The sequence below is a fragment of the Dasypus novemcinctus genome, chromosome 13 (genome assembly GCF_030445035.2).
Source record: "Dasypus novemcinctus isolate mDasNov1 chromosome 13, mDasNov1.1.hap2, whole genome shotgun sequence".
Lineage (NCBI taxonomy): Eukaryota > Metazoa > Chordata > Mammalia > Cingulata > Dasypodidae > Dasypus > Dasypus novemcinctus.
Window position 1 is genome coordinate 2,136,235 of NC_080685.1, and position 72,089 is coordinate 2,208,323.

Sequence of the window (72,089 nt, forward strand, 5' to 3'; positions counted from 1 at the left end):
TCTGGTGACCACAGCGATACGCATGCGCAAGACGCGAAACTCTGCAGACCCGGCACGAATTTTCAGCCAATCCCCTCCTTGGATGTCTGCCACCCGCAAAACCAGCCTATTACCTATGGACACGCTCCCTTCCCTCAGTATAAATTCCCATGTTCTACCCCCAATAAACGAGGCTTGATCAGAATCCTGTCTTGCCTCCATTCTTCTCGTCCCCTGCCCCCACTTCTTCCCACAGGCCCCTGGAATCCGCCCCCACCGGTTCAGACAAGTGGCGCCCAATGTGGACGGGACCCGGGGAAGAAGTTCTGGCCGACGCTGTAAAGCCTGCGCAGGTACCCCAAGCCATCAGCTGGGGCTAAAGAGACCCAAGCCATCAGCTTGGGCAGAGGAGACCCAGGCCATCAGCCTGGGCGGTGGGGACCTTCAAAAGACCGCCTATCTTCCGAAGACGTCTCGGTGAGTGATCGGCTATAATGGGGCAGGCATCCTCTAGTGATCGCTCCCTTTTCCTGTCTGGCCTGCAGGTCCCGCTTCGGATGAGAAGAGTAAAGGTTAATGTTAAAGAACTCTCTAAATTCTTTGCCTTCCTAAAAGAGATGTATCCCTAGTTTCCACAGGAAGGGAGCATTTACAACTCATAAAGGAGCTACAGCAGCTAAAAGGATTACAACACCATAAATGCAGAAAGGCAGTTAACCACACCCCTTTTATCACCTTCCCGCCCACCTGCGCCTGCTTAGAAAGGCCACCCAGGCGTGCATCCCCTGCGGTGATTAAAAAACCCCTCCTTTTTTTTTTTTTTGCATAACCGGTCACGGAGAGGCAAACCTAGGGGCAAAACAATGAGGCAGATGGTGAGGTGAAGGTACTTCATGTGCATTCCACTTTCCCCTTTAAATCTTTAAAAGAGCTTAAAACTGCCGCCTCCACCTATGGGCCCACTGCTCCGTAACAGGCTCGGGAGATTATGAAGGTACTGTGCAGCATATGAATTATCACCCTGGCCTATTCGCCCAAATTCAAACTGCAGCCCTTAGGGCCTGCAAAAGATTGCCCACAAAAGAACGCCCTGCCTCCTCCCTCACTAATATTAAGCAGGGGCCAGAGGAACCCTTTTCAGATTTTGTAGGCAGATTGTGCACGGCTGCAGAAAGACTGTTTGGCGATACCAATACAGAAACAGACTATGTAAAGCAAACTGCCTTTGAAAATGCGAATGTGGCTTGTCAGGCCACGGTTAGACCTTATAGAAAGAAGGAGGACTTGTCTGGTTACATCAGGCTTTGTTCTGAAATTGGCCCCGCCTACCAACAAGGCCTTGCTATGGCCACCGCTTTAAAAGAGGTTTTATAGCCGCAGCAAATAAGAGCTTGTTTTAAGTGCGGTGATCCCGGCCATTTCACCCGAGACTGTCCCACCCCTGGTATTAACAAAAAGCCTAGTAGTGCCCCTAGAGTCTGTCCTCGTTGCCACCGCAGCCGGCACTGGGCTAGTGGCTGTCGGTCCCAAACCGACATGCAGGGCCAACCTCTCCCTCCCCATCAGGGAAACGGGAGGCAGGGCCAGCCACAGGCCCCGAAACCAAACAAGCTTATGGGGCAATCAACTTTGTTCCGGCGAATGCCAATCCCTTTCGCAACTCTACAAACTCCCTGCTGTCTACATGACAATGTAGCTCTGGGCTAGTGAGGGCTAATATAGTTAAGCCACTGGAAAGAGAGAAAAACGTGGCAACATTTGTGTTTTGTTTTGTTTCCATGCTAATTCTGATTGGGCTTATTTAACCAAGATAATAAAATTAGTACCAAGTTTTTATCAAAGTCTAAAAGGAATTTTCAGTTTTAAATCAATTGTTTTCTCCAGAACTTCAAGTCTCAGTATAGTCTTACAGTAATAATCCAAAAATGTGTGTTAATGGTCTGTATAAACTGCAAAATAAAAACTTAACTACATTTATGCTGCTCAAGTTATTTTAACTGATTGCTGATAACTAATAATGTTTCCAAGCACAAGCTTGCATATTACAGGCGACATGAATTCCAGAAGAAATCTTAAAAGGTACAATCTAAGATGTGATATATAACAGAGGATTTAAAAGCAGCTATACCAAGAAAGTAAGAATTATGAGTCGATTGTAAATAAATTGTATGTTTCTGTTAATGTGTTGTAATTGTTTTGTGTTTGTCTGTCTGTTCATTCAATGTCAATGTATATTGTCATACCTCCGGATAGTAAATATAAATTAGTAGAAATTTTTAAAAGAACTCTATTCAAATGGCCAAAAATTAAATAAGCACTTATATTAATACTTAAGTTTATTATATTAATACATAAGTTTAAATGTTAATAAGATATCTACAATGATAAAAATTGTAAGTCTTGATTAACAAAATTACTATGCCTTTTCATAAAAATGGTTCTTGCCTAGATTGAAATAAATAACTTAATTTTCTTCACAGGATAATATGAAGGATGCAAAACTTAAATGAATATTAAAAAAGTTAAAAGTTTGTGACAATGCTAACTGAAATTTAATAAATTTTTGCAAAAAGGTGTGTTTTGTCCTAAAGTAGGATGGCTAATTTTCATAAACTCTTGGAACTTAAATGCATGTGGCAAGTTATAGAAAGTATTGTGGTAACTTTAAGTGGGGGAATGTGTTCTGTAAAAGTAAAATTTGTCTTAAAATGATATAATTATAGTCTATATGGTTATAAATAATTATAAAAGGTCTTATGAAGCATTGTTTACATTAAAATGTTTAAGTGGCTAATTCCAAAAGGTCATTATTAAACAAACCTGAATTAATAATAATAATAATAATAATAATGGTAATAAAAGGTAATTTTATAACAGGGAAGCTTGGCTGCAGCCAGCCTCCCTTGACAACTTGCTTTTAGGAAACTGTTTCTGATATTGCATGCTACTGAGTGTTTAAAGTGAAGAGAAGTTCATTGTTTTAACAAGCTTGTTTAGTGTTTATGGTATTATGTTGTAAGAGGTTTGCTTGAAAGCTTTGTATGTGGGCTATATGGAATGTGTTTTTATTGTTGGGGAAGCGGGGGATGGTTTTGTCCTAAGATAAAGTGATTGGTTATTAAGAAAGAGTAAAATATGGAACAAAACCTGAGTGACCACTAAAAGTGCAGAAGGTTCGTGAAAAAGGAATTTTTATAGTTAAAGTTGAATAAGATTTGATGGGTCTATCTATAAAATTTTAAAGACTTTAGTATCAAGTAGTATGCTGATGCAAAGTTGAAAATTTTTATTCTTTCTCAAGGCCTCTCATCATTAATCTGTTTTGGTAAAAGTTCTTATCCTCAATAATCAGTATACAAAGAAGTCTGTCTTATCAAAATAGCTTCTTGTGCTTATCATTTCCTTGGCATTCCAAGAAAGGAAAGTTTTATCTCTTTTAAAGGAATATAATGTTCAAAACTGCTTTCTCAAAGCCTAATGCTGAACAGTAGCCTTTTATTCCAAACTAATTGTGGGAGATTTGTTCATTTTACCTTGAAGGAAAGATTGAAGTAATGGTTGAGTTCATTTAATATGTTATGGGTTAAATAAAGGGTGTTTTACAGTGTTGTAAAATTAACAAGTTTTTTCTTCCCTTAAACTCTCTATTAATTAAAGTCGTATGAATAAAAGGTTTCTATAAATGCTTAAAAGTGTATAAAGTTACCAATATTTCAGCATAATATTAAAGAGAAGTACAGTGTGGTTATTCATGGTTTTAATTATAATAAAAGAGTATGTGTCACAGAAACAACCTCTTATCATTGATTAAAGTAACAACACTGTAGTATGCAGCAATCCCAAGCACTGCTAGTATGTTGCATAAAGTTAATGTCCAGCTGTATTGCTATCACTTTGTTTTAAAACTTGCTAAGACTTTCTTTAGTGTCTTCTTACACAAATCAAGTCAGCTGCATTCCTCTATCTATAAAAAAACCTAACAATGAACTTTTGCAGTGCTTTTCAGGACTATGTGCATAACCCAACCATCTTGTACATTATTTACTGATAGTAATAGTAATAAAAAAGCATCATATGTTACTTCTTGAAAAGAACAGGCTTGGCAGACTCCATTCACATCTGCTCAGCATACTGAACTTGCTGCCATCATTAAGGTGTTAACAATATTTAAGGAACCTTTGAATGTTGTCTCTAATTCTGAATATGTATGCCTTACTGTTAAGCATATTAAAACAGCTCATATCTTTGCTACTAATAAGTTATCTCGACTTTTCACTGACTTGCAACATCTCATCAGGTTAAAACAGCATCCTATTTACATTACTCACATATGCTCTCATACCTCTTTGCCTAGTCCTATGACAGCAAATAATGCTCGAGCTGATTTATTAGTAGGGTGTTTACAAAGTGCTCATGATTACCATGTTTTAACTCACATTAATGCTAAAGGCCTCTGAAATAAATATCAAAAGTTAACAAGACTACAGGCACAAGAAATTATTCATGCTTGTTCTACTTGTGAACCACTAACAGTGGTGCCTTTTCAGGCTGGAACTAATCCCAGAGGCCTGACTTCTAATCAATTATGGCAGATGGATGTTACTCACATACCATCCTTTAGTAAACTACAATATGTTCATGTTTGTATTGACACTTATTCTCATTTTATGTACACTGCTGCTCAAAGTAAGGAACAGTTGCATCATGTTCGTTCACATCTATAGTCTGCTTTTGCTTTTATGGGATGCCCTCTAAAAATTAATAATACACCTTCTTACATTAGTAAATCCTTTGAATCTTTCCTTTTAAAATATGGTATTCAATATGTTGCTAATATTCCTTATAATCCTACAGGTCAAGCCATAGTTGAATGTAGCCATCATACCCTAAAAACTATGCTTTTAAAACAAAAAGGGGGAGATAATGGTATTATGACACCAAAAGATTAATTAGCAAAAGCTTTATTTACTTTACATTTTCTTAATGGTTATAATTCATTAACACCTGCGGAATGTCACTCTGGAAAATGTCAAACATCTACAGTAGACACAGAAAATGAAGATCAACCAATATTCTAGAAAGATATTTTAAGCAATGAATGGAAAAAAAGGCAGGATTAAAGTAAGGGGGTGAGGCTATGCTCTTATCATTTCAGAAAATGGAGAACAAATTTAGTTATCTGTGAAAAGGATTAAACCCCAGAATGAAGAGATGGAGTCTTCTACAATTTCTGATGATGGTGATCGTAAGTAATAAGGAAGCTGCCAGTAATTACACTTATTAGGCCTATATACCTAACCCCCCATTACTTAGAGTGTTAACCTGGAAAAATCCATTCTTCTATATATATCTGAATAAAACCCATATATTCCCTAAACCAATTGATAACCGATTGCCAATTAAACCCTATAAAGAAAGACAAAGTATCAATAATCTCATATTACCATTTGATTATCAACCCTTATGCATTAGTAACCATCCTTCTTGTATGTAGGTTAAAAATCAGGCCATAATTATCTTCAAAAATAGTAATACTCAGTTTATTGTGACTTTGTTTCCCCCTTACAATTTAATCATAACCAAGAATCCTACTTATGATTGTCAGAAAATTAACTATAACCCAAAAATGCTCTATTCTATAAAAATGAGGCCTTGCATCCTAGTAGCCATTACCCCACAACTAACATACTATGGAGAAGGCAAACTAAAAAATTTTACTATCCCCATCTGTGTCAAAGAGAGCCACCTTCCTCCCTATATTGGTAAAAAATTAGCCTCACAGGTTCAGTCGCTGCAGCCGCCACAGCAGGTGGTGCTCTTGGTCATGGCCTCATCAGCTTGCAATACTTTAAACAACAACAAATTAGCCTAGAATCCAGTGCGCAGTCTCTTGACTCTCTGCAGCGGCAACTAACATCCCTCGCCCAAGTAGCCTTACAAAACCGTAGGGCCTTAAACTTACTCACAGCTGATAAAGGGGGAACCTGCCTCTTTCTCCAGGAGGAATGCTGCTACTATATAAATGAATCTGGTATTGTTGAGCAAAATGTTAAGAAGTTGCGAGAATTGCGGGAAGGAATACTGCCCTCCCAATCAACCTCCTCCTTATCTGCCTGGCTCACCTCCCCCCTCATAATGTGGCTAGGTCCCTTCCTCAGCCCCCTAATCGCTCTCCTTTTAATCGGTGCATTTGCACTTTGCCTTCTTAAATTCCTCCAAGAAAGAATGAAGCAAATCTCTGCCCACGTGATGTTTCTTGCCGCTGTTCGTCAATACCAGCCTATCCGGACCGAAGAACAAACAACCAACCTTTGAAAATGCAAATCTCTTATGTTGCTTCATCACCAACCTGTGCCCTAATGGCATTTCCTTGCCTGTCCTCCCTGCCCACGGTCACAACTGCCCCTGTCGCAGCTAACCTTCTCTGTTTAATATTGCTGAACAGCTTCGGTAAGGAAATCAACTTCAGTGGGGAGTTTAGTGGCTCATACGAGCAGTGGGTGCCCTGGCCATACAAGACCAGGGCGGGTGTGGCCTCACCCACTAGTCTCAGTACATCATACATGTCATGCGCGGTGCTAAGTTCCCCATTGTAGCTTGCTATAATTGCAAGCCATTTGTCACTGAGGCGCTGGACTGGTTAGCCAATGACAGGCAACTGGGCTGACCCATCAGTCAACCTAAGACAGGGACGTGGCCTTTCATTGCCACGATTCCCAATGACGGGTAAGACTGATCACTTAGCAGGTGCAGCCCCGACCTAAGACAGGCACAGCCCCCCTCAGTACGGGAGCACCTTGCAGCCACACGTCACCACTGAGCATAAGCCCTGCCCTAACGTGAGCCATCGCCAGCTGTTCTTTTCTTCAGTTCATAACATATTAAACAGAGAAGGGGGACCTGTGGGGAGCCACCCACTGTGAGGTCTGTTTACAGCCTCCTACAATATGGTGGATTTCACAACTACTACAGTCCTGCCCCGCCATTTCCTTCTTCTTCTTCCTCCTTGTTTCTTTGTTCTCCCCTTCCCGCCACAACTCTGGTGACCACAGCGATACACATGCGCAAGACGCGAAAATCTGCAGACCCGGCACGAACTTTCAGCCAATTCCCTCCTTGGATGTCTGCCACCCGCAAAACCAGCCTATCACCTATGGACACACTCCCTTCCCTCAGTATAAATTCCCATGTTCTACCCCCAATAAACGAAGCTTGATCAGAATCCTGTCTTGCCTCCATTCTTCTCGTCCCCTGCCTCCACTTCTTCCCACAGGCCCCTGGAATCCACCCCCACCGATTCGGACAAGGAGGCTGCAGGGCTTGGGACTGAGGGGGCAATAGGCTGGTCGCCTGGTTGTTAGCTCTTAGGTCTTGTATTAGGCGATCACGGCCATTAGGTTTTATCAGCTAGGGCAGGTGTGTTGAGTGGAGAGTTGGGGGGCATAACAGCCCTGCAGCACAAAATTTGTCAGTGGTGGGTTTAGGTCCACACTTGGCCCTGAAGGAGAGAGGATGTTGGGAATGTTGATGAAGGAAGAGCTGTCTTTTAGGGTGATTCTTACAGGGGAGAGGTGTGAGGCTGTTGAGGGAGAGTCAGTGTTCAGACTTGGGGGTTCCTTCCTGTTGTAAGATTGGAGGGATGTCGGAAGGAGGGGGTGTAGGAGTTAAGGCTGGGGCTGGGGACAAGAGAAGGAAGTAGCTTGGGGGGCAGGTAGTGAGGAGGAGATGGAGGAGCGCAGTGTGGCTGGAATGGGCTGCCCTAGGAGTGGAGGGGCATGATGCTCTAACTAGGAATTGGTGTGGGAATGTGTGCTTCTCTAAAGTGCAAGGAAGGGGGTGTGTGATCAAGGGAGAGGAAGGGACACCGCCAGCCCCACAGTAGAGACTGAGAAGGCTGTGGAGGGTCCTGAATGTTCTGAAAGGACCACCACGTGGCCCCCGTGTCACTTAACAAGGAGCTTGGCTCACCTCCAGCCTTGAGGATAACCTCAGCTTGGCCTTCCTGATGGAGATGTGGGTCTCTCCGCACCCGGGGCCCGTCAGCCTTCTGCTGTTACTCCGAGCACGTCAGGAAGGGAAGAGATTTAGGTTCTAGGTGGGTAAGGCTTGTTGGAGGGACTTTCCCAGAAACTGGGTTTCCGGGACAATCCGACTTCCAATGGCCTTTACTTTACACACCAGACAAGGCCCAGCAGGGGTCTTGAATTGAGGCATGCGCGTGCCCAGTGTCCGTCCTTCCCACACTTACAGCAGGGTCTGGGTGGCAGCCGCAGGGGGGAGAGGGATGGAATTTTCGAGAATCGACTCAGAGGGCAGCAGCAAGGAGGGAGGCTTTAGCTTCATCTCGTTTGCTTTTCTAATTTGGCTTCCTCCTCTCTATTGTTAAAGACTCAAAGGCCGCTTTAATTAGGTCTTTCTGAGGGGTTTGAGGACTCTCCTCTAATTTCTGCAGTTTCTTTCTGATCTCTGGGTACGTAAGTATAGTCGTCCAGATTCAGAATCCAGATCTAAATGAGTATATTTGTGGAGCAATACAGCTAATCTATTCCTAAAGGCAGCAGGGTTTTCATCTGATTTTTTGGAAATTTCTTTGATCTTGTCATAATTTATTGCCTCGAGGGCTGCCTTTTTCGTGCCTTCTATTACGCAGGTTAGAAAGTATGCCGTGTGATCTAAATCCCTAGAGGCGGGAAGTGGACTTGGCCCAGTGGTTAGGGCATCCGTCTACCACATGGGAGGTCCGCGGTTCAAACCCCAGGCCTCCTTGACCCGTGTGGAGCTAGCCCATGCGCAGTGCTGATGCGCACAAGGAGTGCCGTACCACGCAGGGGTGTCCCCCGCATAGGGGAACCCCACGCGCAAGGAGTGCACCTGTAAGGAGAGCCGCCCAGCGCGAAACAAAGTGCAGCCTACCCAGGAATGGCGCCGCACACACTTCCCGTGCCGCTGACGACAACAGAAGCGGACAAAGAAACAAGACGCAGTAAATAGACACAGAGAACAGACAACCGGGGGAGGGGGGGATTTAGATAAAAAAATAAATCTTTAAAAAAATAAAAATAAATAAATCCCTAGAGGCTGCCTGATATTCCCACAGAGGGGAGGCTGTGGCACTGGATCGGTGCAGGGGTGTCGGGAGGGTCCCGTGTGTGGAGGGGATCGGCCCAGGCAGTGGCTGCAGCTCAGAGGTGGCTTTCCCTCGGGGGTGGTAGAAGAAGTTGTTAGGCCATAGACACCCTGATAGGTGAGAGTGCAGGAGCGAGCGAGGGGTTGGGGTTCTTCGGTGTGTGCAGCAGGGGTTTCTGAGAAGGCGCCTAATCGTTCTTCTGTCTGACTAAGATCTGAGCGTGAGAAAGGACCATGTGCTCGGATGATTCCTTCAGCTCCTGCCGCTTCCCTAAGGGGAAGCAGGGGTCAAGGGTGGCTCAGCTCGTGGGGTGCAGGAGGCATCCTGCAGGAATGAGCGTGAGGGGGAGAGAAGGAGGGACAAGCAGAGGGAGGGGACGGGAGAGCCTGGGTCGGGTGAGGAGGCTCGGGAGGGGAACGCTGACGGATAATACAGGGGAGGGGGAGCGTGTTCAGATGGATCAAAATCAGAAGGTGGGGCTGCCTTAGGAGAAGGTTTCTGAAGGCGCAATAGGATTTGGTAAGAGGAACACGACTGACAGAGGGAAGGACGGTTTTGGAGAAACAGGAAGGCCTGAAAGTAGGGGACCTCTCGCCACTTGCCGTTGCGTTGGATGAAGTTTTCCAGATCTCTGAGGATCTGTATGTCAAAGGTACCGTGTTCTGGCCATTGACTTTCATGTTCTAATTTGTACTGAGGCCAAATTGTACTGGAGTAAGAGGTAAGTTTCCTGGGTCTGGTGTCTCCTTCAGGATAGGAGGTTTTAAGGCTCTGAAGGAGGCAGCCCAGTGATGTAGTTTTCAGAGGAGCCAAAGGAGTGTTTCCCATTTTCGGAAGCTGGGATGAGGTCATCTCAAAGGTTAACTGAGCAAGTGGGGTGTCCCCGAGTTAGTCAGAGAACCGTATGAGCAGGAAGTCCACACCCAGGACCAGACGTCTCTGGTTCCTTAGGGGCTTCTGGGGACGCAGGTCAGGCACCTGCTGTGGTCCCTGAAAACGGAGAGGATCACTGACCTAGCTAGGATTTGGAGAGTAGAAAGAACAGGATCCTCCAGAGGAGAACTCCCTTACCTCCCCCAGCTGGCAGTTGGAGTCTGGTGTTGGATGGAGCTACAGCAGCGGCAAGGGTAGTCACTCTAAGCAGTCTGCGGGTCTCAACGCAATCCCAGGAGTCTCTGGGGTTCACTCTGGGGAGTTCTGGGAGAGGATGAAAAGGAGGACAGGACTCAGATTTGCACCACCAGGATCCAGGAGTAAGCCCAGGCGAGCTGCCACTGCCCACTGCTTTCTCTTTCCAAGACCAGGCAACAAGCTCACCAACCAGGATCCTGGAAGTGAGCCTGAGCGAGCTGCGCTGCTCACTGCTTCCCAGGTTGCAAGGAGTGGTGGTGGGGTCTTCTCTTCCCAGATCCCAGGTTTCTGGCACCGAATGTTAGATGTTGGGGTGAGACAATTGGGACACAGAGACCAGCGATTGCACGCAAGGGTTTATTGAGAAAATCCAACAGGAAGGGGACAAAAGATAAAAAACTTCAGCCCCCTCTGGAGAGGCAGTCATGAATGTATACATCTGTAGGCGGAACCGTGCTTAGTCAGTGGGAGTGGGTTTTGGCTTGGGTGAGACCTGAGGGCCTGTAGGGATGGCTAGGGGCCGGTGGGCCAGGGGGAGTGAATTCTAGGGGTGCGGGAGGGGTTGGCGGGGTCCTGTGGCTTCTTTGTCTGTTCTTGTGAGGAAATGAGCTGTATCTGGACACGTAGGCTCAGGATGGGGAGCTGCTCTGTCATGGGATGGGGCTTTTTTTGAGTGAACAGCTGGCTCCACTTTCACAATGGGGCAGGTTAATAATAAACTTGCAGCTTCTGCAAGTGGTGGCTGTTATGGGCACTGGGGATAGGGCCTAGTCCTGTCAACCTGCATCAATTTTTCCACCCTACTAAATAGTTCCCACCAGTATATGCACTACAGGTATGCTGTAATAGCACCATCTTAAAAACAAAAGCAAAGCAAAGCAAAACAAAACACCTCCCTGGACCTCACATTCCCTTGCAGCTACCACCTCATTTCTCTGCTAGTTTTTATAGAAAAATTCCTCAAGTTGCCTGTGCTGACTAGCTCCCCATTTCCTCTCTTCCCATTCTCTCTGGAATCCACACTTGCCAGACTTTGGCCTCCACTTTTCTACTGGAACATGGTCAATTCTCATCCTCATCTTACTTGAACTATCAGCAACTTTGGACACAGTGGTCACTTCTTACTTCAAACACCGATCTCTGAGCTTCTCCTCCTCCCTCCTGGGTGCCCTTTCTTTGTCCCTTTGCCGCTCTCATGCCGTCTCCCTGAGTGCTAAGCATCAGAGTGCACTAATTCAGCCTTTGCTCTTGTCTCCATCTACACTCACTCCCTTGGTGAGCTCCTCTCTTCTCACAGTTTTCAATACCACTGATAACTGAGGACATGTCAAATCAAAACACCTAAATTGGGGAGCGGATGTGGCTCCATGGTTTAGCACCAGCTTCCCACAAACAAGGTCCTGGGTTCAATCCCTGGCCCCAGTGCCTCAAAACACAACAACAACAACAACAAAACACAACTAAATTATGGGACTGTGATGAGGCACTGAAACAAACTGGTGCATGGAAGTACCCTGTAGGGTCAGCTATAAACTTGTCTAATAGGCATCTCAAATTCCACATGTGCAAAACGAAACCTCCACTCTTCTTCCTGCAAATGTTCCTAATATCCTGTCACACTCTCCATCCAGCCTGTGACAAAATCCTATTCATCCTACCTTCAAAATATATTCAGAATCCAAACTCTTCCAATACCTTCACGACTGCATCCCTGTGCAAGCTGCATTCATCTTCCGTCTGGACCACTGCAAGCCTCCTAACTAGTCACCCTGCTTTCGCCTCTCACTTTCCTTCTGACTAGCCCAGCACAGCAGCCAGAGTGACCCTTTTCAGATCGTGTCCCTCCTTTGTTCAAAACCCTCCAATGCTGTCCATCCCTCTCAAGGCCACATTGTCTGTGCGGTAGCCTATAATGTCCAATCTAATTCACCTCTTCTCCTTGTCCCATCTCATCTCTCTCTGCTTCAGCCACATTAGGCTCCTGGAAGTTTCTCAGATGCACCCAGTGTTCTCCTTCCTTCATATCTTTGCATGGATTTCCCTCTCCTGGAATGTGCCTTCCCCAGATAATCTGCTCAAATGTCCCTGCTCATCTCCTCTTGCCTTCTCCAATATCTCTCTCAAAGAATTTTCCTTCCCCTCCTGCACCATCAGGGCCACGAGAGGATGTCCTAGCCTGAGGATTATGCCAAACCACAAATCCAAGTTCCTGATAACGTTCTTTGAGCATCTAGATTAAGACTTGCTGAATGATACTCCTACCTCTGGACTTTTCAGTTATATGCAGTACGGGGGTTTGAAGCTGTATATACCCCCAAAAAGCATGTTCTTAAATTTAATTCATTCCTGTGTGTGTAAGGCCATTGTAAGTAGGACCTTTTGATGAGACTACTTCAGTTAAGGTGTGTCCCGCCTCCATCAGGATGGTCTTAATCCTATTATTGGAGTCCTCTGTAAGAGAATGAAATTCTGACACACACACACAAAGAGAAAGCCGTGGGAGAAAGAGGCTGAACGGGAGCCTGGAAGAGAAGGGGAAGACCAGGAGGCACTGCCATGTGCCTTGCCAAATGACAGAGTATGGTAGTTTGATATTGTTTATGAATTCCAAAAAACAGATACTGGATTATGTTTGTAAACTGGTCTGTCCCTCCAAGCATATTAGATTATATTGGATTCAGAGGTTTCACTTTTACTTGATTAAATAATGATTAAGGCTTTGATTGGGTCACATTGGTAGGACGTCAAGTCCCTGCCCTCTTGGTGGGTGGGGACCCACAGAAAAACTGCACTGCAGAGATGGGAGGCTGGAATTTTGAGCTGGAGCCCCAGGAAGTAAACATACAGGAGCAGAGGAGCTGATGCTGGAGAGAAACAAGCCCCAGGAAGAGAGGAACCCAGGAAGCGTGAACCCTGGCAGATGTCAGCAGCCATCTTGCTCCAACATGTGGCAACAGACTTTGGTGAGGGAAGTAATTTACACTTTAGGGTCTGGTTACTCTAAGCTTCTACTCCCCAAAAATATCCTTTACAAAAGCCAATAGATTTCTGGTATTTTGTATCAGGACCCTTTGGCTGACTAATACACAGAAGAACCAAGGATCACTAGCAGCCAGCCCTAGAACATCACAGTCTTTGTGGAGAAAGGATTGTCTTGATGAACCATGATTTGGATTTTCTTTTAGCCTCAAAACTGTAATCTCGTAAGTTCCCATTGTTCAAGCTGCCCCATTTCAAAGAATTTGAAAGAGCAGCCCAGGAAACTAAAACAAGAGGCAGGGAAGCAGATTTGGCCCGAAGGATAGGGTGTCCGCCTACCACATGGGAGGTCCAAGGTTCAAACCCCAGACCTCCTTGACCCATGTGGAGCTGGCCCACGCACAGTGCTGATGCGTGCAAGGAGTGCCGTGCCATGCAGGGGTGTCCCCCGCATAGGGGAACCCCAAGCGCAAGGAAGGCACCCCGTAAGGAGAGCCACCCAGTGTGAAAAAAAGTGTAGCCTGCCCAGGAATGGCACAGCACACACAGAGAGCTGACACAGCAAGATGACATAACAAAATGAGTCATAGATTCCAGGTGCTGCTGACACAAGTGGACACAGAAGAACACACAGCAAATGGACACAGAGAGCAGACAACTGGAGAGGGGAGAAGGGGAAAGAAATAAATTTAAAAAACAAACAGAGGCAACCTTGCCCTGTAGAGTTTATTACAGTATCTGACAAGATCTTCAAACAACTTGAAAGGTTATATGCATGAAAAATGTTATTAGAGCATATTTTAATCATCATTTAATAATAGTGATTGTATTAATCAGCCAACGGTGTGCTGGTGAAAAATATCAGAAATTGGTTGGTTTTTATAAAGGGTATTTATCTGGGGTAGGAACTTACAAATACCAGGCCATAAGCATAAGTTACTTCCCTCACTAAAGTCTATTTTCACGTGTTGGAGCAAGATAGCTGCCGACATCTGCGAGGGTTCAGGCTTCCTGGGTTCCTCTCTTTCAGGATCTTGCTTCTCTCTGGATTCAGGGTTGCTCTCTTCCCAGGGCTTGCTTCTTCCTGGACTCAGAGTTCCTCTCTTCCTGGGTCCTGCTTCTGTTTCCTCTGTGAGCTTGCTACCCAGGGCTCCAGCTTAAGGCTTCAGCATCAAACTCCAACATCAAAACTCCAATATCAAAAACCCTCAGCTCTGTCCTTTGCCAGGTCTTTTATCTGTGAGTCCCCACCCACCAAGGGATGCGGACTCAATGCCCTAATGACATGGCCCAATCAAAGCCCTAATCATAACTTAATCATGCTCAGGTACAAACCAGACTACAAATACAATCTAATATCTATTTCTGGAATTCATTTCCATATCATACTGCTACAGTGATATTTCATAGTAGTGGAATTATATAATTATTATTATTAGCAGAAGTAAAGTGCAATTTGTATAAATAAAGGGTGGAGAAATGTTTAAAAAAAAAAGTAAAGAAAAGAGTGGAAAAAACTGGAACAGGGTAATAAAAAAAAAAAAAAAAGGAACAGGATCTCAGGGAATTGAAAGACAACACAAAATGCACAAACATACACATTTTCCATGTCCCTGAGGGAGAAGAGAATGGAAAAAGGGTAGAAAGAGTATTTGAGGAAATAATGAACAAAAACTTCCCAACTCTTATGACAGACATAAAGATCAATACCCAAGAAGAACAACACAACCCAAACAGAATAAATCTGCATAGACCTACTCTAAGACACTTACTATTCAGAATGACAAATACCAAAGACAAGAGAGGATTCTGAAAGCAGCAAGAGAAAAGCAATGCATCACGTATAAGGGAAGCTCAGTAAGTACCAATTTCTCATCAGAAACCACAGAGGCAAGAAGAAAGTGTCACAATGTATTTAAGGTACTAAAAGAAAAACTGGCAGCCAAGAATTCTTTTTCCCCCAAGGTACTGCTGCCACGGATGGAGCCCAGACCTCGTATGTGGAAGGCTGGCACTCAACCACTTGAGCACATCCTTCCCCAGCCAAGAATTCTTTATTGGGCAAAATTGTCCTTCAAAATTGAGAGTTAGTTTAAAGTCTTCACAGACAAAAACTGAGAGAGTATGGTACTAAAAGAACCAATTTAAAAGAGATACTAAAGGGAGTGCTATAGCCTAAAAGGAAAAAAACAAGGGCAAAAGTCTTTTTTCTTTGTCAGTCTAGTTAAGGGTTTGTTGATGAAGAAAGATCGACAGAACTGACAAACCCTTAGCTAGACTGACAAAGGAAAAAAGAGAGAAGACACAAATAAAATCAGAAATGAGGGGGGAGGGGCATTACCACTGATGCTGCAGAAATAAAAGAGATTATAAAAGGATACTATGAACAACTGTATGCCAAAAAAACTAGACAAAGTAGACAAAATGGACAAATTCCCACAGACACACGAACAACCTGTACTGACCCTAGAAGAAATAGAAGACCTGAACAAACTAATCATGAGTAAACAGATTGAACCAGTCGTCAAACAGCTCCCAAAGTGAAAAGCCCAGGACCAGATGGCTTCACAAGTGAATTCCACCAATCATTCAAAGACGAGCCAATACCAATCTTCCTCAAGCACTTCCAACAAAGCGAACAGGAAGGAACGCTACCTGACTCATTCTACGAAGCCAATATCACCCTTATACCAAAGCCAGATAAAGATACTACAAAAAAAGAAAAATTACGGACAAAATTACAAAAATTCTCCAATGAATATAGATGCAAAAATACTCAACAAAATAATTGCAAGCCAAATCCAAAAGTATATTAAAAAAACTATAGCCAACCAGCAATGCACTTGGAAAAAAGTACTTAACCAAAAGAGGGAAACATGAAATACAAAAGAGTTTCTATGGCTAAGAGATTTCAAAGTGAGCCAGAAGGTCGTACCAGAGGTTACATTTATGCACATCTCAGGAGGAGCTCACTAGCTGCCACAGTAAACAGTGCCTCAAGCGGGGGGCTCCTGAGGGCTCTAGAGACATCTGCACGCTGTAGGCAGGGCAGACAATCCCAAGAAATTGGCACCCCATTGGCGGGCCTTACCTTGGAATATATGTTAACCTATTTCCCCAATGTGACAGAGTTAGACTCATTTATAATTTTCCTACACATGATTCTTCTTCCCCATTTATTTGAACCTATAATTAGCACTATACCCATTAAATATATGTCCCAGAGACTTAAATCTTTGGTCTGTTCATGTGCCAGGTGAGCCCTGAATCTCAGCAGAGTTGCACCCAGCACCTACTCTCCAGTTCGTTGGACTCACCCAGGACAACTAACAAAAGGATGATGATGATGGACAACGCCCATCCTAAAAAACAGAGTATCTACAACTGCAAGCAAAACAACTCCTTCCATCTCCCCTATAAGATCTAAGGCCTTCTCAATCCGAAGCAGAGTGGGCTTCTCTATCCCAAAATCTTCAGGATTGAGGAATGAAAGAACAAACATAAGGAGGGAATGCAACCATGGACGACAGTAGAGTTATTATTATTCTAGTAACAGTATTCTGTAATGTTATAAAGATAATGGTTACCAGAGGTTCTGAGGGGCTGGGGAGGGAAGAATAGGTGGAACATGGGGCATTTTTAAGGCATTGGAATTGTCCTGCATGACACTGCAATGACAGATATAGACCATGACACATGTTGTCTAAACCTATAAAACTGTACAGTGCAAAGTATAAACCATAATGTAAACTATAGACGTTGGTTAGTAGCAATACTTCAATATTTGTTCATCAATTGTAACAAATGTGCCATGCTAACATAAGATGTTATTAATAGGGTGAAATACTTCTGATGCAACTTTCTGTACTACAAAACTTATTTTAAAATAAAGTTTATTATATGAAAACAATTGCATGTATGACAGCCAGTGCCCCCTATGTGTTGGGGGGAGAACACACCATGATCAAGTGAGTTTTATCCCAGGAATGCAAGGGTGGTTCAATACAAGAGAATCAATTAGTGTAATAAACTACATTCATAAATTGAAGAAGATAATCATGTAATCCTCTTGATTGCCATGAAAAAGGCATTTGACAAAATAAAGCATCCTTTATTGATAAAAACATGTCAAAAGATAGGAATAGAAAGATTCTTTCTCAACATGGGAAAGTGCATATATGAAAAACTCATAGCTAGGAGAGTACTCAATGTTGGAAGACTGAAAGCTTTCCTGCTGAGATCAGGAACAAGACAACGATGCCCACTGTCACCACAGTTGTTCAATATTGTGCCAGAAGTTCTAGAACAATTAGGCAAGATAAAGGAATATAAGACACCTGAATAGGAAGGGAAGAAATAAAACTTTTACTTTTTGCTGATGGACGACATGATCCTATATCTAAAAAATCCCCCCAAATTTCCACAACAAAGCTACTAGAACTAACAGATGAGTTCAGCAAAGTGGTGGGATACAAGATTAATATGCAAAAATCAATAATGTTTCTATATAGTACAGGTGAGCAATTTGAGGAGGAAGTCAGAAAAAAATTCCATTTACAATAGAGACTAAAAAAATCAAATATTTAGGAATAAACTTAACCAAGGACATAAAGGACTTGCAAAACTTTGCTAAAAGAAACCAAAAAAGGCCTAGATAAATGGAAAGATACTCCATGTTCATGGAATGGAATACTAAATATTGTTAAGATGTTAATTTTACCCAAACTTGCTTTACAGATTCAAAGCAATCCCAATAGAAATCCCCACAGCCTTTTTTTTTTTTTTTTTTTTGCAGAAATGGGAAAGCCAATATTAAATTTATTTAGAAGGGTAAGGGGCCCAAAATAGCCAAACACTTCTTTACAAAAAATGAAGTTGGAGAGCTCTCATTTCCAGAATTTAAAGCAAATTACATAACTATAAGGTAAAAACATCATGTTGGGAGCAGGTGTAGCTCTGTTTTTGAGCACCTGCTTCCCACGTACAAAGGCCCAGGTTCAATCCTGTTGGAAACTGAGGCACAGTGGTCTCACAAGGAGAGACTGCTGTCTCCATGCTAGTGCTGTTTCCATGGCTACGCTTGCACCCTAAGGAATGCGGTAATTCAGAGTTCCCGGCAAATGGGATGAAGCTGTTAAAGGCTGAAAGAAAAGATGAGCACATACCTTTCGTAGTGAATAGAACACTTAGACTTTGTACCTTGAGATACGATTTTTTAAAATTCCTTAGACTATAGGTAATGCTGCTTGATGTCACGTAAGCTACGTGTTCCTGCTTATTGTCACGTACACTGGGGTATATAGAGAGCCCCTTGTAAACAATAAAGTTGTCTGAGGAGTTATTACAGACCCCCTGATCCCAGCTCTCTCGCTCATTCTTGCTCTTTGTTTCCTTCCCCCTTTTCTCTTTCTTTCATTCCCAATACCCTTTGGGTCCAAATCTACAACACAGTCCCTGATACCTCCTAAAAAACAAACAAACAAGCATGTTACTAGCATAGAGATAGACATATTGACAAATAGAACCATATTGAGAACTCAGAAATAGACACATTTATGGTCAAGTGACTTCTGACAAGGCTGTTAAGTCCACCCAGCTCAGTCAGAACTGTCTATTCAACAAATGGTGCTGGGAGCAGTGGTTAGCCATATCCAAAAGAAAGAAAGAGAACCCCTAACTCACACCTTATACAAAAATTAACTCAAAATGGATCAAGGACCTAAGTATAAAAGCGACAACCATGAAACTCCTAGAAGAAAATGTAGGAAAACATCTTCAAGATCTCATGGTAGGCAGTAGTTTCTTAAACATTATATCCAAAGCATAAGCAACAAAAGAAAAAATAGAAAAAAAACAGCAAAATTAATGCTTTTGTTCTTCAAAAGAATTTGTTAAGAAAGTAATGAGGCAGCCAACTCAATGGGAGAAAATATTTTGAAACTACATAACTGGTAAGTCTTTGATGCCCATGTTACATAAAGAGATCATATAGCTCAATGATAAAGACAAGCAACCAAATTAAAAATGGGCAAGAAACTTGATTAGACATTTCCAAAGAGGAAATACAAATGCCAAAAGCATATGAAAAAATGTTCAACATCATTAGGGTTGGATGTGGGGGCATGTGGGACAGGGTGCACCTGGGCAGGCTTCTAGGGAATGTGTGAGTGTTCATCCTGTCATAGTATGTTGTATCAGTAGTTGGAGACCCACACAATGAACGGGCAGGTGTTGCATTCCCATCCTGGAGAAGCCTGCTATGTTCTCAAATAGAGGGCCAGGAGTCTCTTGGAAGCATAGGCAGTGCCTAATAGAGGAGGACAGGCCAGGATGTCAAGCTCTCAGTGTTGTTGCAATTAACTATGACTCTTGTTCTTCAAGGAGTAAAGCTTGGTGGTTGTTGTGGGTCCCAAGTGGAGGGAAAGGGAGGAATAAAATAGATGGAATATGAGGTGTTTTGGAGGTGTTGGAATTGTTTTACATGATCTTGCAATGATGGACACAGACCATGTTAAATTTCATCAAAATTTATAAACGTGTATGGTCTGAAATGTAAACCATAATGTAAATAATTGACCACAGTTAGTAGCAGTGCTTCAGTATTTGTACATCACTTGTAACAAATGTACCATCCACATGTAAAATGTTATTAATAGGGGAAAGGGGGAAAAGGGGAGAATTTTGGGTATATGGGAATCCCCTATATTCTGTACATGACTTTTCTGTAACCTAAAGCTTCTTTGAATATAAAATGAAAAAAAAATAAGACACTGGGGGAATAAATGGAAGAAAATGTCACTGTACATACAAGACAACAGATCTTACAGTGATGAAAGATATAGTGCAAAAAAAATTTTATTTTTAAATTATTTCAATTTTTTAAAAAAATTTGTATTTTATTTGTTATTCTTAAAATTACCATTATTATTTCATTTCCTTATTAACTTATATTGTTGGCTTCATTTTTTAAGAGGTTTTGGATCACAGAACAGTTTACAACTGTGGCAGGGAGGATCATTGAAACAGGGAGTCAGTGATGGGGGAGGCATGGGAGGAGGTTCACCTGGGGCATAACTATAAGGCATGTGAAAGAGTTCAATTGTTCATGGGGCATTGTCATGGTGGGTGGAGATCCACACAATAACCAAAAGAATATTGAATCCCATCCTGGGGAGTTCTGCCACATTCTCTGATAAGACAGCAAGAATCCCCCAAGTACAAGGGCAGTGACTAGTGAAGGAGGATGGGCCATTGAAGGGCCCTTGATACTGATGACTGTACTTATAAACCTTTTCTTTTGAAACTGAAACTTATCCTAGTATTATAGGTTGCCTAACAGTTACCTCTGAGAGCCTCCTTATTGCTCAAATGTGGCCTCTCTCTAAGCCAGACTCAGTATTAAATGCATTACCTTCCCCCTGGCGTGGGACATGACTGCTGGGAATGAGCCTCTCTGGCACTGAGGGATTACTACCAAGCACTGACTAGTAATGCAACTGGAAAAAGTCCTTGACCAAAAGGAGGAAAGGGTAAGGACAAATGAGTTTATACAGCTAAGAGACTTCAAAGTGAGTTGGGAGGTCATTCTAGAGGTTACACTTATGCACATCTCAGCAGGATTTCATTGACTGCCAGAGTAAATATTGCATCAAATAGAGGAGTTCCTGGGAAACGGACTTTGGCCCAGTGGTTAGGGCGTCCGTCTACCACATGGGAGGCCCGCGGTTCAAACCCCGGGCCTCCTTGACTTGACCCGTGTGGAGCTGGCCCACGCGCAGTGCTGATGCGCGCAAGGAGTGCCGTGCCACACAGGGGTGTCCCCCGCGTAGGGGAGCCCCACGCGCAAGGAGTGCACCCATAAGGAGAGCCGCCCAGCGCGAAGGAGGGAGCAGCCTGCTGAGGAATGGTGCCACCCACACTTCCCGTGCCGCTGTCAACAACAGAAGTGGACAAAGAAACAAGACGCAGCAAAAAGACACAGAAAACAGACAACCGGGGGAGGGGAGGGGAATTAAATAAATAAATAAATAAATCTTTAAAAAAAAAAAAAAAAAAAAAATAGAGGAGTTCCTGAAGGCTCTGGAGACATCCAGACACCACAGGCAGGGCTGAGAGCTCAGAAATTTGACACCCTGCCAGTAGGCCCTACTTTGGAATTTATACTCCCCAGTGTGACAGAGTTGGACTCAGTTGTGGTTTCCCTACACACGGCTCTTCTGTCCCTTCCATTTGAACCTATAGTTGGTACTAGAATTGATAGGTTTATGTCCAAAAGACTTAAGTCTTCGGGCTATCCATGTGCCAATTGGGTCCTGAATCTCAACAGAGTTGCAACATCTACTCTCCAGTTCGTTGCAACATCTACTCTCCAGTTCGTTGTACTCACCCAGGACAACTAAGAAGGAAATGATGATGGACAATGACCATTCCAAGGAACAGAGAGAGTCTACAACTGCAAGCAAGATAGTCCCATCCATCTGTCACATAGGATATAAGCCCTCTCTCAATTAGAGTTGAAGTGAACATCACCATCCCAGAATCTTCAGGACTGGGGAATGAGTGATGGACTAGAGTAGACTTATGGTTAGTCTACTATAGAGTTATTGTTATTCCAGCAATGGAAGAAATTTTATCATTGATGTAGAGGCAGTGGCTACCAGAGGTTTTGAGGGAAGGGAGAGAGAAAAATAGGTGTAACATGGGGGTGTTTTGGGGACATTGGAACTGTCCTGAATGACGTTGCAAGTACAGATACACACCATTATATATCTTGTTGTAAGTTACAAAACTGTGCAGGACAGAGTTTAAACTATTTGTAAAGCGTAATCCACACATAGTGGCAATGCTCCAATATGTGTTCATCAATTGTACATGTACCACATTAATGAAGGATGTTGTTAATGGTGGGAAAGTGTGGGAGGGTAGGGAGTGGGGAAAATGGGAATCCCCTACATTTTTTATGTAACTTTTATATAATCTAAGTACCTTTTTTAAAAAAATATGTTAAAAAGTATATTTTTAAAAAGAGGGCATGGAATTTTTCCTTCTGGAATAATGAAAATGTTCTAAAATTGACTGACTGAGGTGATGACAGCACAACTCTGTGATGAAAATGAGAGTACTGAGTGTACGCTTTGAAAGGATTGTACAAAACATGAGGCTGTATAACAGAGAGCCCCATGGTGAATGGTGGACTGTGGTTAACAGCACAAACATGAGAACTGTCTGGTGGTGGCCTGTGGGTCTCGGGGTCCCCAAACTTATCCTGCAATATAAAAGGGAGCTCACAGAGCCCCCCTATAGAATGCTGTGGGAGGACAGTCAAGTGGCTCCCCGAGGCAATGGATGCTGGCTCTAGGACATATAGTGCCCAGGGGACTGTGAGAAAACAGTTTCCTAGGGAAGGGACATCTATATCCATGTGAACAGGGGAATTCTTAGGCCAAATGCTCATGACCAAGACAAAAAAAAAATGTGCAGAAAGGACCAGGTAGGAGCTACACTTTGACCTTGAGCTATCCTCTAAACTCACTGTATGGATAAGTAATGAAGGGAGCCCTTGCACAGGTCAATCTGCAGTGACTGGGAAACGTGTTTTCCTTCTTTCCTTCCTTTCTTTCTTTCTTTTTTAAAGTTTTTTTATTGTTAACTCCTGGTATTTAAGGGAAGTTCTGTCATAATGCAACTGGATAAAAACTTAAGGAACACATTAAAATATTAAAATGTCCAAGTTCCAACAAAAGATTACCAAACAAAACATGCAAAGAAACAGTAAGTGATGGCAGGCACAGGAGAAGAGTAAAGTATTAGAAGCAACCAATGAGGAGGACCAGACCTGGGACATGCCGGGGCCCGACAAAGACTTGGCCCCAAATATGCTCAAACCGCTAAAAGAAAAGCTGGACAAAGAACTTAAGGAAGTCAGGAAAATGATAGATGAAAACAAAGAAAATATCAATGGAGAGACGGAAATTATGGAAAAGAACCAAACAGTGCTGAAGACCACAGTAACAAATTAAAAATTCCCTAGAGGGGTTCAACAGTGCCTTGGAGCTGGCACAAGGAAGAATCAGTGAACTTGAAGGTCAGAAGATGGAAACCATCCAGTCTGAGGATGAGAATGAAGAAAAGCAAACAGAGTCTGAGGAACCATCAAGTGTAAGGGACAGAGAGAAAATTCAAAGACACAATGGCTGAAAACTCCCCAAATTTAACAAAAGACATGTCTGTACACATCCAAGATGCTCAATGAACTCCAAAGAGGATAAGCCCAAATAGACCCACACTGTATCATGTTACAATCAGTCAAATGCCGGAGATACAGGGAGAATTCTGAAAGCTGCAAGGAAAAAGGAACGTGCCACATACCAAGGAGCCTCGATAAGCTTAAGTGCTGATTGCTCACTGGAAACCAGTACTTCTGGACTTCTGGTTTGTAATTTCACTTTTTACTTTGTACAAGATCTAAAAGACCAATACGTAAAAAGTAATGATAGGGAAGCAGAGTTGGTCCAATGGATAGAGTGTCCTCTTATCACATGAGAGGTCCAAGCTTCAAACCCTGGGCCTCCTTGACCAGTGTGGAGCTGGCCCATGCGCAGTGCTGATGCGCGCAAGGAGTACCCTGCCACGCAGGGGTGTCCCCGCGAAGGGGAGCCCCACGCACAAGGAGTGCACCCCAAAAGGAGAGCCACCCAGTGCAAAAGAAAGTGCAGCCTGCCCAGCGATGGCGCCACACACATGGAGAGCTGATGCAGCAAGACGACACAACAAAACGCAACACAGATTCTGGGTGCCGCTGACAAGAATACAAGCGAACACAGAAGAACACACAGCAAATGGACATAGAGAGCAGACAACTGGGGTGGGGAGGGCAAGGAAGAGGAGAGAAATAAATAAATAACAAATCTTTTTTTAAAAAAGTAATGCTAAATCAATAGTTTTAAACTCCTAATATATAAATACGTAATTTGTGACAAGAACTACAAAAAGGTATGGGGAAAGAGGGATTTAGGAATATAATTTGTGAATTTAGTTGGTATTGAAGCAAACAAGATTTTTATAGGCTAAAGATGTTAGATTTATTAAGAAAATACGAGAGACTATGAAAACTCACAGAGACAGAAGGCAGAGTACCAGTTACCAGGGTTGGGGGCCCTGGGAGTCAAGGCAAAATGAGGACAGGGTTTCTGCTGGAGTGAAGGGCCCGTTGTGGTAGTGGGGGGGGGGGGGCGACGCAGCACCGTGGGTATGATTAGTCACACTGAACCGTGTGCTCGGGAGGGTAGGGACGGGAAGGCTTTTATGGTATATATGCTTCCACAATTGAAAAAGAAAGAAACTGAAGAGACAATGACAATTAAGTGCAGTATATGGCACAGGATGGGACACAAGAATAGAGGAGAAAAGGCCCCAACGGTCGTTGTTGGGACATAAGGAAAATGGATTATAGAATGTAAGCTTTACGTCAATGTTAAATATCTTGAACGTCACTGCACTTGATTACATAAGTGAATATTGTGTTCATAGGAAACGTGCATGAAAGTATTACGTGTTCAAGAGTATGATACAGAGATACAGCAAAGGTGACAAAATGTCAAAATAGGTGGATCTGAGTATCTGGAGAGGTGGGGGTATGTTGGAATTCTCTGTATGGCATTTGTATTTTTTTTAATTTTTAAAAAAGATTTATTTATCCCCCCCCCCCCATCTGCCCTCTGTATCCATTTGCTGTTTGTTCTACTGTGTCTGCTCATCTTCTCTTTAGGCAGCTCTGGGAACCAATCTTGGGACCTTCCAGAGTGGGAGAGAGGTGCTCAGTCTCTTGCACCACCTCAGCTCCCTGGTCTGCTGCGTCTCTTATTGTGTCTCCTCTATGTCTCTTTTTGTTGGGTCATCTTTCTGTGCCAGCTCTCCACATGGATCAGCTCACTGCATGGGCCAGCTTGCCTTCACCAGGAGGTGCTGGAAATCGAACCCTGGACCTCTCATATGGTAGACAGGAGCCCAATTGCTTGAGCCACATTTGCTTCCCAGTTTGTATTATTTTTACATTTGTTCTGTAAGTTTAAAATTTTTTCAAAATATTTTTTAATTGGAGCTATAATTCACATAACATAAAATTGACCTTTTAAAAATGTACAATTTAGTGTTTTTTAGGAATTCATTTAGTTTTATGTATAAAGTTTTCTCCCACAGTTATAATCATGGTAAATAAACAATTTTCTGCTTTGTTTTCATTTTGTCTAATTTCATCTTCATGTTCCAGTGTTTCCATATAGTTGTCACATTTGTCATTTTAACTTGGAGGAGAGTAGGGATAGTATTCTATCATGGTAATATACCTTTGCTTTCATGGCCATTCTCTAATTGTGCAGCAATTGGATTTTCTACTTTTTTCTGTGTAATAATTGATGTTACCATAAGCATTATTGTGCAGATGGATCATAGATCTTTATTTTGAGTTATTTCCTTGGGAATATATTATACTCAGAGGTGCTGGACTACTGAATAAAGGGGTGATTATTTTAAGGTTCTCGATTCATTATTTTCCTCCAGAAAAACTGAAACCCAGCAACAAACTGAAGACAATGACTTTTTTTCAAATTAAAATAATTTTTATTCATAATCACTTAAAGAGTGATGCTTAATTTGCTAATGAAACAGGACTTTTCTTTCACCTTTGACATAAGGCAATGCTTTGGAGTTTACTTGAAGACAATTATTTTAAGGGTCCTAAAAGCCTTCGTGGGAAGCGGATGTGGCTCAAGCAGTTGGGTGCCCACCTACCACATGAGAGGTCTTGGTTCAGTTCCTGGTGTGTGGGAAACAAAGGCATGTTGTTTCCATGGAAGCAAGTTACTTCCTCGACCACTGAGTCATGCTGTCTCCATAGCTATATCTAGCAAAGTGATGTGTACACTCAGGTGGAACAAGGACTCGGTAGAATGGGACAACCTGGGCAACAAGATTTATGGGTATGCTTTCTCAACAATGTAATAGAACATTGAAATTTTGAACTTTGAATTATAATCGTAGATTTTGATCCATTGTGTTACACAGGTTGAGGTAATGGGAATAGTTAGCTAGGATAGTTGCTGGTTCTCACGATTGCTTGGGGTATATAAAGAAGCCCCTGAGATTAATAAACTTGTCTGATGAGCTTGAGGCTTCAATGCTCTCAAGATTCCAATCTCTCTTTGTCTTTCATTCCCGATACCCTTTGGGTCCGCAACTCCGACACTGGTGCCTTCTAAAAAAGATGAGCAGGACAGTGAGCTGATGCAACAGCCGGTGCCACAGCTGGCAAGGCAAGATGGTGCAACAAAATGATGCAATGAGATGACACAATGAGGAAACACAGTGAGAGACACAACAATCAGGGATGTGGCTTAAATAATTGAGCACCTCCCTCCCACGGGAGGTCCCACTTTTGGTTCCTGGTGCCTTCTAAAAAAAAGATGAGCAGACAGTTAGTGCAAACCATGAGGTATGGGGAGAAAAAAATTAACTAAAAAAACAAGTCTTTGTGTGGCAGAACCGCCTTCATCATATCACACAACTGCTCAAAAATCGCCTATAGTACTTCATTCCCTTTTAAGAGTTTATTGTGGTAACACATATGCAACATAAAGCTTCTCCTTTTAGCAATGTTCGCGTACACAATTCAGAGGTATTCACTACATTCGCAATGTTGTGTGACCATCGTCACTGCCAATTACCAAGGCCTTTTCATCACCCCAAAGAAACTCTGCAGCCAGCAAGCATTAGCCCCCTCCCCAACCACGCTGGCCACCTGCCATCTGTTTTCCGACTCTATGAATCTGCATGTTCCAGTCATTTCGTATGAATGAAGTCATGGTTTCTGCCTTTTGCTGTCGGCTTGGTTTCCCTCCACAGAAGTCCTCGGGGTTCCTCCAGGCCGTTTCATGCATCAGGGCTGCTCTCCTTTTCAGGGCTGGGCGGTCGCACCAGGTTCTGCTCACCCACTCATCTGCCTGGGGACTCCTTGTTTCCTCTTGATTCGATTCTAAACATACCACGTAACAGGTGCCAGAGAAACACCCGGTGATTGTTGGATGGCTTCTAAAACTGGACATTTTGTCAACACAGACTCATTATCCTAAGTACTGTACCAGTTACCAATTTATTGACTCAACTCCAAATTCACCCTTTTGGAGACTACTCTGTGAAAATGGACGGGGCCTGTAAATAATTGTTTCCTGTGCTGGCTGGCACTGAAGTTTTGTCATTCGAGGGCGTGGAAGAGCATTACAGGAGGAAAAGAGGGTTCCTGTCCCCTCCCTCCCTCTCTCTCTCCCATCTCCCCCTCCCTTTCCCTGTCCCCCCTCCTCCCCCTCTCCCTTTCCCTTTTTCTCTCCCTGGTTGCAGAGTGCTCATTTAGCAGGCTTCTGCAGCGTGTGCGGCTCTCTCCACTGCCAGGCTCCTCCAGCCACACCCTGCAGTGCCCACGCCCCCTGCAGCACCCCCTGCAGGGCTCACCCCCCTCCAGCACCTCCTGCAGGGCCCACACCCCCTCCAGCACCGCCCCCAGGGCCCACGCCCCCTCCAGCACCCCCCCGCAGGGCCCACGCCCCCTGCAGCACCCCCTGCAGTGCTCACCCCCCTGAAGCACCCCCTGCAGTGCTCACCCCCCTGCAGCACCCCCTGCAGTGCTCACCCCCCTCTAGCACCCCCTGCAGGGCTCACCCCCCTCCAGCACCCCCTGCAGGGCCCATGCCCCCTGCAGCACCCCCTGCAGTGCTCACCCCCCTGCAGCACCCCCTGCAGTACTCACCCCCGTGCAGCACCCTCTGCAGGGCCCACACGCCTCCAGCACCCCCTGCAGGGCCCACACCCCTCCAGCACCCCGTCCAGTGCTCACCCCCCTGCAGCACCCCCTGCAGGGTTCACCCCCCTCCAGCACCCCCTGCAGGGCTCACCCCCTCCAGCACCCCCTGCAGGGCTCACCCCCCTGCAGTACCCCCTGCAGGGCTCACCCCCTCCAGCACCCCCTCCAGCACCCCCTGCAGTGCACGCATCCAGCATTTCTTCTGCCCCAGTCTGGTCACCTGCCCACTCCCACCCCCGGCAGTTTTATAGCAGAGCACAGGCAGGATTGAGAGCCCTCCCTGTGAGCGCCCCAGAGGGCAGGCTCCAGCAACTTCCGCCACGTGGTCCCGCAGACACATCTCTGCCTTTCAGGGAGTCAGGGCCACATCCTCTCCTGGTCTGGATCTTGCCCTTCATTTCTGTATTTGTTTTTTTTAAGATCTTTATTTATTTATTTTTTTAATTTCTCTCCCCTCCCCACCCCCCACCCCGGTTGTCTGTTCTGTGTCTATTTGCTACGTGTTCTTCTTTGTCTGCTTCTGTTGTTGTCAGCGGCACGGGAATCTGTGTTTCTTTCTGTTGCGTCGTCTTGTTGTGTCAGCTCTCCGTGTGCGGCGTCATACCTGGGGAAGCTGTGCTTTTTTTATGCGGAGCGGCTCTCCTTACAAGCGCACTCCTTGAGCGTGGGGCTCCCCTACGCAGGAACACCCCTGCGTGGCATGGCACTCCTTGCGCGCATCAGCACTGCGCGTGGGCCAGCTCCACACAGGTCAAGGAGGCCTGGGGTTTGAACCGCGGACCTCCCATGTGGTAGGTGGATGCTCTATCAGTTGAGCCAAATCCGCTTCCCTATATTGGTTTTTTTTTTTTTATTGACTTTGTAATAATATTACATTAAAAATATATATGTGAGGTCCCATTCAACCCCACCCCCCCACCCCCCCCCTCCCCCCCCAACAACACTCGTTCCCATCATCATGACACATCCATTGGATTTGGTAAGTACATCTTTGGGCACCTCTGCACCTCATAGACAATGGTTCACATCATGGCCCATACTCTCCTCCATTCCATCCAGTGGGCCCTGTGAGGATTTACAATGTCCGGTGATTACCTCTGAAGCACCATCCAGGGCAGCTCCATGTCCCAAAGACACCTCCACCTCTCGTCTCTTCCTGCCTTTCCCCATACCCATCGTCCACCATGTCTACTTTTCCCAATCCAATGCCACCTCTTCTATGTGGACATTGGATTGGTTGTGTCCATTGCACCTCTATGTCAAGAGGAGGCTCAGACTCCACATGGATGCTGGATGCAATCCTCCCATTTTCAGTTGTAATCACTCTAGGCTCCATGGTGTGGTGGTTGTCCTTCTTCAACTCCATCTTAGCTGAGTGTGGTAAGTCCAATAGATCAGATTGTAGGTGCTGGAGTCTGTTGAGGCTCAGGACCTGGCTAACACATTGTCAGTCCAGAGATTCAAATCCCCTCAATATATCTTAAACCCCAACATTAACTGCACCTCCAGCACATTAGCATGAAAGTCTTATGAAGGGAGATCCCATCTGAGTCCAGATTCATCACACATAAACACCATTTCCAAAGAGGGGCCATCTGCCCTGGTAGTTAACCCCATCGGCCATGACCATAACTCCCATGGGTCTCTTTAGCCCTCAAAGGAACCAATATCTGGGGGTTGTATCTGCTTTATCTGTCTCTCTGACTCTGCTCAGTTGTGCATGAGGGCAATCCTTCTGCCAGCCTCCAGACTCTTTTTTAGAAACTCGTAGCCATATAAACTCATTTCTCCTTTCCATTTCCCCCTTACTTTAGGTCAAACAGCATTTTAAAGTCATGGTATTTTATGTAGACATGGATATTCTGCTGATCCGCATTGAACCTTCCGTATAAGGTCATTTTCCAGTTGCATCATCAGTTGGTAGTTGATAGTGGTCCCTCGTTGCCAGGGAGGCTCATCCCCGGGTGTCATGTCCCACGCTGGGGGGAAGGCATTGCATTTACATGCTGAGTTTGGCTTCGAGACTGGCCATATTTGAGTAACATGAAGGCTGACAGGAGGAAATTCCCAGGCACAATGTTGCTCTAGGCCTTGTTCTTATTTTAGGTTTATCAGCTCACAAGCATAGTCATTAGCATCAGGGGCTCACTGTTGAACCCTCACTCCCTCCCGGTCCCCGCCACTGTACCTGGGAGACTGTCGCTGCTCCCCTAGGGACCACGACAGAGCACCACTGGCCAGGAACCCAGTACCCCCCCTGCTGTGGTTTTTAAAATTGTTGCCACTATGAGTATATCCAAACATTACCATGCACCCTGGACATATGTTCTGTACAGCTCCCTGTCAGCCATATATCACCTGTCATTGGTATCCCATACCAGTATCCCTCCATTGCCATTGTTGAAACACTCTGTGATCCAGAACTCCCCGAAATTTGAAGCCCAATATAATGTCATGGTCCCTTACTAGGGAATGGCATATAGCGATGGGTTTAAAGGATAGATAAAGAACTTGGATAAAGTTAGATAAAGAACTTAGATAAAGAATGTTGACTTGAAAAAATTCCACATCCTATCTTTTTCTTTTTTTCTTTTTTTTTTCCCCCCTAATTATTCAGCTTTTCTTCACAGGAGTCCTAGACCACAGCAATGTATATATATAATATACAGCACTCCCACACATCCACCAGAAAACCTTTTCCCTTCCACAGTGATACTCTTACGCCCTATTCATATCATATTTACTTAAAGTGATGTACAGAGTCTGAGACATTAGCTTTCTAACAAGGTGACATCTGCGCTTACATTATGGTGCATACTTTAGGATACACAGTTCTTTACATTTTTAGTTATCCTATGTTTTACATTATGGTTTACATTATCAGTCTGTCATCTCCTATATGTTATGGTGTAATATTACATGTTTTATAACCATCCTTGTGTACTCTCAAGAAACTCCTCTCTTACCCCCTATTTACTTTGGTTCCACACATTTAACGTCCATTTTCCCTTCCACCTTGGTGCCCACAGTGACAGCCAACCTCCGTTTCCTGAGGAGCCACTTCCAGAGATAGATAGAATAGTGTTCAGGGCCTAACTTGCTCAACTGCCCCAATGCCCTGGGAGCCACCCTTTCTCTCGAGGGATACCGTTCCCTCTATTTGATGGCATTAGTCCTCCCCAGGATGTGGGTCCACCCCCACTCTCACTACTTGGATTTCTACCCCATGGTGTCACCCACTCTGGCAGAATGAGCATTTAGACATTCCCCAGGAGCCCGTCCTGCATCAGACCCTCCCCTCTGAGCATTCTAAACAGGTAACCCTCTTTATTATATTTTGATATGATTTTCTCGGCATTTTACTCTCCACCAACACCTGACCCTCTCCTGTGTTCGTATGCTACCCCTCCCTCCCCCCACTTTTGGGCAACGTTACCCATCCGTCCCTCCCCAGCCACCCTCAAACCCGCAAAGCCCCAACCAAAGGCAACCCCTTGCCCCCCTTTTATCTCTTCTTTGTGTTCATACTTACCACCATCTCGTCTTAAATTCCACCCCTGCAGACATCGGCTCATATCCTTCCTCCACCCTCCGATTTCCTGTAAGCCTATCGTTCAGTCTCTTGCTATCTAGGGCAGCTTGTTTATTTCATATCATTGAGGTCATGTAGTATTTGTCCTTCAATGTCTGGGTTGCTTCACTCAACATAAGATTCTCAAGATTCATCCATGTTATGACATGTGTTTGTAGTGTGTTTGTTCTTACAGCCGAGTAGTATTCCATTGTGTGTATATACCACATTTTATTGATCCACTCATCTGTTGATGGGCATTTGGGTTGATTCCAGCTTTTGGCAATAGTGAACAATGCTGCTATGAACATTGGTGTACATATATCGGTTTGTGTCCTTGTTTTCAGTTCTGCTGGGTATATACCCAGCAGTGGTATTGCTGGGTCATATGGCAAATCTATGGCTAGTTTTTTGAGAAACCGCCATACTGTCCTCCAGAATGGTTGGATCCTTCTGCATTCCCACCAGCAGTGGATGAGTGTTCCCCTTCCTTCACATCCTCTCCAGCACTTGTATTCTTCTGTTTTTTTCATAGCTGCCAATCTTATGGGTGTAAGATGGTATCTCATTGTAGTTTTGATTTGCATTTCCCTGATAGCTAGAGATTTGGAACATTTTTTCATGTGCTTTCTTGCCATTTGTATTTCTTCTTCGGAGAAGTGTCTGTTTAAGTCTTTTTCCCATTTTTTAAATGGGTTGTTTATCTTTTTATTTTCAAGATATAGGAGTTCTTTATATATGCAAGTTATAAGTTTCTTATCAGATATATGATTGCCAAATATTTTCTCCCACTGTGTGGGCTCCCTTTTTACTTTCTTGATAAACTCCTTTGAGGTGCAGAAGGCTTTAATTTTGAGGAAGTCCCATTTATCTATTAGTTCTTTTGCTGCTCGTGCTTTTGGTGAGATATTCATAAATCCATTTCCTATTACAAGGTCCTGTAGATGTTTCCCTACACTGCTTTCTAAGGTTTTTATGGTCTTGGCTCTTATATTTAGGTCTTTGATCCATCTTGAGTTGATCTTTGTATAAGGTGTGAGATGGTAATCCTCTTTCATTCTTCTACATATGGCTATCCAGTTCTCCAGACACCATTTGTTGAATAGGCCACTCTCTCCCAGTTGAGAGGGTTTGGTGGCTTTATCGAATATTATGTGGTTGTATATGTGAGGTTCTATATCAGAGCTTTCAATTCGATTCCATTGGTCTATGTGTCTCTCCTTATGCCAATACCATGCTGTTTTCACCACCGTAGCTTTATAGTATGTTTTGAAGTCAGGTAGTGTGATTCCTCCAATTTCGTTTTTCTTTTTCAGTATGTCTTTGGCTATTCGGGGTCTCTTTCCTTTCCAAATAAATTTCATAGTTAGTTTTTCTAGTTCCTTAAAGAAGGCTGCGTTGATTTTTATTGGGATTGCATTGAATGTGTAGATCAGTTTTGGTAGGATAGACATCTTAATAATGTTCAGTCTTCCTATCCATGAACAAGGAATAGTCTTTCATTTATTTAGGTCTTCTTTGATTTCCTTGAACAATCTTGTATAGTTCTCGGTGTATAAGTTCTTTACCTCTTTAGTTAAATTTATTCCTAAGTATTTGATTTTTTTATTTACTATTGTGAATGGTATTTGTTTCTTGATTTCCTCCTGATCTTGCTCATTATTGGTGTACAGAAATGCTACTGATTTTTGCGCATTGATCTTATAACCTGCGACTTTACTAAACTCATTTATGAGTTCTAGAATCTTCGTTGTAGATCTCTCAGGGTTTTCTATGTATAGGATCATGTCATCTGCAAATAGTGAAATTTTGACTTCTTCCTTTCCAATCTGAATGCCTTTTATTTCTGGTTCTTGCCTCAGTGCTCGAGCAAGTACTTCTAAGACAATGTTAAATAGGAGCGGAGACAGTGGGCATCCTTGTCTTGTTCCTGAGTTTAGAGGGAAGGAGTCTAGGATTTCTCCATTGTAAACAATATTGGCTTTAGGTTTTTCATATATACTCTTTATCATGTTCAAAAAATTCCCTTGTATTCCAATCTTTTGGAGTGTTTTTATCAAGAAAGGGTGCTGTATTTTGTCAAATGCTTTTTCTGCATCAATGGATATAATCATGTGATTTTTTTCCTTCAATCTGTTTATATGGTGTATTACGTTGATTGATTTTCTTATGTTGAACCATCCTTGCATACCTGGGATGAATCCCACTTGGTCGTGGTGTATAATTCGTTTAATGTGTTGTTGAATACGATTAGCAAGTATTTTGTTAAGTATTTTTGCGTCTAGGTTCATTAGAGAAATTGGTCTGTAATTTTCCTTTCTTGTAGTGTCTTTGTTTGGCTTTGGTACTAGGGTAATGTTGGCATCATAGAAGGAATTAGGCAGTGTTCTTTCTGTTTCGATGTTTTGGAATAGTTTCAGCAGGATTGGTGTCAGTTCTTTCCGGAATGTTTTGTAGAATTCACCTGTGAAGCCATCTGGCCCTGGGCTCTTCTTAGTTGGGAGATTTTTAATAACTGATTCTATCTCTCTGCTTGTGATTGGTTTGTTAAGATCATCAATTTCTTCTTTTGTCAATATGGGCTGCTTATGTGTTTCTAGGAATTTGTCCATTTCCTCTAGATTGTCATTTTTGTTGGAATATAGTTTTTCAAAATATCCTCTTATGATAGTCTTTATTTCTGTGGGGTCAGTGGTGATATCGCCTTTCTCATTTCTTATTTTGTGTATTTGCATCTTCTCTCTTTTTTTCTTTGTTAGTGTTGCAAAAGGTTTGTCAATTTTGTTAATCTTCTCAAAAAACCAGCTCTTGGTCTTGTTTATCTGTTCAAGTGCTTTCTTATTTTCTATTTCATTTAGTTCTGCTCTTATCTTTGTTATTTCCTTCCTTCTTCTTCCTGTTGGGTTACTTTGTTGTTGTTTTTCTAATTCCTTCAAATGTGCAGTTAGTTCTTCAATTTTTGCTCTTTCTTCTTTTTTGATATATGAATTTATGGCTATAAACTTCCCTCTCAGTACTGCTTTTGCTGCATCCCATAAATTTTGGTATGTTGTGTTATCATTATCATTTGTTTCAAGGTAGTCATTGATTTCTTTTGAGATTTCCTCTTTGACCCACTGTTTTTCTAAGAGTGTGCTGTTTAATTTCCAAATCGTGGTGTGAAATCTGGGCTTCTGTCCCTTGCAAATCTCCAGCTTGACTCCACTGTGGTCAGAGATAATGTTTTGTATGATTTCAATCTTTCTGAATTCGTTCAGCCTTTCTTTGTGGCCTAGCATATGATCTATCTTGGAGAATGATCCATGTGCGCTTGAGAAAAATGTATATCCTGCTGTGTTTGGGTGTAGCGATCTATATATGTCTATTAGATCGAGCTCCTCTAATATACTATTCAGATGTTTTGTTTCTTTGGTGATTCTCTTTTGAGATGTTCTGTCCAGAGTTGATAGTAGTGTATTAAAATCCCCCACTATAATTGTAGATGTATCTATTCTTTCACTTAGTTTTTCCAGCGTTTGCCTGACGTATTTAGAGGCACCCTTGTTAGGGGCATAGATATTTATGATTGTTCGATCTTCTTGACAGATTTTCCCTTTGACTAAAATGTAGTATCCTTCTTTGTCTCTCACAATTGTTTCACATTTAAAGTCTATTTTGTCTGATATTAATATAGCTACTCCTGCCTTTTTTTGGTTATTGTTAGCTTGTATGATTGTTTTCCAGCCATTCACTTTCAATCTCCATGCGTCTCTGGGTCTAAGATGTGTCTCTTGTAGACAGCATATGGATGGGTCATATTTCCTTATCCAATGTCCCAGTCTGAATCTTTTGATAGGTGAGTTTAATCCGTTGACATTCAGTGTTATTACTATCAAGGAATTATTTGTGTTAGCCATATTTTGATTGGATTTGTGTTTGTCATATTTTGTTTGTATATTTTTTTTGTCTTTTTTGTTGTTGTTGTTGGTCTTATACTCTCCTCCAACTTTGCCTTTCCTGTTTTTTCCTTTCTTCCTGCAGAACTCCCTTTAGAATTTCTTGAAGGGGAGGTTTCTTGTTGGTATACTCTTTCAGTTTCTGTTTGTCTGCGAATATTTTGAACTCTCCATCATGTTTGAATGCTAGTTTAGCTGGATAGAGTATTCTTGGTTGGAAATTTTTTTCCTTTAGTACCTTGACTATATCATACCACTATCTTCTTGCCTCCATGGTTTCAGAAGAGAAATCAGCACTTAATCTAATTGAGCTTCCCTTGTATGTGATGGTTTTCTTTTCTCTTGCTGCTTTTAGGATTTTCTCTTTGTCTTGAGCATTGGATAATTTGACAAGTATATGTCTTGGGGTGGGCCTGTTGGGGTTTATGACTTGTGGAGTGTGCTGTGCTTCTTGGATATGTACATCTGTCTCTTTCAGAAGATTTGGGAAGTTTTCAGCCATTATTTCCTGCAACACTCCTTCTGACCCCTTTCCCTTCTCTTCACCTTCTGGAATGCCTATAATACGTATGTTTGAGCGTTTTGCATTGTCATTCAGGTCCCTAAATCCTAATTGGATTTTTTCTATCTTCTTATTGACCCCTTCTACTATCTGTTTGATTTCTGATGTACTGTCTTCCACATCACTAATTCTCTGCTCTGTCTCTTCTAGTCTGCTGATATTTACGGCAAGTGTATTTTTGATTTCTTGAACTGTGGTGTTCATTCCCATCATATCTGTTATGTTTTTGCGTATGTCCGCAATTTCCCCTCCAAGTGATGTCTTCATGTTGTTAACCTCTTTCATTACTGCATCAAATTTGTCGGTGATAAATGTTCTGAGATCTTTCATTGCTTGTGCCAAGTTTTGTTCCCCTTCGTGATTATTGGTTTGTTGATTGGATTCAGCCATGTTTTCCTGATTATTGGTTTGGTTTGTAGATTTTTGTTGCTTTCTGGTCATCTCTTTATTTTGACGAATTTAATCAGTTCCTTAGCTTCTTTGTCTGCTCTTGGAGGTTAATTAGTTGTTATTTTTGCATAGGTGTTATATCTTCTCTTTGTCACTTTTTTCTTCTTATTCTAGTTACTTGTTGGTTAAGTTCACTTTAGAGGAAAGTATTAATGTTGGGGAAAGGCAATTGTGTAAGCAAGGGAAAAGTGTAAAGTAGTATTGGTGATGTATGTTAACAAAGCAAGAATATGAGATCTGGGAGGATGGAGGTTAGATTCATGTAGATTGTATAGAGTTATAGCTGTAGGTAGAGTACCTTTTATGAAGTAGATGACTGAATATGGGAGGAATATGGTATGAACTACAAAGCTATTGTTTTCATGAGAGAGGGAAAAAGAAAAGAAAGGTAGTAGTTTCAAGAGTGGATAACAGACAGAAAACAGAACAAAGGTATTAGAAATTAAGAGTTAGACACTTTGTGGATCAAAGAACGTGAGGTGGGGGGTGGAATATAGGAGAGACAGTAGATGATAGTGGATATCAAGATGCAGGGGAAGGGGGATAGTGTAGGTAGCCTAAATCAGTTCACACAGAAATGAGGCAGTGGAGGATGGGAAAACCCAGCAAATGTGAGGTGTTCCCTGTAGCACCTATTGTATACTTGAATTAAAATAAAATAAGTGGAAGATGAGGGACAAGAGGGAAAGAGAAAACCGAAAAAAAAAACTAATTATAATAAAGAAAAAAAGAAAGACAAGAAGAAAGGAAGAAAGAAAAAGAGGATGGGCAAACGGTGGGGAACGGATAGGGGGAAGAGAGATACAGGTATACACGTGTCACAATTGCAACACTATCTAAAACAACAACTTCCCCCCGCTTTGCCCTAAAACCCCCCGTCTGTCTGCCCAAATGGGTCTGCAAGCACCTCCCTTCCCACAAACCCCCAATAGGCCACCCAGGGCCCACGAACTCCCCAGTACTGCAGATGCTCCAAAAAAAAAATAAATAAATAAATAAAATATATTTTTAAAAAAACAAAAAAAACAAAGAACAGAAACCCCTCCGCAGGCCCGGCTCCGCCCGCCACTGCCCGCCGCAGAGGCCTGGACCGGCTCTGCCCGGCTCCTTACGCCGCCGCGGCCTGGCCTGGCTCCGCCCGGCTCCGCTCGCTACAGCGGCCCGGCCCGGCTCCGGCGTCCGCCTCTCGCCGCGCCCGGCCCCGCTCGCCGCCGGCACAGCCCGGCCCGGCTCCGGCGTCCGCCGCTGCGGCCCGGCCTGGCTCAGCCCCACCGAGCGGGGCTAGATGCCTCGTCTCCGCCTACCCAAGGAGGGAATCCTCTACAGGTAGCTGGGATCTCCGTGTATATTTCACAGACGGATCCTCTCTGTTACCTTCCCTCCAAATCGATGTCCAGACACCTCCGGACCAGCAAAAATCCCGAAACAATCCGGTCCCAAAGAGTCTCCAACGCCGCCCAGCCGATTCCCTGCAGAAGACCCTAACAGGGATGTTCACTCAGCCGCCATCTTGCCCCCTCTCTCCCTATATTGGTTTTTATAAAGGCGATTTATTTGGGTTAAAAGCTTACAGTTCCAAGGTCATTCAAGGCACCATCAGAGATGCCTTCCCACCAGTCAGCTGCCACATGTTGAAGCAAGATGGCGGGCGACCTCCGCCTGGGCTCTCCTTCCCGTCCGTCCGGGCTTCCTCTCTCAGGCTCAGCTGCTCTGCTTTCTTGCCAATTTCAGCTGCCAGCTGGCAGAGGGCTTGTCTCTTTCTGGGCCTCCTTATCAGTCTTAGCTATCCGCTCTTCCCAAGTTCAGCTGTGAGCTATCAGGCAGGTAGCAGCGCCGTCTCCCCTTGGCTGCTCCGGGGGCCCAGCCCACTGGGGACTTTGTGCGTAAGGGACCCTCTCTCTCCAAGCAGAATGAAATACGCTGGCTTCCTTTTTCCTCTAAGTCTCGTGTCTCCCTTTATACCAGACCCAGCCGGAGGGCAGAGACTCAACCAGAATCACACCCCACTGACATCCTCCAGTCGACTGGGTCTCAAACCCACAGGAATGGATTAGATTAAAACATAATATTTGTTTTGGGGATTGAGAAAATAATTTCAAACTGCCATATGGGGAAAATGCAGAGGCTTGTTCATCTAGGTGAAGACAATTCCTATTTTTAAAAAAGCTCACACCAGAGTAGCTTAGGGTTCTCCTTTCGCTGAGAGAGCAAAGTTGTTTTGTTTTGTTTTTTGGCACCTGCACTGGTTTCCATGACTACCATCAGCAGCTGTGGCAGTGCCGAGACAAGAACCAGAGGAACTGGTGGTTTTACCTTTATTTTGTGGCCAAAGTCTTGCCAATCTTAAATGAAGATGCTAAATGAATCTGTTACACTGGAGAACATAAATTCCAAAGTAAGTGCCCCTGACAGAGTAGCAAAACACTGAGCTTGTCTGCCCTGCTTACAGTGCCTGGATGTCTCTAGCGCCCTCAGGAGCCCCACCGTGAGGCTCTGTGCTCCTCAGCATTCTTTAAAGTTCTCCAAATGTTTCCAAAGTATAGTTGAGTTTGTGAATCAGTGCTTGAATAGACAACTTTATTGTATGAGGATTTAAGTATATTTTTACATATTAAAATTTGCTTTTCAATTCATTAGGTGCCCTTGCACCTTCATGTGTTTTCACCTGCTGCTGTTAATCATAATGCTGGTTGCTGTTACTGCAGCCTTAAAATAGCTCTCATACTCTCTTAATTTTTTGGTAACAGCATTATTGAAATACAATTCATGATATACCTTGACGAATGTCAGTCTGAATTGTTTCAGAGAATGTGATTATAGGAACATCCCATGTCGTAGTTTATCAATCTCTTATTCTTATTAAAAATTTCATTTTTTTCCCCAAATATAAATACTCCTTTAAAAAAGAAAAAAGAAGACGCTTTGTGCTCCTCTTCTCGAGCCTTCGGTTTTCCCTCCACTGTGCGAGGATTAACAAGCGGCAGAGGTAGAGCTGCCCCTTCCCTCCCTCGGTTTGGGCCTCCCTTTCCAGGGGCACTTCCGGGGTGAGATTACTTGGTTCCAGCCACAAGAGGTGGGCTATTAATGATTCCTGGAGATGGGAGCTCAAAATAGCTCGGTGAGTTTATTTCACAAATTGGCGCAGGGCGGGCTCCTGCTGTTTTTCCCGAGAAGACATTCTCAAGAGCCGGCTTTGCTGAGGGCTCCCTCCCCCACAGACGGGCGGGCTTGGGGCCGGGGCAGGGGCCAGGAGGGGCCGTCTCTGGATCCCCCCGCTCAGGCCCCGCTCCCCGCATGGCTCCCCTACTCCCTTGCCCCGGCTGGTAGGGGAGCCGAGCTCCCGGGCGCCTGGTGCCCGCGCCACTGCCCGCTCGGGGGAGGAGGCAGCTCAGCGGGAACTCCCCGAGGCCCCGAGCGGGCGCTCCTGGCGGGCTGGGGCGCCCTGGAGGCAGGGGGGGTTTCCACCCGCCCCGCAGACCACGGGCCCGTCTCGTCTCAGGCTCCCGCGCGTCGCGACTGAAGGAAGAGCGCTGACTTTTCCCGGGCGCGTTAGGGGCCAGGCACTGGGCGAGGCACTGGCGCGCGCGCACCTTCCCTGGAAGGCAGAGTGGGGGGGGTGAAGGGCGGCGGGAGCGCAATCCCTCGTCTCCCACTTACCCGTTGTGCGAACCTCCCCTGCGGCTCTGTCTCCCCAGACCTCAGGCCCTTGATCTGTAAAACGGGAATATTAACAACCGCCTCCTGTGGTGCTTAGCAGGAGTAGGTAAGGCAACGCGGCACAGCGCAGCGCGCGGTGCGCGGAGGCGCCTCACCAAGCTCGGCGAGGGTCCCGAGAACGAGCCGGCGGCTTCGGGCAGCCACGGGCGCTCCGGGCGCGCAGGCGCACCTAGGACCAGGACCCCGCTACAGGGAAGGTTTAAGTCCTGGAGAGAGGGAGCGCCGGGGCGAGGAAGCCGCACCCAGCAGCCCCTCGGAGATGCGCTGCGCCGCCCTGCCCTGCCCTGCGCCGCCCTGCCCTGCCCTGCCCTGCCCTGCCCTGCCCTGCCCTGCCCTCCCCTGCCCTGCCCTGCGCTGCGCTGCCCTGCCCTCCCCTGCCCTGCGCCGCCCTGCCCTGCCCTGCCCTGCCCTCCCCTGCCCTGCCCTGCGCTGCGCTGAGCTGCCCTGCCCTCCCCTGCCCTGCGCCGCCCTGCGCTGCCCTGCCCTCCCCTGCCCTGCCCTGCCCTCCCCTGCCCTGCCCTGCGCCGCCCTGCGCTGCCCTGCCCTCCCCTGCCCTGCACCGCCCTGCGCTGCCCTGCCCTGCCCTGCCCTCCCCTGCCCTGCGCTGCGCTGCCCTGCCCTCCCCTGCCCTGCGCCGCCCTGCCCTGCCCTGCCCTCCCCTGCCCTGCGCTGCGCTGAGCTGCCCTGCCCTCCCCTGCCCTGCGCCGCCCTGCGCTGCCCTGCCCTCCCCTGCCCTGCCCTGCCCTGCGCCGCCCTGCGCTGCCCTGCCCTCCCCTGCCCTGCCCTGCCCTGCGCCGCCCTGCGCTGCCCTGCCCTCCCCTGCCCTGCCCTGCCCTGCACCGCCCTGCACTGCCCTGCCCTGCGCCGCGCCGCACTGCACCGCCTTGCCCTGCGCTGCCCTGTCCTGCCCTGCCCGCCGCTGGCACGGAGCTGTTTATTCGGTGCTTGCTGGGGTGGTGCGCGGCACCGGGAGGCACGCACCCACGACGCGTCAGGCCTGGCTGTGGAGACAAGGCCGACACCTCGGCGAGCAGGGCGGGTGGACGCTGAGCTGCGTTTCCAGGAGCACGTGCTGCGCGGGGCGCGGGGAGAGGGGCAGGACTGGGCAGTGCCCTGCCCCCAGGCCCGATTAGAACCCCCCGCGTTTGAGGTTCCCTCCATCCTCCTGGGTGGATCCAAGCAGCCAGTGGGTCGAGGCCGCGCTGGCCCGGCAGAGCGCGGTGGCCAGGACAGCAGGGGACAGCAGGGGACAGCAGCCGAGCCAGGCTCGCGCCCGCGGCCAGCTGCAGGCCCCGCAGCTCAACCTGGAGAACCCTGAGCCCTGGAAGCAGGGGCCTCAGGCAGAAGCAGAGCGCGACCCGCGGGGACCGGGCGAGCCCCGGGATGAGCCTCTGGACGGCGCCAGCCCGCCAGCGCCCGGGGCCAGGCCGTCGTCTCCTGCGTGAAGGCGTCCGGCGTGTCGCCGTGGAGCTTCGCTCGTCCCCTGTTCCCACCACCGCGAGCCCCGGAGCCCAGGCCCGGCCCGGCCCTTAGTGTGACCAGCGGGGCGGCCCCGAGGAGCCCCGCGCCGCTCCCGGGAGGCCGCGGCTGTGCCTCGTCCTCCCTGTGCCCCCCCGGGGGAACGGCGCGAAGAAAGCCCTCGGCGAGGCGGCCACGCGGCTGGCGACCCTCCTGTCCCCGCCGGCCTGCCCAGCCCAGGCCCGCGTGTCCGCGTGTCCGCCCGGTCTGCGGTGGAGGCCGCGGGGCCCTGGGGACTCCCCCCGCGTACGGCAGCGAGCATCGTCCAGACGGGGAGGCCGCGGCCCGGCCGGCGGCGGGCTGAGCGGCCCCGTGCCCCGTGCCCCGTGCCCCGTCCCCCGTGCCCCGTGCCCCGTGCCCCGTCCCCCGTGCCCCGTGCCCCGTGCCCCGTGCCCCGTGCCCCGTCCAGGGCCCACGGCCGCAGGCGCCGGCTCCCGCCTCTCCCAGCGTAACCGACGGCGCCGCAGGCGGCCGGGCCTGTCCCCAACCCGGGGCGCGGGCCTGGGCGACCCGAGGGCGCTGCGCGGAGACACAGCCCGGGCCGCCGTCCACCCGGGCTCCCGAGAGGCCCCGCGGGTCCCCCGCACGAGGGACCTGGTCGGCGCGCGCGGCCGGCCCCTCCTCCAGAGTTAGAGCGGAGAGGCCGGTGTGCGGGGGCGCGGGGGCGCGCAAAGCCCCCCCGCCGCGGCCCCGCCCTCAGCCCGCGCCCCCCGGGCACCCTCCTGTTTCCTCACCTTTCCGCAGCCTGCGCCGCGTGGCGCCGGCGGCGCGGGGCTGGAGGCGGCGCGGGGCGCGGCGCCCCCTCCCCCCGCCCGGCCCCGCTGCTGCTCGCCCCGGACCCTCGGGCACTGCGGGGACCCCAGGGGGCCGCCCCCGTGGGCTCGGGCTGGCCGGACCGTCCTGGGCCCCTGAGATGGTATAGGGTGATACTGAGATGCGGAAGGCCCCGCCGGCAGAGCGCAGGACGGCGTGCTCCCCGCACACGCGTGGGGACCGTGCGGGGGCGAGCAGGGCAGCGGCGGCTCGAGGCCTCGGGGCCCCGGCTCCCCTGGCCTGGGCGCCCCACACATGCCCCGGAGGAGCGCGCCTCGGCCCTGGGGCGGCCCCTGGGTCTGCCCGCGAGATCGTCTCGAGTTAGAGCCTGAGCCGCGGCGCGCGGGGCGCGGGGCGTGGGCCTAAGCCTCGGCGGGCGGCGCGGGGAGCGGCCCCGCCGCCTTGGAGCCCACGCGCGCCGAGAGCGGGAAGGCGAGCCGGGGCGCACGGGCGGCAGAGCGGGGGGCTGGGTGCGCGCCCCCCGGCTCTCCTCCCCTGGAACCGCCGGCCCGCCTCCCGGGACGTGAGCGCTGCGGAAGAGCGCCCACGCGCGCCGAGCGGGCCCGGCCCGGGGAAGCGCCCCGAGCGTGGCTTGATGATCAAGCAAGATACTGACTTTTGAAGTGTTTTGCGTTCATAATAAAAATGGCAACTACATAACCTTCATGAATTTAGAACCCTACCCCTTATTACGCGACACAGTGTGTGCCAAAGTACCACTTTGTATTGTGAGTTGCTGTCCTCTTAATTTGTGGCTATAGAATACTTACTAATTGAGATATTCCAGTTTGCAGTAATTGCCTTTTTTTTTTCCAAACTGGAATTTAGGAATGAACTTGTAGAAATCAATGCAATTGGGAAGCGGCTGTGGCTGCATCAGCTGGGCTCCCGTCCACCATATGCGAGGCCCTGGGTTCGCGTCCCGGGGCCTCCCTGTGAAGGCAGGCTGGCCCCCACGCTGCAGAACACAGACTCAGTAAGGTGACACAACAAAAAAAAAGGGAGAGAAAGCAAAAACACAGAAGAGTGTGCAGCAAAAGGACACAGCAGACAAGCAAGCCACAAGGAGGGGGGAAATAAATAAAAATAAATTCAGACACAGAAGAATGCATAGCAAATGGACACAGAGCAGTCAGCTCGCAAAAGCCACAAAGGGGGGATTAAAAGAATTTTTTTAAAGATATACTGAAGTATTTGAGGTGCTGTTTTTAAAAAATCAATGCGATCAGGTTCAGAGAAACTAAAAAATTAATCAAAACTTTTATAGATTATATGTGAGCATGTGTGTGTGCATGAGAGAGAAAAGAGAAACAGGAAGAGATCAAAGAGGAAGAAATAGGATTTGGCGTGGCCCAAAACCAGCCAAACCCACCATTCCCGAAGATATTTATAACCGCCTCCAAGTCGATCCCAGGGACAAAGTCAAGCCGGGGTCTGCAGGAGGCCAAACCCGAATCCCTCAGGCATCTCTCTGGGGTCCTGGAACCACCGCAGGCGCCCAAACGTGTCTCCCCTGGGGACCGAATCGCTCAGGGGTGGAGTCTGGCAACCCCCCACGCAGGCACAGATGGCGACAGCCAGTGAGTGTGTGACGGTGAGACGGGGGTGTGTGATTAGCTGGAGACAATATGGGACCAAGCCAGTATGTATTATTAGATGCAACTCATATTAGTCTTCCCAGCTCATCTTGGGAAATTCTAATCTTCATAACAAAATCAGCCACGTTATTAAAAATAACTATCATATTTGGAGTGCAAAGATGTTTTAACTTTGATGCCAGTCTATACCCTGGGTTATTTTGAAGCAATCTCAGTCATATTATCTTATCTGTAGAAAGTTCATAACGTATTTCTAAAAGGTAAGAATTTAAAAAATTTAACCACAATACCATTATCACGTCTTTTAAAAGTACACACAATATTAATCCTTTAACATCACTGAAAATTCAGTGGACAAATTTCCCTATTTGACTCATCAATTTATTCAGATGCTACATTTTTATAAATTAAAAAAAACAGGGAAAAAGGACCTGGCCCAGTGGTTAGGGCGTCCGTCTACCACATAGGAGGTCCGCGGTTCAAACCCTGGGCCTCCTGACCCGTGTGGAGCTGGCCATGCGCAGTGCTGATGAGCGCAAGGAGTGCTGTGCCATGCAGGGGTGTCCCCGCATAGGGGAGCGCCACGCACAAGGAGTGCACCCCGTAAGGAGAGCCGCCCAGCACGAAAGAAAGTGCAGCCTGCCCAGGAATGGCGCTGCCCACACTTCCCATGCTGCTGACTACAACAGAAGCGGACAAAGAAACAAGACGCAGCAAATAGACACCGAGAACAGACAACTCTGGGGAGGGGGGGATTAAGTAAATAAAAATAAATCTTAAAAAAAAAAAAAACAGATCTATGTATTTTAACAAAAACTGATGGAAAATAATTAGATAAATTTATGTGGGAAAATGAATCTTGACACTATTTCACATCATATTTTAAAAATTCAAGATGAATCATAGGCATAAATACAGAAGATAAAACAATTTTAGAAGAACATAGAGATTTCATAAATGGAAAATAAAAGGCACTAACTAAAAAGACAAAAATGCTAAATTGAGCCTCATTAAAATTAAGAAATGTTCTCTGGGAAGTGGACTTGGCCCAGTGGTTAGGGCGTCCGTCTACCACATGGGAGTCCGCAGTTCAAACCCCGGGCCTCCTTGACCCGTGTGGAGCTGGCCCACGCGCAGTGCTGATGCGCGCAAGGAGTGCCCTGCCATGCAGGGGTGTCCCCCACGTAGGGGAGCCCCACGCACAAGGAGTGCACCCTGTAAGGAGAGCCGCCCAGCGTGAAAGAAAGAGCAGCCTGCCCAGGAATGGCGCCGCACACACGGAGAGCTGACACAGCAAGATGATGCAACAAAAAAAAGAGACAAAGAGACACAAGATTCCCATGCTGCTGACAACAACAGAAGCGGACAAAAGAAGAATATGCAGCAAATGGACACAGAGAACAGAGAACTGGAGTGAGGGTGGAGGGGAAAGGGGAGAGAAATTTTTTTTAATCTTTTTTTTTTTTAAAAAATGTTCTCCAATAAAAGACACCATTATGAGAGCAAAAATGTGAACCACAACTTGGGAGACTTTTGCGTCCATATTTCTGACGAAGGATTCATAGCAAGTATATGTAATGAGCTCCTGCTAGTCACTAAGAAAAGATACATAACCTAAATAAAAGTTTAGCAAAGCAGTAAAGTTATCTGGAGGCCTTTAAAAAAATACTAATGTCCATTGTTCAATCACCATTGTAACTTATCTAGGCAATGATCATCAGTGGATGCTAAAACCATTGAACCGTGTACTCACAGGCTCCAAGCATCTCCCACAGATCCCTTATTCATTACAAGGGGGGGAAATGAACCTCTAAATTGGAGAAATTGGCAGGTACAACCCTAACCAGGTGATCAAACGTAACATCACCAAAAAATAAGACCAAAAAAGGAGGAGAAGCAGGACGGTGGCCGTGGAAGTCGGAATCCGCTAAGGAGTGTGTAACAACTCACGTGCCGAATCAAAGAGAAAAAGGAAAAAAGAGGAGAAGGGGATGGAACGTTTGAAGAGGCAGCTCCCCAAAGTGGGTATCTAAATGCCCAATAGATGTGTGAAAAAGTATTCTGCATCATGAATTACAGGAAAACACAAACTGAAACCACAATGAAATACTATCATACGGTATTACAGAATGGCTTACAAATTAAAGGACTAATGACACCAACTGTTGGTGAGGAGAGGAAGCAACTGAAACACACTCCACCCATTGCTGTGGGAGCGCCAACTGAAAACAGCCACTTCTGAAAATTGCTTAGCAGTATACACTAAAGCTAAACATACACCTACTCTCTCATCTGGCAATTTCACTCTTGGCATATAGCCAAGAGAAATGAGTGTACATGAGAAAGAAATAGGTACAAGAATGGGCAGACAAGCTTTATTCATAAGAGTAGAACTAAAACCCCAATTTTATAAACAGGAGAACAAAAAATAATTTTTTACTTATTCATAAAGTAAAAATTATTTTTTGTTCTCCTGTTTATAAAATTGGGGTTTTTAGTTCTACTCTTATGAATATGCATTATTTATATATGCAACCACCCAGATGAATCTTATAGACATTATGTCGAGTAAAAGAAAACAGATAAAGAAGAAAACATAATGAATGAGTCCTTTTCCATGAAGTTCAAGAGTAAGCAATACTAATTAGTGCTCACAAAAGTTAAAATAATGGTTGCCTCTGGAGGAAGATGGTATTGAAAGGGGCAGAGTACAAGGCAACGCTCTGGGGTGCTAGAAATGTCCTATATCTTGATCTGAGTAATGGTTACAGGGTGCATAAATATGCTATAAATAGGTAACAGTTTTTTTGGGGGGGTCCCTGTGACTGGGGATGAAGGAATGTAGGCGGTCACATTTCAGCCATAACTTCTTTCTTTAATTAAAAAAAAATACTGAGCTCCTCCAGCTGCCACCCCAAGTCAGTGCCTGCACAGCTCCCGCCACCTGGCTGCCTGTCCTACCTATCAATATTTGAAGTTCTTACAACGTGGCAGACATTGACAACAAAGAACAGTCTAAATTTGATCAAGATTTGGATGGTGTTAAAGAAGTAGAAGAAGAAAAATCAAAACACATCAACTGATTGTTCAAATGATGCAAAATCCTCAGATTCATGTAGAGCTTCAAACAAGACTTGATGGTCTGGTAGAAACACCAACAGATACATTGAAAGCTTGCCTAGAGTGGTTAAAAGAGAACTGAAAACCTTCAAGTTAAATGTGCACAGATAGAAGCCAAATGAGGACGTTCAGGATGTTGAGAGCAAGTACACTGGTCTCTATCACCTCTATTTGAAAAGTGATTTGAGATCATCACTGCAACTTAAGAACCTCCAGAAGAAGAAGGTTAATGAAAACCAGAGGAGGAAGATGAAATTTCAGAGGACCTGAAAGAAAAGGCCAAGATTGAAGATGAGAAAAAGGATGGAGAAAAAGAAGTCCCCAAAGGAATTCCTGGGTTTGGGCTGCTGACTTGCTCAGCCATATGGTTCAGGGCCCTGAAGAAGCTCTCCGGAAGTTTTAGAGATGTTAAAGTGGAGCTCTCAGATGCTGGCCAGCCTATGAGCTTTATCTTAGACTTTCATTTTGGCCCCATATGAAGTGTTGACAAAGACATACAGTGTGAGGTCAGCACCAGATGAATCTGATCCCTTTTCTTTAAATGGGCCAGAGATTATGGGTTGTGCAAGGTGTCAGATTGGAAAACAGGAAAGAATGCCACTGTGGGGGAAAAAAAAACAGTGTGCACTGGGACACAGAGACAGATATGACCACAAGCAGAGAAAGAATTTATTGAGATGCTCTCCCAACAAAGGGGGTCTGAAGATCAGACTTCAGCCCACTCCTGGAAGGGGGGATTTGAATTTATACAGAACTTTCCTAGGCGGGGAAATGGTAGTTGGTGGGAGGGGTCGAGGGTCCCAGTGAGGTGCAGGGGCCAATGGGAAGCCCTAGGGATGAAAATTTTCCCTGACAGTGGCTAGAAGGTAGTGGGTCAGGGAGTTATGCTTTCTTGGAATGCTGGAATGCTGCAGGAGCAGATGCTTCTTTGATCTGTAGGATTAAAGGGTTTCTTTATCTCCCTTTGATGTGTAAATAGTGAAAGTTTCCATCTCCCTCTGTTGTTGTTGTTGTTGTAGTTGGTGTTGCAATTGTGGTTCGCATATATCTGTTTTTTTCTTTCCCCTACCTGTTCCCCACCCTTTGCCCACCCCCCTTTTTCTTTTTTCCTTTCCTCTCTTCTTTTTTTTTTTTCTCTTCATTTTTTGTTTTTTCTTTGTCTGTTTTCGCTCTCCCTCTTGTCCCTCATTTTCTACTTATTTTATTTTAACTCAATTATACAATAGGTGCTGCAGGGAAAACCTTACATTTGCTGGGTTTTCTCATCCTCCACTGCCTCATTTCTATGTGAACTGATTTAGGCTACCTACACTATCCCCTTTCCCCTACATCTTGATATCTGCCATCATCTACTGTATTCTATATTCTACCTCTCATCTCCCTTTCTTTGATCCACAAAGTATCTAACTCTTAATTCCTAATACACTTGCTTTGTTTTCTGTCTGTTATCCACTCTTGAAACTATTGCCTTTCTTTTCTCTTTCCCTCTCTCATGAAAGCAATAGCTTTTTAGCTCATACCATATTCCTCCCATATTCAGTCAGCTACCTCATAATAGGTACTCTACCTACTGCTATAACTCTACACTATTTTACATGAATCTAACCTCCATCCTCCCAGATCTCATATTCTTGCTTTGTTAACATATATCACCAATACTACTTTACACTTTTTCCTTGCTTACACAATTACCTTTCCCCAGCACTAATACTTTCCTTTAAAGTGAACTTAACCAGCAACAAGAAATTAGAATAAGAAGAACAAAGTGACAAAGAGAAGATATAACACTTATCCAAAAACAACAGCTAATTAATCCTCCAAGAGTAGACAAAGAAGCTAAGGAACTGATTAAACCTGTCAAGATAAAGTGATGACCAGACAGCCACAAAAACCTACAAACCAAACCAGCAATCAGGAAAACATGGCTGAATCCAATCAACAAACTAAAAATCAGGAAGGGGAGCAAAACTTCGCTTAAGCAATGAAAGATTTCAGAACATTTATCACCGACAAATTTGATGAAGTAATGAAAGAGGTTAACAACATGAAGACAACACTCAGAGGGGAAATTGCAGACATATGCAAAAAGATAACAAATATGATGGGAATGAACACCACAGTTCAAGAAATCAAAAATACACTTGCAGCAAATATCAGCAGACTAGAAGAGGCAGAGCAGAGAATTAGTGATGTGGAAGACAGTACGTCAGAAATCAAACAGATAGTAGAAGGGATCGATAAAAAGATAGAAAAAATCCAGCTAAGACTTAGGGACCTGAATGACAATGCAAAACGCTCAAACATACGTATTATAGGCATTCCAGAAGGAGAAGAGAAGGGAAAGGGGTCAGAAGGAGTGTTGCAGGAAATAATGGCTGAAAACTTCCCAAATCTACTGAAAGAGACAGATGTACCTATCCAAGAAGCACAGCGCACTCCACTAGTCATAAACCCCAACAGGCCCACCCCAAGACACATACTTGTCAAATTATCCAATGCTCGAGACAAAGAGAAAATCCTAAAAGCAGCACGAAAAAAGAAAACCATCACATACAAGGAAAGCTCCATAAGATTAAGTGCTGATTTCTCATCTGAAACCATGGAGGCAAGAAGGCAGTGGTATGATATAATCAAAGTACTAAAGGAAAAAAATTTCCAACCAAGAATACTCTATCCAGCTAAACTAGCATTCAAACATGATGGAGAGTTCAAAATATTCACAGATAAACAGAAACTGGAAGAATATACCAACAAGAAACCTCCCTTTCAAGAAATTCTAAAGGAAGTTCTGCAGGAAGAAAGGAAAAAACAGGACAGGCAGAGTTGGAGGAGAGTATAAGAGCAACAAAAAAAGACAAAAATAGAAGAAAAAAAAAACAAACAAAATATGACAAACACAAATCCAATCAAAATATGGCTAACACAAATAATTTTTTGAAAGTAATAACACTGAATGTCAATGGATTAAACTCATCTATCAAAAGATTCAGACTGGGTCATTGGATAAGGAAATATGACCCATCTGTATGCTGTCTACAAGAGACACATCTTAGACCCAGAGACGCATGGAGATTGAAAGTGAATGGCTGGAAAACAATCATACAAGCAAACAGTAACCAAAAAAAGGCAGGAGTAGCTATATTAATATCAGACAAAATAGACTTTAAATGCAAAACAATTGTGAGAGACAAAGAAGGACACTACATTTTAGTGAAAGGGAAAATCTGTCAAGAAGATCGAACAATCATAAATATTTATGCTCCTAACAAGGGTGCCTCTAAATACATGAGGCAAATGCTGGAAAAACTAAGTGAAACAATAGATGCATCTACAATTATAGTGGGAGATTTTAATACACCACTATCTACCTTGGACAGAACATCACAAAAGAGAATCACTAAAGAAACAAAACATTTGAACAGTATATTAGAGGAGCTGGATCTAATAGACATATATAGATCATTACACCCAAACACAGCAGGATATACATTTTTCTCAAGCGCACATGGATCATTCTCCAAGATAGACCATATGCTAGGCCACAAAGAAAAGCTTAATGAATTCAGAAAGATTGAAATCATACAAAACAATATCTCTGACCACAGTGGAGTCAAGCTGGAAATTTGCAAGGGACAGAGGCCCAGGTTTCATACCAAGATGTGGAAATTAAACAGCACAATCTTAGAAAAACAGTGGGTCAAAGAGGAAATCTCAAAAGAAATCAATGACTACCTTGAAACAAATGATAATGATAACACAGCATATCAAAATTTATGGGATGCAGCAAAAGCAGTACTGAGAGGGAAATTTATAGCCATAAATTCATATATCAAAAAAGAAGAAAGAGCAAAAATTGAAGAACTAACTGCACATTTGAAGGAATTAGAAAAACAACAACAAAGTAACCCAACAGGAAGAAGAAGGAAGAAAATAACAAAGATAAGAGCAGAACTAAATGAAATAGAAAATAAGAAAGCACTTGAAAAGATAAACAAGACCAAGAGCTGGTTTTTTGAGAAGATCAACAAAATTGACAAACCTTTAGCGAGACTAACAAAGAAAAAAAGAGAGATGATGCAAATACACAAAATAAGAAATGAGAAAGGCAATATCACCACTGACCCCACAGAAATAAAGACTCATAAGAGGATACTTTGAAAAACTATATTCCAACAAAAATGACAATTTAGAGGAAATGGACAAATTCCTAGAAACACATAAGCAACCCATATTGATGAAAGAAGAAATTGATGATCTTAACAAACCAATCACAAGCAGAGAGATAGAATCAGTCATTAAAAATCTCCCAACTAAAAAGAGCCCAGGGCCAGACGGCTTCACAGGTGAATTCTACAAAACATTCTGGAAAGAACTGACACCAATCCTGCTGAAACAATTCCAAAACATCGAAACAGAAGGAACATTGCCGAACTCCTTCTATGACGCCCACATTACCCTAGTACCAAAGCCAAACAAAGACACCACAAGAAAGGAAAATTACAGACCAATTTCTCTAATGAACCTAGACGCAAAAATACTTAACAAAATACTTGCTAATCATATCCAACAACACATTAAACGAATTATACACCACAACCAAGTCGGATTTATTCCAGGTATGCAAGGATGGTTCAACATAAGAAAATCAATCAACGTAATACACCATATAAACAGATTGAAGGAAAAAAATCACATGATTTTATCTACAGATGCAGAAAAAGCATTTGACAAAATACAGCACACTTTCTTGATAAAAACACTCCAAAAGATTGGAATACAAGGAAATTTTTTGAACATGATAAAGAGTATATATGAAAAACCTAAAGCCAACATTGTTTACAATGGAGAAATCCTAAAATCCTTCCCTCTAAACTCAGGAACAAGACAAGGATGCCCATTGTCTCTGCTCCTATTTAACGTTGTCTTAGAAGTACTTGCTTGAGCACTGAGGCAAGAACCAGATATAAAAGGCATTCAAATCGGACAGGAAGAAGCCAAAATTTCACTATTTGCAGATGACATGATCCTATACATAGAAAACCCTAAGAGATCTACAACAAAGCTTCTAGAACTCATAAATGAGTTTAGTAAAGTCGCAGGTTATAAGATCAATGCGCAAAAATCGGTAGCATTTCTGTACACCAATAATGAGCAAGATCAGGAGGAAATCAAGAAACAAATACCATTCACAATAGTAAATAAAAAAATCAAATACTTAGGAATAAATTTAACTAAAGAGGTAAAAAACTTATACAACGAGAACTATACAAGACTGTTCAAGGAAATCAAAGAAGACCTAAATAAATGGAAGAATATTCCTTGTTCATGGATAGGAAGACTGAATATTATTAAGATGTCTATCCTTCCAAAACTGATCTACACATTCAATGCAATCCCAATAAAAATCAACACAGCCTTCTTTAAGGAACTAGAAAAACAATGGACTTTATTTGGAAAGGAAAGAGACCCCGAATAGCCAAAGACATACTGAAAAAGAAAAACGAAATTGGAGGAATCACACTACCTGACTTCAAAACATACTACAAAGCTACAGTAGTGAAAACAGCATGGTACTGGCATAAGGAGAGACACACAGACCAATGGAATCGAATTGAAAGCTCAGATATAGAACCTCACATATATAGCCATATAATATTCGATAAAGCTATCAAACCCTCTCAACTGGGAGAGAGTGGCCTATTCAACAAATGGTGCCTGGAGAACTGGATAGCCATATGTAGAAGAATGAAAGAGGATTACCATCTCACACCTTATACAAAGATCAACTCAAGATGGATCAAAGACCTAAATATAAGAGCCAAGACCATAAAAACCTTGGAAAGCCGTGTAGGGAAACATCTACAAGACCTTGTAATAGGAAATGGATTCATGAATATCACACCAAAAGCATGAGCAGTGAAAGAACTAATAGATAAATGGGACTTCCTCAAAATTAAATCCTTCTGCACCTCAAAGGAGTTTGTCAAGAAAGTAAAAAGGGAGCCAACACAGTGGGAGAAAATAATTGGCAAACATATATCTGATAAGAAACTTATAACTTGCATATATAAAGAACTCCTATATCTTGAAAATAAAAAGATAACCCATTTAAAAAATGGGAAAAAGATTTAAACAGACACTTCTCCAAAGAAGAAATACAAATGGCTAAAAAGCACATGAAAAAATGCTCCAAATCTCTAGCTATCAGGGAAATGCAAATCAAAACTACAATGAGATACCATCTTACTCCCATAAGATTGGCAGCTATGAAAAAAACAGAAGAATACAAATGCTAGAGAGGATGTGAAGAAAGGGGAACACTCATCCACTGCTGGTGGGAATGCAGAAGGATCCAACCATTCTGGAGGACAGTTTGGCAGTTTCTCAAAAAACTAACCATAGATTTGCCGTATGACCCAGCAATACCACTTCTGGGTATATACCCAGCAGAACTGAGAACAAGGACACAAACCAATATATGTACACCAATGTTCATAGCAGCATTGTTCACTATCACCAAAAGTTGGAATCAACCCAAATGCCCATCAACAGATGAGTAGATCAATAAAATGTGGTATATACACACAATGGAATACTACTCGGCTGTAAGAACAAATACACTACAAACACACGTGATAACATGGATGAATCTTGAGAATCTTATGTTGAGTGAAGCAACCCAGGCATTGAAGGACAAATACTAATGAACTCAATGATATGAAATAAGAAAACTGCCTCAGAGAGCTAGAGACTGAACGATAGGCTTACAGGAAATCGGGGGGTGGAGGAAGGATGTGAGCCGACGTCTGCAGGGATCGAATTTATGATGAGCTGGCGGTAAGTATGAACACAAAGAAGAGATAAAATGGGGGTAACGGGTTGCCTTTGGATGGGGCTTGGCGGGTTTGAGGGGGGCTGGGGATGGGCGGATGGGTAATATTGCCCAAAAAGTGGGGGGGAGGGAAGGGTAGCATACGAACATAGGAGAGTGTCAGGTGTTGGTCGAGAGTAAAATGCTGAGAAAATCATATCAAATATAATTAAGAGGATTGCCTGTTTAGGATGCTTGGAGGGCATGGTCGGATGCGGGATGGGCTCCTGGAGAATGTCTGCATGCTCATTTTGCCAGAGTGGGTGGTACCATTGGGTAGAGACCCAAGTAGTGAGAGTGGGGGTGGACTCACATCCTGGGGAAGACTAATGCCATCAGATAGAGGGAACTGTATCTCTCGAGAGAAAGGGTGGCTCCCAGGGCATTAGGGCAGTTGAGCAAGTTGGGCCCTGAACAATGTTGCCAGTGTCTCTGGACGGGGCTCCTCGGGAAACGGAGGCTGGCTGTCACTGTGGGCACCAAGGGGATGGGAAAATGGATGTTAAATGTGTGGAACCAAAGTAAATGTGGGGTAAGAGAGGACTTTCACGAGAGTACACAAGGATGGATATAAAACATGTAATATTACACCATAAACATATAGGGGACGACAGACTAATAAAGTAAACCATATTGTAAAACATAGGATTACTAAAAATTTAGAAAACTGTATATCCTAAAGTATAGAACACAATGTAAGCACAGATGTCACCTTGTTTGAAAGCTATTGTCTCAGTTGTCTCAGAGTCTGTACATCACTTTAAGTAAATATGATATGAATAAGTTATAAGAATATCGCTGTGGAAGGGAAAAGGTTTAATGGTAGATGTGGGGGAGTACTGTATATTGTATATATGAATTACTGTGGTCTAGGGCTCTCGTGAAGAGAAGCTCAATAAATAGGGGAAAAAAAAAAAAAAAGATAGGATGTAGAATTTTTCCAAGTCAACACGTATTCTATATCTAACCTTTAAACCCATCACTATATGCCATTTTACTAGTAAGGGACCCTGACATTACACTGGACTTCAATTTTCAGGAAGTTTTGGATCACAGAGTGGTTCAACAATGGCAGCGGAGGAATACTGATATAGGATACTATTGACAGGTGATATATGGCTGACAGCGAGCTGTACAGGGCATATGCCCAGGGTGCATGGTAATGTTTGGATATACTCATAGTGGCAACAATTAAAAACTACAGCTGGGGGGGGTACTGAGTTCCTGGCCGGGGGTGCTCTGCCATGGTCCCTAGGGGAACAGCAGCAGTCCCCCAGGTGCAACGGTAAGGACCAGGAAGGAATGAGGGTCCAACAATGAGAGCATGATACTAATGACTATGCTTGTGAGCCTATATGCCTGAAATAAGATCAAGGCCTAGAGCAGCACTGTGCCTGGGAGTTTCCTCCTGACAGCCTTCATGTTACTCAAATGTGGCCAGTCTCGAAGTCAAACTCAGTGTGTAGATGCAGTGCATTCCCCCCAGCGTGGGACATGACACCTGGGGATGAGCCTCCCTGGCACCGAGGGATCACTACCAAATACCAGCGGAAGATGGAACTAGAAAATGACCTTGAATTAAAGGTTCAGTGCGGATCAACAGAATATCCCTGTCTACATATAATAACATGACTTTAAAATGCTGTTTGACCTAATGTAAGGGGGAAATGGAAAGCAGAAATGAGTTTATATGGCTACAAGTCTCTAAAAAAGAGTCTGGAGGCTGTCAGAAGGATTGCCCTTATGCACAACTGAGCAGAGTCTAAGAGACAGATAAAGTAGATACAATCCCCAGGTATTGGTTCCTTTGAGGGCTAAAGAGACCCACGGGTTCTATGGTCATGGCAGACAGGGTTCACTGCCATGTCAGATGGCCCTTCTTTGGAGCTGGTGTTTCTGCGTGATGGAACTGGACTCAGATGGGATCTCTTTTCATAAGACTTTCATCCTACTTTACTGGAATTGTAGTTGGTGTTGGGGTTTAAGATATATTTAGGGGATTTGAATCTCTGGACTGACAATAATAGCCCGGCCCTGAGTGTCAACAGACTCCAGCTCCTACAATCTGATTTATTGGACTCACCTCACTCAGCTAAGATGGAGTTGAAGAAGTTCAACCACCACACCATGGAGCCTAGAGTGCCTACAACTGAAAGCAGGAGGATTGCATCCAGTATCCATGTGGAATCTGAGCCTCCTCCTGACATAGAGGTGCAACGGACACAACCAATCCAGGGCCCACAGAGAAAAGGTGGCATTGGAGTGGGAAAAGTGGACATGGTGGCTGATGGATATGGGGAGTGGCAGGAAGAGATGAGATGTGGAGGTGCCTTTGGGACTTGGAGTTGCCCTGGATGGTGCTTCAGGGGCAATCACCAGACATTGTAAATCCTCCCAGGGCCCACTGGATGGAATGTGGGAGAGTATGGGCTATGATGTGGACCATTGACCATGAGGTGCAGAGATGCCCAGAGATGTACTTGCCGGGTGCAATGGATGTGTCATGATGAGGGGAGTGAGTGTTGCTGGGGGGGGAGTGGTGGGGTGGGGGTGGGAGGGCTGAATGGGACCTCATATATATATATATATATTTTTTAATGTAACATTTTTACAAAATCAATTAAAAAAAAAAAAACAAAAATAAAAAAAAGAAAGGCGCCGTTTACCTATTCCTGGATTGTTGGCTGTATGATTTGGTGTATGAATCAGACAAGAAGCTGTAAGAGACAAGGACCAAAAAGAAGCAGCCGCAATACTGTTAATAACGGTGTTACACTCGGTAAAAGGATTGATTTTTAAGGGTGAAGAAAAATAAGAAAAGAATGAGGATATCCATGACTCATTTCCATAATTATTATTTCGGGTTTTCTGAATGATTTTTATCTTTTTTTCTTCAAGACTTTAAGATTTTTTAATCTGATCAGTTCCGTTAACGTAAAAACAACAAGTTTCATTTATGATTGCACAGGTGCTAGTACATGCTGTTGGATTAGGGACGGGGTGGGGGCTTGGGGTCATCTGTTATGTTATTGGGGCAGGGGAGACTTAAAATTCTCAACTCTTTTGATATGGTTGGGTGGAGAGGGAGAGCAGGAAGGCGTGTGGGATTCAGTTATTGTTCCTTTTTTGAGGCTGAGATATGGTGGCTTCTGGCTTGGTGGCTGGCACTGCATTTTTGCAGCAGGAGAAGATCACGTACATGGTCGTGGTGACATCTTGGGCGGCTGTCTGGATAAACTGAGCTATTGCATGAAGATGTGTGGACCTGCTGACAGAGGAGAAGGAGAGTTAAAATTGTGGTAAGGATAGGAATTAACAGGAAATTTAGGGCGGGCTGTGGGGTTCTTGCCTACAGGAATCCGAGGGAAAGGAATAATAAGATTATACATTCAGCATTAAGCATTAATGGCATTAATGACTGACAGTGAAATTACATTATTTGATGGTTTATACACATAGAGTTTAAGCTGGAATAGGAGACTTTAGATTATTAACTGTGGTTTCCTAACTGTTTTTGAAAGATGTTTCATGGATTTAAGATTCCCAACCAGCAGAGCTGCATAGACCAGTACGACGATCAAAATGACCTCATTTCCCCCGGTTTGTATAGTTTGAAGCACAGGCAGCAACAGGAATTATTACTTTCCTTTTGGGCTTGGCGCTGCTGTCCCTTTAACTTGTAATTTAGACTTAGTCCATTGTTGTAAGGATCTGGTTACAAGAGTCCTGGTGCAGTGTCCACAGCATTGAAAGCACACCTTGCCCCTTCCGAGAGAGTGAGGGGACCGATGTCATCCACTTGCCACCGTGCTGCTGGAGTCTGTGCTCGGCCAGTAGGTCTCATCCAGTGGGGTGATGTCACGGTCATTGGAGTGAGCACGATGGACACGTGGGTGATGTTCATGAGCTGCTGGCGAGTGACAGGCAGTTGGAAATGCTGGCCTAGGCACCACAAGGTCTGGTATCCACGATGTTGGCCTTTTCGGTGTCCGCTCTCCTGCTTCTTGGGTTTCAGTAGTGTGGCTCTGGATCTTCGTGAGAGCATCTGCCTTAACGGTCTCAGGAGATGTTAGAGGAGGGGGCAGGGACATGGCGGACAGTCACCTGTCACTGCCAGCAGGCGTCCCAGGTGTTCTTCCACAGAGAACAGTTCAATTGTTCTTGTTTTACACTTTGTTTTCTTGTAATTGTGACTAAAACCCGAGTGCTATTTGTTTAGAAAGATGCCTTTGCCACAAACCTCACCCAAAGCCAGTGTTGGTCCTGGCTCCATCCAGTTCACGGGTAAGGTAAGCCCCACCCCTCCCTGCTGGAGCCTGTGTTATTTTAAAAGCAGCCTGCTGGGAGGGGGCTCTCGTTTCCATGCACAACTTTTTCTGGTTAACACATTTAATGGTTTTAAAATCTGAGCTAAATGAAAGATGAAGGTTTTCAGTATTCCAATAATATGAGGAAACATTATACTTCAGTTACAACAGAAGGTACAGTTTTTTGTTATACTAAACTAAGCACCATTTAAGAATGTGATAGACAGTCAGGACTTTGTAGCTTGTCTTAATTGTTTGCCTATTTCAGGCTCTTAAGATAAACCAGTTTTATTTAGGACAAAATTATTAACTTTTTCCTTAACAATAAAACACATTGTAGGGAAAACGGACTTGGCCCAGTGGTTAGGGCGTCCGTCTACCACATGGGAGGTCCGAGGTTCAAGCCCCGGGCCTCCTTGACCCGTGTGGCGCTGGCCCATGCGCAGTGCTGATGCGTGCAAGGAGTGCCCTGCCACGCAGGGGTGTCCCCCACGTAGGGGAGCCCCACGCGCAAGGAGTGCACCCCCTAAGGAGAGCCGCCCAGCGCGAAAGAAAGTGCAGCCTGCCCAGGAATGGCGCCGCCCACACTTCCCGTGCCGCTGACGACAACAGAAGCGGACAAAGAAACAAGACGCAGCAAAAAGACACAGAGAACAGACAACCGGGGGAAGGGAGGGGAATTAAATAAATAAAAATAAATCTTAAAAAAAAAAACACACATTGTATATACCTTACATACAAAGGTTATTAAAATGACTTTGGAAACTGTCTCAAAGCAAATTTTTTGAACATACCATTATCATGATTACATTAATTAGCAGATATTTTATTTAAGCAGTGCAGGAAAAACTACTTTTTTATTATTTTATGAAAATTTAAGATTTTTAATGGAATTAAAATGACATTTTCCTATTACCATTGCAATATGCAGATTGGGGTGGCTTTTAATCATCAACTCAGTTTCTGTTTAATCATAATTTTTTGTAATTAGCCACTTGAATATTTCAGTTTAAGCAATGCTTTTACAAACTTTTTATAACTATGTATAACCACATAGAGTATAGTGACTTCATTTCAAGACAAACTCCACATTCGCAGAACACATTCCCTTAGTGCTACCACAGCCCTTCCTACAACTTGCCTCATGCATTCAAATTGTGTCTTACATACTTCCATTCTGATTTTACAAAAACCAGCCATCTTATCTTAGAACAAACCCACTTTCTTGAACAAACTTATCAAATTTCAGTCAGCACTCCGACCGATTTTTCACTTTTTACAAAATATCCATTTAAGTTTCACATCCTCCATTTTATTCTGTGAAGAAAAATAAACTATTCATTTGAATTCAGACAATAACCATTTTTCATGAAGAGATTTGTAGCAATTTTATCAGTCAAGACTTATAATTTTCATTACTCATAACTATTTATTAATATAAGCACTTGTTTAATTTTTGGCCATTTGAATAGAGCTCTTGTATGAATTAATATTACCATCTGGAGGTATTAAAATATACACTGGCACTGAACAAACAGACAAACACAAAAAGAGTTACAGCACACAGACAGAAACATAAAGTTTTTAAAATTTGACTCATAATTTTTACTCCTTCGGTATGCTTATTTTTACTGCTTTTAAGATTCTTTGGAATCAGTGCTGCTGTAATATGCAACGTTGTTTTTAGAAATACGTTTACTAGTAATCAGCAACAGTTAGGAATATTTGAGCACAATAAGTGCTGTTAAACTTTAGAACAGTTTAGATAGACAGATATTTAGCACATATATTTTGCATTTGACCTTTCAGGAATATACTTAAATTTAGGAGTCAGCTGAAAATTTACTTATAAGCGGGGAGCAATTGTAGGTTAAGGAAGGTTATTAGGGACAGTTGGGCATTGGTAAGATGTGAGGGATCAGAGGAATAGGATCTGAGAAGGTGTTTGATTTGGGAGATCACTTTGAGAAGGGGATGTGCTTTCTGCCTCAGCCACTTCCGGGAGAGAGAGGCCAGGAGCTGGGGAAGGAGCCTGGAGAGTGGGGAGCTGGGCTTGAGAGTGGGTGGTGGGTGGGGAGAAGGGAGCGGGTTCAAGGGGAGATGTGGGGGTACCGGAGGAGGATGGAGTAAGTTGGGGTGCTGATGAGGCACACAGCCCTGGAGAAGGGACATGATCGGAGAGATCTGAGTTGGAAGAAGGGTTTTCTGTGTATGGATGGCAAGGAGGGGCGGGGAGGGGAGGCGAGCTCCAGCTCCGGTGCCTGTGTGAGGAGGGGGGAGAGTTGGGGTGGAAGGCGGTGAGGCCAGAGGGGGGAGAGGGGGGCCAGAGGACGAGGAGGGTGAGGGTGGACGTGATGCGAGGAGTATGTGGAGGAGGTGCAGGGGAGTCAGATCAGCTGGATCAAAGTCAAGACTTTTGGGGAATTTGGGGGGCAGAAAGGAGGAAGAAGAAAGCTTTTGAGGAGGTTTTTGGAGTAAAAGGAGAACAGGATACAAATACGAGAGATGGCCTGAGCGTAAGGAGTCTCGCAGTCTGCTGCCGCTCTGGATAAAGTTCTTTAAGTCTTGGAGAACTTGGGAATCAAAAGTGCATTGACTTTCATTGTCCAGTTGGTATTGCGGCCACACAGGGGTCAAATCGAAAATGAGGTTCTTAGGTCTGATGTCTCCTCCTGGGTACAGAGGTTCAAGGTTGTGAAGGAGCAGCCCAGAGGCGTGGATTTTGGGGGGCTGAAATTGAAATCCCATTTTAGGTGGCTGGGGTGAGACTAAGATCCCTAGGACGGGGGAGATCCTGAGTGAGACAGGCGTCCCCGAGTCAGACCTCCCCAAGGAAGCGGGAGCCGCTCTCGGAGCCCGACGCCTCGGGAGCCTCAGGAGCCACGGGAGCCACGGGAGCCACGGGAGCCACGGGAGCCTCGGGAGCCACGGGAGCCACGGGAGCCACGGGAGCCTCGGGAGCCACGGGAGCCACGGGGCTTCTTCCCACGAGGACGCAGGCCGCGCGCGCCTGGCCCTGGGAGCGGGAGGACCTGACCTGGCGCTGGGTGTTCCCAGGGGGTTGTCCTTGCAACGGGAAAGGAGAGAGAGGCGGCAGGGTCCTCCGCGGAGCAACCCTCCACTCGCCAGCCGAGCCTCGATGCCCGGCGCTGGGGGTGCTCGGCCGCGGCAGAGGGGAGGGTCCTCACTGCCAGTCCCAGCACGACCCCAGCCCCGGGCTTTCGGCACCAAATGTGGAGAAAATGCGGCGCCTCCTGGGACACAGAGACTGAAATGACCATAGACAAAGATTTATTGGGAAGCTCTCCCAGCGGAGGGGGCTGGAGAACAGGCCTCAGCCACTCCTGGAAGGGGGGCTTGGATTTATACAGAACTTTCCTAGGCGGGGAAATGCTAGTTGGTGGGAGGGGTTGAGGGTCCGAGTGAGGGGCAGGTGATGGATGTAGGATGACTGAATACCTGAAAGTAACTTGTTTCTCTCCCTGTTGCTAGGATACAAAGAAAAGAATTGCATATAAATCAGAAGGTAATAAAATGCAACCCTCTCTTTGGGCCAAATTCCGCTTTTGGTGGTCAAGAATATCCCGTTGAGGGGATGGGGTTGAATGGGACCTCACATATATATTTTTAATGTAATATTATTACAAAGTCAATAAAAAATAAAAAAATTAAAAAAAAAAAAAAAAAGAATATCCCGTTGAAGCAATGACGTATGAAAACCAGCTTTGACCAGTTGGCTGGACCTGCGCAGAAGCAGCCCCCTGCTGTCCTCCCTTCAACTTGCTTAATTAACATAGTAAAATTCCCACCCAGGGGTGGAGTTATCCGCCCCTTTCTTGATCATGCAATGTATGTGCAAGCGTGATTTCCTGAACGTGCTAATCATGCAATTATATAACCAGCTGTGTGTGTTCATCCTAATGCATAATCAAAGCAAATGCTAAGTAGTAACTTGGGTCTTTAAGCAAGAGGGAAACTGCAGCAGGAGTCGGGTCTGAGTCACTCTGGACTGGCCTTGGCTCCTTAGCGCTGCGGACGCAGTAAGTGTGCGTTTGCCTGACTCTCGTGTTGAGGTTTCCTTCATGCGGTCTCTGGTTATCCATAAAGGCCTGGCTTTGAGGCCTAACACAGGGGCAATAGGAAGCCCTGGAGGTGAAAACTTTCCCTGAGAGGCTAGAGGGTAGTGGGTCAGGGAGGTATGCTTTCTTGGAACGCTGGAATGCTGCAGGAGCAGAGGCTTCTTTGATCTGTAGGGTTAAAGGGTTTCTTTATCTCCCTTTGATGTGTAAATAGCGAAGGGCTCCATCTCCCTCTGATACGCAGATGGTGAGGGTCTCGTCTCCCTGCACTCCTGTCTCTATGGGCTTCTTTGTTTAACCCGTGGGAAAGCTCTGTGCCACGCCCTCAGTCCCAGGGGAGGGGGCTTGCCTTTTTCCCAGTGCATATCAGGGGAAACTGAGCTACAGCGTGTTAATTATTACAAACCTCTAACAGTCACTTTGAAAACCATTTCCAGTAGCTAATTTTTCGCTTCTCCTGAAGTTCCCAAGAGTGAAGATCCGGATGATGATGCAGCTTTCCGTGCTGCAGATGCTGAAATTGGTCAGTCTTTACATGAGCCTATAACCCCAAAATCAGTGTTATACCTACTGCAGAAGCTACTGAAGAAGATGATGATTGTGATGAAGAAGATGAAGAAGCAGATGCGGAAGGGGAAGGCGATGAGAATGATCCAGACTGTGGCCTCAAGGAGGAACAAAGCCTGGCTGAGCGCACGAGCAGTGGAGCAGGCGCACCGCTTTGGTCTACAGCGTCTGACAAGCCTATTTCACGTTTGTTGGCTTGATTGCTTTGCTCTTTGCAGCTGTGATGATTAGGCTAATGTGTTGACTTGGCCAGGTAATTGTGCCCAGTTGGTTGGTCAAGCAAGCACTGGGCTAATTGTAATACAAAGACATTTATGGACTTTAGACATCAGTGAGTTTACTGCATCAACATCTACATCAACCAAGGAGACTGCCATCAGCAATGAGTGATGTTTTATCTAATCAGTTTAATGCCTTAAAAGGGGAAGTGATTTCAGCATTCAGAGGGAATTTCCCTCCTCCTCTTTGGACAGCCAGTGTCTCCTGGGAACTCATCAAGGACCTTCTTTGGAATTTCATTGGAGCCCCGGGTTTGGAGCCTGCCTGTGGAAGCTGGACTTGTGTTGCTGGATTTTCTCTAAGTACTTGGCTAAGCTACATGAAATGAATTTCAAGAGCAAGTCAGGTTAGTTAGGCCAGTAACTTATTAAGCAAGGGAGGGAAGAGAAATGGGAGAAAATTACAGATTAAGGGTCCCAGGGAAGGGACTGGAAAGTGAAAAAGAGGGCTGACTTACAGGCTACAGTTCCCCATTACAGATGACATACTTACCTGGCAGGGGAGATACCATGATCACAGATGACAAATACCTAGGTTCCCTTGCCCGCTGATCCAGACAAGGGGAAGAAGGAAAGACCAGGGCCTGGGTGCCCTTTGCACTTGCTTTTTGAACCATTAATTATTCCTCCCCTTTGTATGACAGGGGAGAAGTCCCAGATGTTTGCTCTTTTCATTGATTACCCCACCCATCAATCTCCCATGGGTGCCCAATGGTAAGGCCCCTGGAGAATATCCGGGACTTCTACTGGCTTCTGGAGGAAATCTCATTCCGAATGGGGGTTCTCACAAGGGTCTCCCAGAGCCATCTTGTGGGGTGCCAACGGCCGTGTGTTTTGAATGGTGGCTGTTTTTCTGCCAGATTCCAGATCCATCTATTGATTCCTAATCTAGCCTGCCCCATTTGTGCATCCCTGTGGTCATGTGAGAGAACCTTAGAAATCTCACACTCTTTACAGCTATCTCCCTGCTAATTCTGTTTCCTAGAGAATCTTGACTAACATAGCTTGGTACCAGGAATGGTTCTTGAGGAAGAGAGTCTTAAACAGGGGAGGTCTGAGGTGGTTCTGGGAGATTTGCAATTGATTCTCTACACCAGTTAGACTCAAGGGTGCTAATGACTCCCTTTCCAATAATGAAGACACTAACAGTCCACAGCCTGAGCTGGCAAAGGAGATATGCAAAATACCATCATTGGATTCCCCTACTTCCACACTTATAAGAGGCAAGGATCTGGATGGGGTGTTTTCAACATCTTAACAGAGTTTTGTGGAGTCAAAGGGTAGAATGATGTTGGCTAGCTCCTCCTAGATACTCTGGATACAGTTACAAAAGAAAGAGATGAGCTAAAGGCTTCATACTTGCAATTTGAATGTTGCATGAATGATGTGAAAGTTTCTACGTGTGCTCTGAAAATCTCTTGTTTCATGCAGCCACAGACTTGAGATCTCTGAAAACCAGACTCAGACCCTCATTGTATGAGTAGCAAAGTTACAAGTGAAACTAAAATCTCAACCTCCCAGGTTGTCTGCTGTTCAAGTAACAGCATTGATTGGAAAAGGGTGGAACCCAGAGGATTGGGGTGGAGACATATGGGATGATGATGATATTGGTGGGGACATTGGAATCCTAAATCTGCTATGACTTTGCCAAATAAACCTGTGATGGCCTACCCTGTGGAGACCACACCTTATCAGTCTTGTATCACCCAGCCTCTAGCCTGCTTCAGGGAGTCTAGACCTCCTCCAGCCCTCAGGTGGGTACTAGCCAAACTCCAGCATGCACTGCCCTGAGGAAATGGCCTCCAACCCCTGCCTGAAGAGATTAATCTTGTCTCACAAGAAGAAAATGCAAACGAATGCCTTGACATCAGTAGCTTGCAAGGCATTTCTAATCCTTCTCCTTTCCCACCCCCAGGACCCCTCTTCTCTTTGAGACTAGACTAAAATCACAACAAGCCCCAAAGGCAAAATACAAAGTGTTATCCATGAGGAAATATGCTATATTTTGAAAGAACTGCAAGAGTTTTTCAACTTATATAGTCAGAAATCAGGGGAATATGTGTGGGAATGGATACTGAGGGTATGGGATAATGGTGGAAGGGAAATAAAGTTAGATCAGCTGAATTTATTCTGGATTCAGGTCTATAGCATGAGGGGTTAGAAAGGTACACAGTAGAAGAGGGAATTCAAAGGCTTGGGGAGATATGAATGCTAGAATGGATTTACCAATTGAGAGCTGCCCACCCACCCCAGGAATGTCCAGAGGACACACATTTAACCAGGACTGTGAAAAGAAATTAATTTGTGAGACTAACTCCGTCTTCCCTGAAGAGCTCTGTGGTTGCCTTTCACTGTAGTCCAGATATTACTGGAGGGAGGGCTGTGATGGAATTAGAATCCTTAAACATTATGGAGGTGATTGGATCTCAGTCCAGTAAAAGTCAAGTATCTGCAGTTAATCGGCAAAGACAAGGTGGGCGTGGCTACTGCAGTGAAAGGCAGATTCAAAGCAGCACTCAAAGTGGTATGAGTCACATAGTTATGGTGTATGCTAGTAGATCACGGGGTATGTAGAAGTGAAACAGATGGGCAGTCTATTAAGTTTCTTCCACATCGGTATAAGCAGAAAAGTTCTAGGTTGAGTGAACCTTAACTCGAATCACAGATGCAGAGAATCACAGCCCCTTAATCAATTCCCAGACTTTAACTGGAATAGACACATACTCTGGGTATGGGCTTGCATTTCCTGCATGCAATGCTTCTTCCAAAACTACCACCCGTGGACTTACTGAATGTCTTGTCTACCACCATGGCATTCCACACAGCATTGCTTCCCATGAAGGAACCCATTTCACAGCAAATGATGTGTGGGAATGGGCACATGCCCATGGAATTCACTGGTCTTACCATGTTCCCCATCACCCAGAAGCAGATGGATTGACAGAATGTTGGAATGGCTTTTTTTTTTTAATTTATCTACCCTTCCCTCCCCACCCGTCCATTGTCTGCTCTCTGTGTCCATTTGCTGTGTTCTTCTGCATCCGCTTGTATTATTAGGTGGCCCTGGGAAATTGCATCTCTTTTTTGTTGCATCGTCTTGCTGCATCAGCTCTCTGTGTGTGCTCTCCATGTGTGCAATGCCATTCCTCGGTGGGCTGTGCTTTCTTCACGTGGGCAGCTCTCCTTGAGGGGTGCACTCCTTGCACATGGGGCACTGTACTCCTTGCGCGGCAGCACTGTGCGTGAGCCAGCTCACCACATGGGTCAGGAGGCCCTGGGTATAGAACCCTGGACCCTCCATATGGTAGGCAGATGCTCTTATCAATAGAGCCACGTCCGCTTCCTGGAATAGCCTTTTGAAGACTCAATTATGGTGCCAACGAGGTGGCAATACCTTGCAGGGCTGGGCAGTGTTCTCCAGGAGGCTGTGTAAGCTCTAAATCACCATCCACTCTATGGTGCTGTTTCTCCCATAGCCAGGATTCATGGATCCAGGAATCAAGGAGTGGAAATGTGAGTGGCACCACTCACTATTACCCCTAGTGACCTACTAGGAAAATTTTGCTTCCTGTCCTTAACCTAAAGCTCTACTGGTCTACAGGTCTTAGTTCCAAAAGGAGAAGTGCTGCCAACAGGAAAGACAACAATGATTCCACTGAACTAGAAGTTAAGACTGCCACCTGGCCACTTTGGGCTCCTCTTACCTCTGAATCAGCAGACAAAGAAGGGAATTACTGTCCTGGCTGGGGTGATTGATCCTGACTATCGAGGGGAAATAGGACTGCATCTACATAATGAGAGTAAAGAAGAGTTTGCCTGGAATACAGGAGATCCTCTAGGGCATCTCCTAGTACTACCATGTCCTATGATTAAAATCAATGGAAAATTGCAACAACCCAATCCAAGCAGGAATAACAATGGACCAGAATCTTCAGGAGTGAAAATTTGAGTTATTCCACCAGGCAAAGAACCACGGCCAGCTGAAGTGCTTGCTGAGGGTGATGGGAACATGGAATGGGCAGTGGAAGAAGGTGGAGATAAACATGAACTTCAACCAAGTGACCAGTTACAGAAACAAGGACTGTAATGGTCATGAATCTTCTTTCCTTGTTCCATTATGAGTATGATCGTACATGTACATAAAACAAATTTCTTGGTTTTCTCCCCACCTTTTCCTTTATCATATGACAAATTGTATTATTTCATGTCATAATATTTGTATGTCAAGTTTAAGAGTGAATATTACCCAAGGACTTACACCCTATTCTCTGTGCAGGAAGAGTTGAACATTGTTAGGTGGAAACATATATATGTATATATGTATATATATGCATGTCTGCTATTGTTTTTACTTAGAGACTAAGTATGGTTTAAGGTGATGTGTATGGTTGCTGTGTTGACAAGGGGTGGACTGTGATGGTGAGGCTAATATGTCAACTCAGCCAGGTAATTGTACCTAGTTGTTTGGTCAAGCAAGCAGTGGGGTTAATTGTAATATAGGGACATTTATGGCCTTTAGTCATCATTGGGTTTACTGCATAGAGAGCTGATTACATTTACATCAATCAGGGAGACTGCCGACAGCAATGCGAGACGTTCTATCCAATCAGTTGAATGATTTACAAGGGGAAGTGATTTCGGCATTCAGAGAGAATTTCCCAGCTCCTCTTTGGACAGCCAACATCTCCTGGAAAGTCATCAAGGACCTTCGTTGGACTCTCATCAGAGCCCCTGGGTGCAGCCTGCCTGCGGAACCTGGACTTGTGCATCCCCACGGTCACGTGAGAGACTCTTATAAAATCTCATACTATTTACAGATATCTCCTGTTGATTCTGTTTCCCTAGAGAACCCTGACTAATATAGCAGCCTGAAATAAAAGTGTCAAATAGAAAAAAAATTCAATGCTCTGTATATTTAAGGTGAATGTATTTTAAGACTTAATTATATTTATTTTATTCCTCAATAAAGAAGAAAAAATAACCAGAAGTTAACTTGAAGAGAATTCCGTTAATCAAAGTTAGGATGATTAGTACATCAAAAATATTTTTTAATGTAATATACTGAAACATATAAAATAAAAACCCGTGAGTTTATAGAAATTCTTAAAATATTCATTGATCACTGTTATACTGATATAACATAGAATAAATAAAGCTTTTGTCCTTATGAGCAATATTTCAGAGTGGAGAAATAGTTAATAAGAAGATTTTTAATTGAAAAGGTCCAGCTAATAAATACAGACAGAATGATATCATTTTTAAAACTGCTGTTCTGCAGTGATAATGAAATGGTGGCTATAGGCAACAATTATCCATGGTTGCTAATACCATTCAGGTAACAGGTTGATGAGAAACTTTATATTGGAGATATCAAGCCGACACCATCTCAACCCAATGACCACCAAATGTGGGACAATCAGGCATTATGTGCCTCGAGGTGACAGAATGGGAAGCACATAGCCCGGCTATGAAGCATTCTGACCAAAAGAATTGAACTGAGTGTAACCAAGCATTGAGGTCTAAACATCCACTTAGAGAAACTGTCCATTGGATCCTGATTTTATTTTTATTTTATTTTATTATTTTATTATTTTATTTCGCTCCCCTTCCTCCCCCCACCCATGCCCCAATTGTCTGTTCTCTGTGTCTATCTGCTCCGTCTTCTTTGCCCGCTTCTGTTGTCAGCAGAACGGGAATCTGTGTCTCTTTTTGTTGCATCATCTTGCTGTGTCAGCTCTCCGTGTGTGCGGCACCATTCCTGGGCAGGCTGCTCTTTCTTTCGCGCTGGGCGGCTCTCCTTACGGGGCGCACTCCTTGCACGTGGGGCTCTTCTATGCGGGGGACACCCCTGCGTGGCACGGCACTCCTTGCGCGCATCAGCACTGCGCATGGGCTAGCTGCACACGGGTCAAGGAGGCCCGGGGTTTGAACCCTGGACCTCCCACATGGTAGACGGACGCCCTAACCACTGGGCCAAGTCCGCCGCCTGGATCCTGATTTAAACGAGCTCTAGAAGACATTCAAGAGGCTGGACATCTGAATATGTACTGGTTTTGAGGTGATAATACGGCACTGTTGTTCAGGCTGTCAGCTGTGGCGATAGCTTGGCAGTCACGACACACAGAGGTGCGCGGGCGCGGACTTTGCTCTGTGGCTCCAGCCCCAGCCCCTGCCGCTGCCGCGCCCCCCCACCCTGCTCCGCCCTTACTGTGGATTTGCAAAGGAACCGGTGCCAGCTCCACTCCAAGTACTCAGCAGCGTCCTGATGTTATAAAGCACAGTTTCTGGTTTTGGGCCTTTAGGCCATGTCTCCTTTGTTTGCACAAACAAACGCTTTTGTCTCTTTGAAACTCTGGGGTGTCGGGATTGGTCTTTAAGTTGCACTGGGAAGGAAAGAACCTGCTTTTGCTTAGTGTGTCACAGGTTTTTTGTTCTTTATACATTGATTATTTCAGAAGGACTTTTATATTCTTGCATTTAAACCTGGCAGACAATTTTAGAAAACTGTGTACTTTAACGAGACAATCAAACCAGCTTTGCATCAGCACTCCATTCGGCAGATAAATCCTAGTTAGCATCATAACACCTGAGGGGTGGGCGTGGGTTTCTGTTACCAAGTGACATTTTGTTATCAGTGTCAGCTCCTAGATTTCTACTTAATAATGGCTTCCTGGAATCAGCCATTTACACTGAAATCCCTCAGTTTAGAAAATGCTTTTACAAATTTCCTACAACCTACAATTTCCTATGACCTTTCATAATTATTTATAACCATAAAGGCTAGTTATTTCACCTTAAGACAGGCTTAACCTTTAAGGAAGCTTACTGAATTACAGTCAGCAACAAGCAAAATTTACTTCCACAAACCCTTCTACAGCTTTCTTTTTTTTTCAAGATTTATTTTTATTTAGTATTCCCCCTCATTGTTTTGCACTGCTGTCTGCTCTTGGGTCCACTCTCTGTGTGCACGTCTTATCTTTAGAAGGCACCAGGAACTAAACCTGGGACCTCCCAGGTGGGAGAGAGGTGCTCAAGTGCTTTGTTGTGTCTCTCATAGTCTTTCCTCTATGTCTCCTTATTGTGTCACCTTGTTGCATCAGCTTGCCATGCCTGCCCATGGCACCAGTTTGCTGTCATCTCCAGGAGGCAGGAGGAACCGAATCTGGGACCTCCCATGTGGTAGGTGGGAGCTCAATCACTTATGCCACATCCACTTCCCTCTGTGACTTTCCATATGCATTTAAGTCTTGTCTTTCATCCCTCATTCTGTTCTGTGAAAAACTAGTCATTTCCCTTTAGGTCAAAACCACATTCTTCAAAGCATATCGTGCAGACTGAGGCAGGTGAGTGGAGGCAAGATGAGGGAGGACGTCCTGACACAGCTGGGCAGCGGAGGACGTGGCCTGAGACCCTGCCCCAAATCCCCTGCTACTCAGAAAGCCAGAGAGACCTGTGGGACCCTGGCCACGGGGCCCGTGTGGGCCTCTCTCAGGGTCAAGGGGAGCCCTGGAGGTTTAGTGTATGCCCAGGGGACCTGAATCTCTGGACTGACCATGTGATAGCCAGGCCCTGAGCCTCAACAGACTTGCAACTCCTACACTCTGGTTTATTGGACTTACCCCACTCAGCTAACATGGAGGTGAAGAAGGTCAACCACCACACCAGGGAGTCAAGAGTGCCTACAACTGAAAGCAGGAGGATTGCATCCAGCATCCATGTGGAATCTAAGCCCCCTCTTGATAGAGATGTGGAGTGGACACAACCATTCTAAGGTCCACAGGATGGAGGAATAGAGTATGGATTAGAGTGGACTTGATATTCTATTCATGAACTATTGTGATCAGTAATCGAAGAGGATGTGTCCTTGGTGTGGAGAAAGTGGCCATGGTGGCTGCTGGGGGTAGGGAGTGGGAGGAAGAGATGTGATGTGGGGGCATTTTCGGGGGTTGGAGTTGTCCTGGGTGGTGCTGCAGGGACAGTTACTGGACATTGTGTGTCCTTCCATGGCTCACTGGGTGGACTGTGGGAGAGTGTGGGCTATGATGTGGACCACTGACCATGAGGTGCAGCGGTGCTCAGAGATGTATTCACCAAGTGCAATGAATGTCTCGTGATGATGGAGGAGGTTGTTGTTATGGGGGGAGGAGTGGGGGAAGAGGGGTGGGGGATACATGGGGACCTCATATTTTTTTAATGTAACATTAAAAAAACAAAGACAAAAAAAATTAAAAAAAATAAAATAAAAAATAAAAAAGGGAAGCCCCGGAGAGCCCCAATCAAAAGGCCTTCCTGGCCCCAGAGCTGGCAGGTGGGACCGTGAGGCAGCCAATCAGAGCAGCAGCCAGGGGACCTCCCGTCAGGAACGGGGGGAGGCCGTGAACAGGCCTGACCGGGCCACGCGGGGCCCACCCTGCCGCAGCGCCGGGCCTGGGCGCGCTGCCCCTGCGTGTGCCTTAAAAAGCCCCTTCCCCCTCCCCCCACGGCGCCTCCTTAGGTTCCTTCATGCGACAAACGCAGACCCCAGAAGCCCGGACCCCAGCGCCTCCTGCTAGCGACACTTTTCCCCAAAAGATCTTTGTTTCGTACATCCTACAAAATAAGTATTTTCAAAAAAAAATTTATTTAATGAAAAACTT

General features: G+C 45.0%; 1 pseudogene; it reads left to right on the plus strand.

The window, feature by feature from the left end:
- Positions 1 to 41,685: 41,685 nt before the first annotated feature.
- Positions 41,686 to 48,214, plus strand: LOC101437258 (nucleosome assembly protein 1-like 1; annotated as a pseudogene).
- Positions 48,215 to 72,089: the final 23,875 nt, after the last annotated feature.